General features: G+C 42.5%; 2 protein-coding genes and 1 pseudogene across 2 annotated transcripts; 1 reads left to right on the top strand and 2 right to left on the bottom strand.

Moving 5' to 3' along the window:
• Positions 1 to 34,358: 34,358 nt before the first annotated feature.
• Positions 34,359 to 35,149, bottom strand: LOC148009891 (uncharacterized; annotated as a pseudogene).
• An 8,731-nt stretch (positions 35,150 to 43,880) lies between these two features.
• On the bottom strand, positions 43,881 to 46,310 carry LOC148009890 (Tetratricopeptide repeat (TPR)-like superfamily protein). The gene is made up of 8 exons (XM_087672589.1): positions 45,987 to 46,310; positions 45,806 to 45,872; positions 45,655 to 45,694; positions 45,429 to 45,561; positions 44,758 to 44,829; positions 44,547 to 44,627; positions 44,388 to 44,449; positions 43,881 to 44,307 (listed from the first exon to the last, which is right to left on the bottom strand). Exons 1-8 carry the CDS (start codon positions 46,308 to 46,310, stop codon positions 44,250 to 44,252), a joined length of 837 nt encoding a protein of 278 aa, XP_087528715.1. The 3' UTR covers positions 43,881 to 44,249.
• A 111-nt stretch (positions 46,311 to 46,421) lies between these two features.
• LOC148009889 (uncharacterized) lies at positions 46,422 to 69,296 on the top strand. Its single transcript, XM_087672590.1, has 2 exons — positions 46,422 to 46,733; positions 68,921 to 69,296. Exons 1-2 carry the CDS (start codon positions 46,422 to 46,424, stop codon positions 69,278 to 69,280), a joined length of 672 nt encoding a protein of 223 aa, XP_087528716.1. The 3' UTR covers positions 69,281 to 69,296.
• The last annotated feature ends 2,793 nt before the right edge of the window (positions 69,297 to 72,089 follow it).

Here is a 72,089-nt window from a genome sequence, read left to right as displayed (position 1 = left end):
TTTCCAACTATTGAGCTTGGTTCGTGGCATTCTCAGCTTCCCATAGACTCCCCACTCGCATTGGGTCTCCTTCTCGGTAGCCATATCCAACTTCTTCGAGCTCTCGTCACTCCCCGGCTTCCCGGGCACCTTCCCAGCATTGTTGGGCACCTTCAGGGCATTACATCAGAGGTATTTGATCATTTTCTTCAGGGTTTACTTCAGTTCTCAGGTCTCACAAGCTGTAAACAAGATTGGGGCAGCCACCATTGAAGCTCCCTTACTTCATATCTCACTTGCCTTTGAACAAGACTTGCTAGAGCTTGTTTGAGGCCTTCCTTGGCTTTAATTGGACCCCTCCGAAGCTTGGCCACCATTTTTTATAGCCCCAGGACCAGCATTTACAGTTGACAGAATTACGCAGCCCTCCCATATGTGTCCTCAGCATTGACAGTCACAACAGTAGCTCTCCCCTTCCATTGGCACTTAGAAAGGCTCTATTTCGGGCATATGAACATGCTTTGATGCTTGGTTTTGATGGTTGATGTGTTGGCATAGCATTTGAACTGATTTAACACTGTTTTGGGACTGTCATAACAGTCGACAGGCAGTTTATGACAGTGTTACACTGACATTTGATGCTACAACTTGTTTGGCATTGTCATTTAATGCCCGGTTGGTCCCGTTTGATGCTCGGAAGTTAGGGGAATGTATGCCTATTGTTTGGCAACCATTTGGAGCTGATTTTGGTGCTGAAATTCTCAGTTTTGAATAGTAAATCACTGCTGTACACAGTTGGGCTGAAGTCATTTTACTCATGTACACTTATGCCTATGCTTTTTGGGCTATGTTTCGGGCATATATAGTGATGTATTGCTCGACATAGAGCTTGGTTTTGATTCGGGATCATTGGTTGAGCTTGAGCTCACTTTGCAAAGCATTTGGATGCTCCATCTTGGATGTACTTATGGCATGTATGTTGCTTATGTCTGACCGGTCATCTTGACATGCTTAGCCTATGCCATTACTACATGCTAGTTACATTGTTTGGAGCCTATTGCTACTGGAGCTTGATCTTGGCTTGACCTTGGATTCTCGAAGCTTACTTGAGCTATTTATTGGCTTGCCAGAGTTGTATCTTGGGATGTACTTGATGTCTTACATGCTTATGGATGCTACATACAAATGCTCTACCGCCTACATGTTCGGGATGTACTATTGATGTATTGTCTTGGACTTATGTCATTGGCACTGTGTCTTGCCTTGGCTTGAGCTCTTGAGCTCGTACATACGGCTTTTGTGCTAGTGGGAGCATTCTTGAATTCTTATCAGACATTGAGTAGGTGGTACTTTTATGCATTGAGCCATTACATGCTATTGAGCAGCTCCTACAGACACTTGAGACTTTGGGACTTCTTACCTTTTGGGATGATACATCATATGTCTTGGTTCACTGTATGCTTATAAGCTAAGTCTCAGTTTTGGATTCGTATCTTTGTGAACTAACACCTACTTGTGTCAAGTTTTGGTAGTGGCAAGAACACTTTGCCCTGTTGCTTGGGAGGTGTGCCTACTCACTGGCAGATGTTTGTATGACATACTTGGGTGTTGGATTCATGCTTATCGACCGTCATATACTTATGCTATGCCCGCATGATGCCGGCTATGGTCTTGGCAGTATCTGATTGCATTGGGATCCGATTTTGGCAGCTTTGATTCCACTTTCTTTGCCATTTTTCCTCAATTTTAATGATTTTTTGGTCATTTTCTGCAGTAAACAGCAAGCAGTTTTGAATTGTCTACAATCTTCCAGCCTGCACTATGGCGAGTTCATCCACTAATCATGCTATGTTCAACATCACTAAGCTTGATGGTACGAATTACTCTTATTGGAAGAGCCAGATTTGGCAGGTATTGATGCAGAAATCGCAAATCAAACCTTTGAGGTTAAGGCGGCAACTATGCCAGATGAGGAATGGCTTGAGCTTGATGAGTTATACAAGTCCACTATTGTATTGTCTATCACAGAACAGGTTCACTATAATGTCTTTGAGGAAGAACAGAGTGCATGGCAGTTGTGGGAAAAGATAAAAATCTCTATGACAAGAAAAGTCCAGCGAGTTAGATGTATTGGCTGAAGCAGCTTTTGGATCTACGCATGAAGGAGAATGTGACTATGTCTGCTCACTTGAGCTAGTTCCATGCTATACTCAAGAACTTGACTTCGCAGGACATCACTTTTGCAGAGGATGTGCCTCCTCTTTTCTTGCTTGGTACTCTTAATGAGTCATGGGATGTATTCCGCACTGCATTATGTGCCTCTACTGCTACCTTGAAATTATATGATGTTGACAGTGCTCTTCTGCAGGAAGAGGTTAACAGTAAGAATTTGGATGCCTCTCGTGTGTCTCATGCTATGACAATTAGAGGCAGGAATGATGGATATGGAAAGCATGGTAGTGGTAGTGGCCGTGGATGGGATTCTCAGAAATCTCAGTCCAAGTCTTGTGGAAAGTCACGTGGCAGGAATGCAGATGTTACTTGTCACCATTGTGGGAAAAATGGCCATATTAGGCCACAATGCTATGAATTGCGCAATGAAAGGCGCAAAGATAAGGGGAAAGAAAAAGTGCATGATAAGTCTTTTGATCGCAACATAGTACCTGCAAAGTCCAATGTTAAAATTGAAGAGATCAATGTTATGCAGCCTGAGAATGTTGATGATGATGATTATACCCTAGCAGCTTCTTCTAGTGCTTCGCAGATGATAGAGATACACTCTATGTATGCATAGTGTGTTGGCTCTTGAACTCAGGTGTGTCCTTTCATGTGACACCTTGCCGAGAGTGGTTTCATTCATACCGTACTATTTCGGGTTTAAGCGCTCTTGGGTGATGACAGCTCTCTTGATATTGTGGGCATTGGTGATGTTAGGATGCAGTTTCCTTCTGGTAGTAGTTTCGTTATGCAGGATGTACGTCATGTACGTGCTTTGACACACAATCTCATGTCAACTGGACAGCTTGATGACGCAGGATATCATGTATGTTTTGGAGACTCTGCATGGAAGATCACTCGTGGCAGACTTGTGATTGCGAGAGGTACCAAGGTTGTTAGTCTCTACCCCTTGATTGTATCAGCTTCTTCCCTTGATTATGTTTTGTCTGTGGGTTCTATCCCACATGTATCTCTTTGGCATGCCCATTTGGGCCATATGTCTTTGAAGGGAATGAAAATGCTTTTTGGTTTGCAGTACTTACCGCCCCTTGATTATGCATGTTTTGATTCGTGTGAGCATTGTCTTTATGGCAGGCAGACTAGGTCTACACATAAGAAGTTTGGTAGGCCACACATGAGTGAGCCCTTAGCATTGGTACATTCGGATGTCTGTGGGCCCATGCCTTGTCAGTGTATGGGTGGTGCAAAGTATTTTGTTACGTTCATAGATGATTTTTCATGGAAAGTTTGGGCTTATCCCATTAAGTTGAAATCCGATGTCTTGGTTGTGTTTCAGAGATGGCTTGCATTGGTTAAGAACCAGTCTAGGTATAGGCTAAAATGCCTAAGGACAGATAATGGGGGTGAGTATGTCTCACGTGATTTATAGCAGTTATCTGATGAGAGGGGTATTAAGCGTCAGTTGACCGCCCCCTACACCCCCCCTAGAATGGTTTGGCTAAGCGGATGAATAGAACCATCCAGGAGCGTGTACACAGTATGCTTAGCCATGCATGCCTACCATAGAGCAAAGGAGGTATAGACAGGAAAACCTCCCTCTTATGCACATCTCCGTGTCTTTGGATGTGAGGCATTTTGCCATGTGCCCAGGGACAAGAGAAGTAAGCTGGATCCCAAGAGTATCAAATGCATTTTCCTTGGTTATGGGGATGCAGGCGAGATGGGTTAAGATGACCACCCTGTGCTTAGTCTTGGCTTTGGTTGCTCAGCTTGACTTGGATTTATACCAGATGGATGTCAAGACGGCTTTCTTACATGGGGACTTACATGATGAGATTTATATGGAGCAGTCTAAGGGCTTTACAGAACCTGGTAGGCAGCACCTAGTGTGCAAATTGAAGAAAAGTCTTTATTGCTTTAAATATACACCTAGGGAGTGGTATCATGAGTTTGATACCTTTATGCAATCGCAGGGCTACTGACGAAGTGCTATGGATCCATGTCTTTACACGAAGAAAGCCCGTGATGGTTCTTTATTGATTTTGGTACTCTATGTGGATGATATGCTGATAGAGCAGGGAAAGCTCATGATGAGCTAGATGCTCTTAAGGCTCAGCTCAAGAAGAGCTTTGAGATGAAAGATCTGGGATAGGCCGCTCACATACTTGGTATGCGCATTAGACGCGATAGGCATCAGGGACTCCTCTACTTGTCACAGAGGGAGTACATTCATAAAGTCCTTGAGTGCTTTCGAAAGCAGGACGTAAAGCCTATTGGCTGTCCATTGCCTTCTTATGTGAAGGTATCACAGGCTGATTGCCCGCAGACAGATGAGTAGAGGGCCGAGATGGCCAAGATTTCCTATACATATGCAGTGGGCAGTCTTATGTATGCCATGATAGCCACTTGTCCAGATATTGCCTTTATAGTTGGTGTTGTGGCACGCTATATGCCGTGAAGGGTATCATGAGGTACCTGAAGGGCACTGTAGATATGTGCATATGCTATGGCAGCCACGATATAGGAGTTGTGGGGTACACTGACTCTGATTATGTAGGATATGCAGATAGTAGAAAGTCCACTTCCGGCTATGTATTCATCTATGCTGGAGGTGATGTTTCTTGGATGTCCAGGGTGTAGAAATGGACGACCCTTTCTACTACAGAGGTTGAGTATGTTGTAGCCACTGAGGCTTGCAAGGAGGCCATTTGGTTGGGTCGTTTAGTTGTTGACCTTGGTATTGATGCTATCCCTACACTGCATTCGCATTCTATGAGTGCTATTCAGTTAGCCAAGAATCCGGTCTTCTGCGAAGACAAAACACATTGAGGTGAGGTATCACTTTATACATGGGGTCGTTGAGGACAAGTCTGTTAATCTTATCAAGATCTCGACTGACCAAAATCCTGCAGATCTACTCACAAAAAGTCTCCCTACAAAGTGCTTTGCCTTCCTCAGGAGGTTGATGGGCGTGGGATGAGATGACGTATTTCCTCATCCAATTGTACATGTGTACATGTTGTACTGTCTTTTTTCTTTTTCTTTTCACTCCTCACTCGAGCAGATTCGCCTTTAAGTGGGAGGTTGGTGGGGGTAAAGGCGCCTCTGCCTAGCCGCCCGTGTATTACTACGCTGACAGTCACCGCCACTGCACACTACAGGTGGCGGGCGCCTGTCACCGTCACTTTATTCTTTATTCTTTTAGTGACAGTTTGAATAAAGGAAGGCCCGGTCACACATTGTCACTGTTGGAGTTCCCATTTTTAGGCTCTCCCTTTCTTGCTCTTGCTCTCCCACCATAGCTCTCGAATCCAACCTTTGATCCATCGCTCCCTTTTACTTCTTCTCTTCTTCTCCTTCTCTCTCTCTCTCCCTCTTCTTCTTCTTCTTCTTCTTCCCTCTCTCCCTCTTCTTCTTCTTCTTCTTCTTCTTCTTCTTGTCCCTCTTCTTCCTCTTCTTCTTCTTCCTTATTTCTTCTTTCTTTAGCAAGAGCTACCCCTAGGAAGACAAGGTATCGGCCCCGAGTCTGACTCGTCCCTAGGAACCTACCAGGAATTCACTAGGCGATGATCAACTGCTTATACATTTTCATTTCTTTTCTTTTCTACTTTTAGAGGGCTTAGAACCCCTTTTTACACACCTTTGTATTTATTTATTTTCTTGAAGATATTTAGGGTTTTATTTCCCTTTATCATCATTATTTTTCTTCTGGTAGGCTTCTCTAACTGCCTCACAACTAACAGGAACTCCTAGAACAGTTGCCTAGTAGGCTAGCAGAACATGGTCACTAGAACTCCCTTCTAAGACAGGTCTTTTAATGCCTCTTCTCTCTTCTTCTTCTTCTTCTTCCCTCTCTCCCTCTTCTTCTTCTTCTTCTCTTTTCCTTCCCTCTCTCCCTCTTCTTCCTCTTCTTCTTCTTCTCTCTCTCCCTCTCCCTCTTCTTCTTCTTCTTCTTCTTCTTCTTCTTCTTCTTCTTCTTCTTACCTCTCCTTACCTCTCCTTACCTCTCCCCCTCTTCTTCCTCTTCCTCTTTCTCTTCTTCTTCTTCTTCTTCTTCTTCTTCTTCTTCTTCTTCTTCTTCTCCTTCCCTCTCTCCCTCTTCTTCTTCTTCTTCTTCTTCTTCTTCTTCTCTCCTCTCTCTCTCTCTCTCTCTCTCTCTCTCTCTCTCTCTCTCTCTCTCTCTCTCTCTCTCTCTCATCACGGGGGGTGTCCTAGCGGCTTGGCAGAGCAGGGGAGGAGTTGGGCGGTGCTGCTGCTGCTGTAGATCACAGGGGGGAGCATCCTAGCTATCGACGAGGGGGGGGGGGGGGGGAGCTTGCTGAAGGCCACAAGGGAGAGGAGGGCGGCGTGCTCATCAGGGAGGAGGGGGGCGCTGTCGCGGACCACCACAGGGGGGGGGGCACTGCCTCTTTATATGGTGGGGGGAGGTGGTAAGGGGGGGGGAAGATGGCCGTTAATGGCTGCCACCCCCTTCCACCTGGGGGGCTGCATGCCCCTCCTTTTCTTTCTTACTCACTCACTCACTCACTCACTCTCCCCGCCATGCACATGGCAGGGGGAGAGAGAGGGAGAGTAAAAAAATTGTTTTAAAATTAAAAACTTTTAGGGGGGATTCTCATGGGGGGGCCACGGGGGATATTACATCCTCTCCTCCTTAGAGGAATAGAGATGTCCTCATCTTGAGAAGACCTAGGGGTATTGTTGGTTGTGAGTATTTTCGTCCATCCAGATGCCATTCTCTTCTGGATAATCTTTCCACTGGATGAGGTATTCTCTCGAGAAGACCTGGGGGTATTGTTGGTTGAGAGTAATTTCGTCCACCCAGGTGGTATCCTCTTCTGGATAATCTTTCCACTGGATGAGGTATTCTCTCAAGGTCCTTGATCTCAAATGTCTCTCCCTAACATCTAGGATTCTATTAGGTCATAGCTCAAGGACTCCTTGGCTAGGTATTACAATTCGCTGATCATCAAGTATATGATTTGGATTAGGTAGATACTTTTTCAATAGGCTAACGTGGAATACATTATGAATCTTTAGAGTTGCGGGCAGCTGTAGCCTGTAAGAATTAGGCCCTAGGCACTTGGTGATCTTATAAGGTCCACAATACCTTGGACTTAGCTTCTTGTACTCTCCCAAGGACAGTGAACTCTTTTTGGGGCGTACATAGATGAAGACCATATCACCTTTGACGAAGGATCTGTCTTGTCGTTTCAAGTCAACGTAAGCCTTCTGTCTATCCTTGGCAGCTTGAGTGTCTTGTCTTATTGATGTGATTTGATCATCCATGTCTTCCAGCATCTGTCTTGAAGCTTCTATCCTCAAAGTTGGATTTGAGAAGTTCAAAGGGGTACGACAATCATGCCCACACAATGCTTGAAAGCGGTCATCTGAATACTCTGTTGGTAAGAAGCATTGTAGGCAAACTCAACTGGTGGTAAGTATTAAATCCAATTTTTGGGTTCATGATAGCAGTATGCCCTAAGCATATCTTCAATGAATTGATTGATTCGTTCTGTTTGACCATCAATTTGGGGATGGTAAGCTGTATTGAAACAGAGTTGAGTTCCAATAGCCTCAAAGATAGCCCTCCAGAAGTGTGATGTGAAGAGAGAGTCACCATCACTAATGATTCTTCCGGGTAACCCATGCAGTTTGAATATTTCCTTGATGAATAATCTTGCGATGTTTGAAGCTTTATAGTTCATCTTGACAGGGATGAGATGTGAGACCTTGGTGAGCATATCTACTATAACCTTTATAGAGTTATATCCTCCCTGAACTTGGGGTAGGCCAACAATGAAGTCCATACTAATGAACTTCCATTTCATTTGTGGAATGTAAAGTGATTGCAATTTCCCAGGCATTTTGACATATTCTGCCTTAATACGTTGATAAGACAAACATTCCATGACATATTTGAGTACGTCTCCCTTGAGCCTTTCCCAATAATAGCTCTTTCTGACCGCATTAAGGGTCTTGGCATAACCAGGATGTCCTGAGAAAGGGGAGTCATGCGCTTCCCACAGTATCTTCTGCTTGAGAGTTTGGCTTGCAGGGATACATAATCTTGTCCTAAAGAAGACAAGCCCACTCCTGATGAAGAATTCTTGATACTTCGTCTTTAGCTTAGGGTCTTGATCCTTGATGGGGATCTCCCTTAGCATTTTCTGATAGATTGGGTCATGATATGTCTCTTCTTTTACTAGCTCAAGAATCGGGTTATTTGCCATTGATACCTTTGTGGCTAGTGACCTTGCTGTTGATGGATCTTGTAAAATGAGAGAATTTAAAAATGCCTTGCGACTAAGTGCATCGGCAACTACATTCTCTTTTCTAGGCCTATATTTGATTTCAAAATCTTATCCTTCTAGCACTTTGATCCATCGACGTTGCCTCATGTTGAGCTCATTCTAAGTGAAAATCCATTTAAGACTCTTGTGATCCGTTACTAAGGAAAATTTGTTACCTAGAAAGTAATGTCTCCAAAATTTGAGAGCATGGATGACAGCCAACAGCTCCAGGTCGTGGGTAGCATAATTCCTTTCATGGCTCTTCAATTTTCTTGAAGAATATGCTATGGGGTGACCTTCTTGCATAAGTACACATCCTAAAGCAAGTGAGCTAGCATCAGTTACCACCTCAAACTCCTTACTAAGATCAGAAAGTTTTAGTATGGGTGTTGATACTAAGCTTTGCTTTAGTTCGTCAAAGCTGGTCTGTTCAGCAGCAGGTGACCATTCAATTGCTACTTGCTTCTTTAGTAGATCAGTCAGAGGTGCTACAATCAAAGCATAATCTTTGATGAAAATTCTGTACCACCTTGTCAACCCAAGAAAACTTCGTATTTCTTTGACAGAAGTTGGTGTTGGGTATTCCAAAATATCTCTGATCTTAGCTGGATCTACTAAAATTCCTTCTACTGATACAATGAATCCTAGATATTCAATCTGTCGCTTGAAAAATATGCACTTCTTCTTCTTGGCATAAAGCTTGTGCGCTCTCATTGTTTCAAGAACAACGCGAAGCTGGGGTTCATGATCCTTTTCCTATTTCGAGTAGACTAGGGTATCGTCAAAGAAGACAAGTACGAAGTCATCAAGATAGGGCCTAAAGATATCCTGCATTAACCTATTGAAGGTAGCAGGAGCATTCGTCAGTTCGAATAACATCACTAGGAATTCGAAGTGTCCATACCTTGTACTGAATGCAATCTTCGGGATATCTTCTTCCTTGATCCTTATCTGATAATATCCAAATCTGAGATCTATCTTTGAGAAGATCTTTGCTCCTTGAAGATGGTCAAGTAAATCATCTATTCTTGGAATGGGGTATTTATTTTTTATGGTTGCTTGATTCAACCCTCGGTAGTCAATGCATAGGCGAAGTGTTCAATCTTTCTTCTTTTGGAACAACACTGGAGCTCCCTGTGGTGAACTGCTAGGACGGATGTAGCCTTGATCTGAGTTGCTCTTTCAGTTCGATAGCTTCCGAAATGGACATCTTATATGGCCTCTTTGCGATCGGTACAGTTCTTGGCATAAGTTTGATTTTGTGGTCGACTTCCCTTTGGGGAGGAAGTTCCGTCAGATCTTTAGGGAATACGTCTGCATATTCTTTTAACCATGAAGGTTCTTCTCCGGATTCCTGATTCTGATCTAGCTTATTCAGTTTAATCAGATAGACATGTAGACCCTTTTAAACACCTTTTATTATCCGTGTTGCCTTTGCCAACTGTATTTTTGGCTTATCGGCCTCACCTTGAGTCGTGACTAGCTCCCCTTTAGAATTTCGGAAGGAGACTTGGCCCTTCCCACAGTGGATGTGGGCATCATTGGGTATTAGCCAATCCATTCCGAGTAAACATTCGTGGACACCTAGGTTCATTACCTTGAATCTCACAGAACTTGACTTCCCACCAAGTAGGAATTTCACCTTAGTAGTTTGCCTAGTACAAGTGACCTCACAACCATTTGCTAATTCCACAAGTAAAGTAGGTGCATACGTTGTGGCTATCCCTAATCTCTTTGCATAGATTGATGAGATGAAGGAATGTTTACTGCCACAGTCAATCAGGGTTTTGAAGCTTTTACCTTGATATTCTGATGGAGTTTGAATTACCAAGAATTGGCGATTTGGACCCTTCCCGTGAAGAGTGGCATAAACCGTTGCTCTCTCAATGTCCGCATCCATGGATGGATCTTCTTCATTGTTCAGCTCCTTGTTGGAAACACTGGAGGTTCTCCCTTTAGCCATAACGATGGTTCCTTGGCCATGAGTGGCTCTATTTTGACCTTGGAATTGCCCTTGGCGATGTCCTCTGCTAAGCTTGGGACACTTCCTCTTGAAGTGTGTGGGCTCATTGCAATGGAAGCAACGTGGGTTGCGATCATTACTTTGTGTTGGAACAAAGTTGTTGACAGCATTGGCCCTAGCTTTCTTTCTTTGGCCTTGATTCTGACCATGCGCTCTCTTAGTCTGAGCCATAGACATATCCTTATTTTGATCTTTGTAAGGCCAAATCCTGTTGTACCTTGGTTTGGTCTGCACCTCCTGTATTATTGGAGTAGCTCGAATGAGTGCGTCTTCTAGGTCCATTGGGTGCATTGATTCCAATCGAGCGTTTATGGGTGGATTCAACCCAACACAGAATTTTGACACCTGTTGTGTCATATCCATTGGGGGTGTATACTTTAGGAGTGAAACGAACTTCGAATAATATGATTCAAGGGATAGTCCTAGTTGCTTCAAGTCATAAAATTCATTCATCTTTTGTGTGTGGTAGGCAGGTGGCAGATACCTTCCTCGCACAGCTTCCTTAAGCTTATCCCAAGTGACTGTCCCCTCCGAGATCACTTGGTCTCTGCACCGTTGTTTCCACCAAAGTCTCGTTTTGCCTGTAAGCTTAAGTTTGGAGAGCATGGCTTGGTTAGCAGGTGCAGTTCCTGCTGCCACAAAATAGTCCTCCATGGACTCAATCCAGATCTCGGCGTCGGCTTGTATAGTCCTTTCCTTGCCATCAAAATCGGGTGGCTTAATTTGTTTGAGAAGGAACTTCTTCTCTTGAACCACTACTGGACTTAGTGCAGGAGTCAGATTTGGAACCTGCACTTGGGGTTGTGTCTGAACAATAAGATTCTTTATGTTAACATCTTATCAAACGTTCCCCATATTACGTTGATACGACTAGCACAGCTTTTAGCCAAGTGATTTAATCACTTAACACCTTAGCTAACATTTACGATCAAGATAGACAATTGTAAAAAGTTTCATTTATTCATGAAGGCATAACCCTTTGGGTACATTTATTTTGGATAAGTAGGACAGGTTGATTGATACATCAGTTTGGGAAAAATAGGATTGTGTTACAATCGGCTACAGGGACGGAATAATAATATGGAGTGGGGTCATGGATTTTCAAGAAACGGTAAGTCACAGGAAGCTTGGGGTATCCCTTCCTTTGATACCCGTTCTTCTCATAGCACCCTAACACTTTGATTCTGTCAGTAGAGATCACCAAGGTTACTTCTTCATAGACATACTTGTTCTGCTTGACTTTCCGACCGCTAACATGCAAGGTTGCGTTTACGCGAGCTTCGACAAAGATGAACAGCTTCACGATCTTTAAATCCTCCATCCACTTGATTCTTTTCAAGTTGGTTTGAAGGTACGTGAGTCGGTGGGCTGCTATGTAGTATATTCTTGAGTCTCCCGTCCATCTCCGCTCCACATACAGAGGCGAAGGATTATAGATGCGGTCCAGAATATTCATCATGCCAAGCCTCTGGCGATAATTCGAAGCGTGCATTGCAGTCATGAACATGACCTGGAATACTAAGAACTTGCTCCATGCTTTGTGACTCTGCAACCTAGCATCCATAAGTGAGTAAAGAAATGTTTTCAACAGAAAACACTGCTCTATTCTACTCACCTTCCCCTGTTTATCCCCTGATTCCCTTTATTTTCCTCCATTAAGTTCCCTTGTAATCATTAGATCTCGTTGGTTTGCTCTGATACCAACTGTAATGTGTCCGCTCGTCCACTTGTGGGACATGTCTTAGCAGCCCATCAGGAAGAGAGTCTAGAAAGTGCCGCTTGGCACTCATAAGGAATGTCACGGGGTTTCTGATCTAGGTCTTCCCGAGTTTGCCCCGAGCGGAAGTATCCAGCCATTCTCACTTAGGACCGACTTGAAGTCAGGGTTTCTTTCCTATTAGAAAAGTCTCTAGGAAGTAGCTAGCATCGAGCTCTAGATGAACCACTTTGCGTAGGAACAATAGAGTCGAAGCGGATGTATGCTGCACTTGTTTCATGGAGAATGAGAAACAAGAGGGATGCAAAGCTCAACCTCCCTCCCTACCCATAAGGCATAGTCCCATTCTGTTTCCCTAAAACAACATAAATTAGGATTCTACTCTACTGACGCTAGGTCTTCACAGTTTTGTTATCACGTCTTTTGAGAAAAGTTTCCAACTAACGGGGACCTACCTTCCGTAGGACGGACCCAAGTCACCTCCACCGCACTTTCCTCGGTTTGCTTAGTTATCTAATTACCAACCACATTATGTTTGACATGTAAAAGCAGCTTCCTTAATTAATCAATTTAAACACAGGTTCCTTCGTGTAACTTAGGCACTAACACAAAAACAATGTCAAGCAAGTTACATTTTCAAATATCTGATCTTTATTTATCATAGTTCCGGAATACATCAAGTAACATGCCCAAAGGCTATCCTAGCAAATCAATAGGATTGCTCCTCCAAGTTTCGCATGTAGACTAGTACACAGGCCTCGAGATCCCATCTCGAGTCACGTCGGCCTCTTATGCGGAATCGGGAGGCAAGGAATTTACAGCCAGAGCCTCCCCTGGCATCCAAACGTCCTCCCGCTCCAAACAGCACCCACGGAGAGACCTCTCGCGGTGGGTTAGGTCCATATACCCAGCGCGGCTAACAACCCCCTTGGATAGGGCCAGGTAGGTAGTCAGAGGTAACTGAACCTGCCTCTCCCTCCAGGCTTTTAATCTGAAGCATTAAGTGTTTTGCCTTGAATTAGTTCCTTGAGCAAGGAAATTTAAACAATGTGCCTAAGTGTACAATCACGATCATTTCGGAGGCCGTTTGTATGACCAACTGCTAAGGCGTGATTTCTTCTTCCCGAATGCTCCCAACATTCGATCCTGGATCGTTCGCGACTTGGCGAGATTCCAAGGGCTTGGCAAGCTAGGTTGCTTGTTTCCCCTTTTCCTTCGGGTTAGGGTTTGTACCCTCCGACCCTAATTATCCTTACCTTAGGTCTCCTTGTAAAATAGGTCATGGGCAACCCCGTTGTCCTCGATTGGCCAACTTGTTGGTTATCTCCTAGGTCCCTTGAAGTACCTATGTACCTTTATCTTTGATCTTAATTGATCAAGATTGCCTATCCCTTTAACCATGACTAGTCGAGATGGTTATGTTTAGAACAGTTCCTACTCTGACTTAAGTATAATCTTCTTAAGCCTTCTTAATAATGCTCACGAGCACTAAGCTTTTACCTATGCCCCTTGAAGTCACCAAGGACTTTGTCATGGGATTCATGGATCTCAGTCCCATTTGGTAAATTACAAGCAATGTTGAATTTTCCCAATAACTTTAATGCACACAACGTAATGCCATGCCTTCATTTCAATGCTTATAATTTTGCTATAATCCATACGTTATTTTAAGCCACACATGCGAAGGTACTTTCTATGCATGCAATCTTAACATTATCCTCTATGTAACATTTTACACGATCTATAACCTTCTTGAATGGTCTAACTTTATGTGATCATTATATGAGTCTAGTTGCACTTTAATCTTTTCTGCAGATTGTTACATGTACCTTAGAATCCATCTTGCGACATGGACATGCACTTTGTTTCTTTCAATGTTCTTTGAAATGCATTTTAAGCAAGAACTTGTGCAAGAAGTAATGCACTTTATGCAAGATTTTTTGGTAATTCACAATGCAGTTTCTAATCAATTTCACCTATTACGATGTCATCCTACAACGGAGATTATCTTGTTCATTACATACATCACAACTATGCTCATACCTAGGGAATTATCAAACACGCAATTAATGTGATGCATGTGAATATGATTCTTCACCGTGATGATTATAACCTATGATTTAATAATAGAGCAACCGGGGTTTGGAGTGATGTCGTGATTTCCATGGTATTGATGCCTGATGAACCGTTCGCGGTTGCGGTGCCACCTTGATTTGAATCTCCATCCACACTTGTAGGGTTTCCGGCCATCTTTGTGGAACTACGCTTTTAGGGCCATACTCAAAGACGCGTGAAGGAGTGATAGACTTCTCGCACTCTCCTATGCAAGATTCTCGCCGACTTTCCTTGAGTGGGGGAAGAGAACGAAGGGGAGGGGTGTATTTTCGGCAATATAGAGGGGTGTGTGACCTCTCTTTAAGGAGGGGGAGAAGAAGCGTTCCTCTCTCTTTCTCTCTCCTCCCTCTCTTCTCTCTCTCTCTCTTTCTCTCTCTTCTTCTTCTTCTTCTCTTCTTCTCCTTCCCTCTCTCCCTCTTATTATTATTATTATTATTATTATTATTCTTCTCTTCTCCTTCCCTCTCTCCCTCTTCTTCCTATTCTTCTTCTTCCCTCTCTCCCTCTTCTTCTTCTTCTTCTTCTTATTCTCTTCTCCTTCCCTCTCTCCCTCTTCTTCCTCTTCTTCTTCTTCTTCTTCTCTCTTCTTCTTCTTCTTCTTCTTCTTCCTCCTCCTCCTCCTCCTCCTCCTCCTCCTCCTCCTCCTCCTCCTCCTCCTCCTCTCTCTCTCTCTCTCTCTCTCTCTCTCTCTCTCTCTCTCTCTCTCTTTGATCACGAGGGGCATCCAGGTGGCCTGGCAGTGCAGGGGAGGAGCTAGGCGACGCTACTGTTGTAGATTACAGGGGGGGGGCGTCCTGGCTGTCGACGAGGGGGTGGGGAGCTTGCTGAAGGCCACGAGGGAGGGGAGGGTTGCGTGCTCACTAGGGAGGAGGGGGGCGCTGCCTCCTTATATGGTGGGGGGGAGGTGATAAGGGGAGGGGGGGGGGGGGGAGGAGACAGCTGTTAACGGCCGCCACCCTGTTTTGCAGCCCCCCCTTTTCTTTTACTCACTCACTCTCTCTCTCTCCCTGCCATGCACACGACAGGGGGAGAGAGGGAGAGTAAAAAAATCTATTTTAAAATTATACTTTTTTAGGGGGGGTTCTCATGGGGGGGCACGGGGGATATTACAAGAAGAATGTATGGGGGTTCAAGAGCTTAGACTTTGAAGATGGTAGAGATAAGAGAAGGGTTGAAGGTTTCAAGCAAAGTTCTTGAAGATAAGAGATAGCAAGGTGTAGGTAGATTCAAGGAGAGGAGTAGACGGAAGAGAAGGGGTTTGAAGAGATTGAAGATGTAGAATAATACTCACAAAAAGAATCAGAAAATATAGAAGAATACTAACAGAGATAAAGCCTGTCAGTTTCTTTCAGCATTATGAGAAAATATAACTCTAATAGATAAAAACGTGTACAAAATAATACCTTCCTCTATGCTGCTCAGATCGCCAATTTGATGCTTCTAATGGCTCCGAAAGGGGAGCTAAATGCCAGGACACCTGGCCAGAATCATGCCAAATCACTCCTTCTTCATCTCCCACTTTTGGAGTGTTGTTCACTGCCCGAAAACAACGATCGTGCGTCACGCGATTTCGCTTATCTCTCTTTTTACATAAAATCCTCTCAAATTAGCTGAAAGCTACATGCTTTCTTTTACACATCATTCTAATCTAGAAGTTGTCTATAGTTTTATGGATTTTTCTACAAGAGATAATGTCTAGAATATCAAAAATTGACTAAAATCTAATATTTTTGAACCATGGACACTAACACTAATGTCTAAAATGGCATTGGCTCTCTAAATCTAAAAGGAAGCCATACTCTAGATTTTTTTACACGGTGTGCGCGTAGCGGCACGACACCCGGGCATTGGAGATAGTTGGTATGGTGATGTTTGGTTAAGGTTGCATGTTTACTCTTCATTATGTACGTCATGTATCAGCTCTCATGAAGAGCCTTATCCTTTGCTGGCATCTCTTTTGGTGATTCCTCATGGAAGATTACCCGTGATAATCATTGCACGTAGTGCTAAGTCTAACACTCTCTATCCCTTGCTTGTATTTGGAAAATTGACTATGTTTTGGCAGTGAATGCAGTTTCACTTGTATCTTTGTGGCATCGCCACCTTGGACATATGTCCTTAAAAGGAATGAAAATGCTTACCCATTTGCAATATCTTTTGCCCCTAAGTGCTTTGAGCCTTGTGATCATTGTTTATATGGTAGGCATATATGTAATACGCATAAAAAGTCTAGTATGACACGCATGCATGTGCCATTGGCTCTTGTTCATTCGGGTGTATATGGTCCCATGCCTTTCCACTTAGTTAGGTGGCGTGAAGTATTTTGTTATCTTCATTGATGAATATATGCATAAGGTCTGGGTATATCCTATCAAGCAAAAATTGAAAGTCTTGGCTACATTTCAGCATGGGCTTTGCTCTGATTGAGAACCGATTTGGGTATAGGCTAAAATGCCTAAGGTCAGATAATGGGGTTAAGTATGTCTCTAAATCCTTTAAGAAGTTTTGTGATGAGAAGGATATTAGGCATCAGTTGAGTGCCCTATACACCCCACCCCAAAATGATATGGTTAAGCATATGAATAGGACAATTTAGGAGTGAGTTTGTAGTATGATTAGCCAGGCAGATTTACCATAGCATTTTTGGGCTGAGAGAGTTACTACTGTTGTATACTTGATAATTTGGTCCCCATATACTGCTCTTGACTATTAGGTTATAGAGGAGGTATGTTTGGAAAGCCTCCCTTATATGCTCATTTGCATGTCTTTGATTGTGAGGCTTTTTGCAATATACCTAAGGATAAGCACAATAAGTTGGATCTTAAGTATAAAGAATGCATCTTTCTTGGTTACGAAGATATAGATGAGATGGGCTATCATCTATAGAATCTGTAGGAAGGTGATCTGCAGCCACCATGATGTTATTTTCCATGAGGAGAAAATGTATAAGTAGCTTGAGCATGTCATTGAGGTACACATGGTGATATTTTAGGAGAAAGATTCTACTAATGTATAGCTAGGTAGACAGCCTGTTGCAATAGTAGCTTGCTAATACCCCAGTGGCCTTGGTCCCTAATGCTCCATAGGATGTATAAGCCCCATAGTCTAGGGTCTACTAGAGATAGAGATGACAACTTGCACAATTTGAGCCCTCTATGGATTATGTTATGGTGATAGATGTTGGTGAGCCTCTTACTTATAATGAGGCTATACGCAGAGGTGATAGTCAGTTTTGAGAGAGGGCCATGTAGTCAGAGTATGACTCACTATAGAAAAATCATATGTGGGATTTGGTTCCTTTCCCTAGTGGCAAGTGTGCTTTGCTATGCAAGTGGATGTACAAGTTAAAAAGTACCCATGGATGACCCAAGTTGGGATACAAGGTCAGATTGGTTTGTTGAGGGCTTCAAGCAGGAATATGGTGTTGACTTTGATGACGTGTTTTCTCATATTGTAAAGATGACTACCCTATGCTTGGTACTTGCTTTGGTTGCTTAGCTTGACCTGGATTTTTATTAGATGGATATCAAGATGACTTTTCCTCATAGGAACTTGCATGATGAGATTTACATGGGGCAGCCTAAGGGCTTTATAGACCCTAGAAATACCTAGTGTGGAGATTGTGAAAGGGTTTCTATAGCCTTAAGCATGCACTTAGAAAATAGTGTCATAAGTTTAATGCCTTTATGCATTCACATGGATATTTCTGTAGTGATATGGATCCATGTTTATATATGAAGAAGGCTCGTGATGGTGGCCTTATGATGTTGACCCTCTATGTGGATGATATGTTGATCGCTAGGAGTGCTCATGTTGAGTTGGATGCCTTGAAGGATCAACTCAAGAAGAGCTTTGAGATGGACATAGGATAGGCCTCACAATTCTTGGATGTGCATTACATGTGATTGCTCTAAGGGGCTCCTCTACTTGTCACAGAAGGAGTATATCTAGAAGATCCTTGAGCGGTTTCATGTGCAGGATGTTAAGCCTATTGGCTCTCATTTACCTTCTCACATGAAGGTTAGTTAGGCCGATTGTCCATAGTTTGATGAGTAGAAGGTTGAGATGGCCAAGATCCCTTATGCATCCATAGTAGACAGTTTGATGTATGCCATGATAGCCACTCGTCTTGATATAGGATGGCATTGGGATGCCATCAAGGGTATCATGAGGTACCTGAAAGAGGACACATCAGCTATGTGCATCTATTATGGTGGCCATGATATAGGAGTTGTGGGATACACCAACTCTGATTATGCAAGACATGTAGATAGTAGAAAGTCCACCTCTAGCTATGTCTTCACCTTTGCTAGAGGTGTTGTTTCTTGGATGTCTAGGGTGTAAAAATGAAAAACCCTATGTATTACAGAGGCAGAGTATATTGCAGCCACATTGAGGCTTGCAACAAGGAGACTCTCTGGTTAGGCCATCTGGTGACACAGACCTTGGCATTACTAATGTAGTCCCTTCCTTGCATTCAGATTCTATGATTGTTATTCAGTTGGCCAAGAATCTACGGTCTTCCATGCAAAGACGAAGCACTTAAGGTGCATTACCACTTTATACAAGAGGTCATTATGGACAAGTTCATTGAGCTTGTTAAGATTTCAATTGACTAAAATCCAGTAGATCTAGTTAGTAAAAGCCTTTGAATGGAGCATTTTGTCTTCCTTAGGAAACTGATGGTCGTGGGATGAGATGACGTATTTCCTCATCTTGTTGTACTTATTTACATTTGCACTTTGTTACTTTTTTCTTATTCTCTTCTCACTATAAGGGCACATTTGCCTTTAAGTGGGAGGTTGTTGGGGATAAAAGTGCTTGTGCCCAGCCACCCGTGTATTAGTTATAGTGACAGTATCCGCATACCTACACACCTCTTCGCTCTTGCCAGTTGGTGGTGACCCATGTGGCACACAAAGATCATCTCCTCAGCATTATTTCTTAAGATAATATAATCAACATTGATATGTCTAAAAGCTTAGAGATCACCATGCATCACCACCCACAACATCGTATCACACTTGAGACTTGTGGTTCTCATCCTTGCCACCCACCACATGAGAGTCACCACCAAGAAATAAGAGAAAACTTCACTATTGTGATGGGGCTCTCTCGCTTGGTGGTGACCCATACGAGGTTTATAGCACACGAAGCTCACCACTAACAAGGGATAACAACCCATATCAACACAATTGTCATCTCTTCAACATAATTCCCTAAGATACCATACTCAAAATTGAAAATTTTAAAAGCCTAGAGATCACCATGTATTGCCATCCACAACATTGTATCACCTCATAATCACAACGTAATCACCATTGAGATATTTAAAAGCCCTAAGATTACCATATATTACCACCTATAATATCATTATATCACTATATAATCATCCAAAAGGGCCTTGATATTGACAATTTGATACAAAAATAAGTACACAATGTGGTATCATACAATGTGGCAACCCATGAGGGTCACCATTAATAAGCTAAAGGAAGGAACTCCACTATTGTGATGGGGCTCTCTTGCTTGGTGGTGACCCGTGCAGGGTTCATGTCACACACTAGTTGGAATAACTCATACATTTGGCCTTTCAAGTTGATAGGAATAGCCTTCCATCTAAATGAAGAAATTTGTCACCAGTCGAGTCAAGTCATCTTTGACATCATACATTGGACATCATCTATAGTAGGCCAGTGGCCATGGATCTTAGATCCACCCTTTAAGCCAAGGCTCAATAGTATCCCTCTTGGACTGCCATGGGGCTCATCAACCTTTGGCACGTAGAAATGGATAGCTCAGTAGTTTTCATATTCGATCTTTAGATACTTGTAGCAACAGTCCTCCAAAAGTATGGTGTTATTGGCATCGAATTGAGGGTGTTTTTTTCACACTTTTTGCAAGTTCTTTAGTAATACAATCTTTTTCCATTGTTACTCTCATCAACACAAGGAATATGGCAAAAACTCTTCCACCACAGTTCACAAACTTCTTGAGAGAATACATCTATTCACATAGAAATAGGAATGTAAGACTTAATCAATAATAAAACTACACAATGACACAAAAGTACAGACGACCTCTATTAACCTTAATTCGAGATGGCGGAAATATGAAGCAAAGAGAGAAAAAATGACAGAAAAAGAGCAAAGGTGCAAAGGCAGCCCCTGAAGCTAAGCTAAGGCAAAAAGCACAATTTTAAATGGAAGGCGCCTCAAAAAAATCTAAAAACTCTTGTAAAAGAGTGGCGGAATCCTTCTTGTGCCATTTGAAAAAGAAAAGATGGGTGTAGGCTTAAGGCATGAGGCAAGAAGAGGGAAACAGGAAAAGGACCTTGTCACAACGGTCGGTCATGTAAAAAGGGATGGGTGCCCATGAGATTTTAGGGCTTGTATATAAAGTTCAAAAAGTGAATGGAAGCTCATTCTTTGGTGTGTGGCTAACAAGAGTCCTCTCTTCTTCTCTTCTTCTCTTCACCTTGCTTGTGTGTGTGCTCTTGAGAGAGGGAGTGTGAGAGTGTGAGGGAGTGAGTGTGTGGGAGTGAGGGATCAAGAGGGTGAAGCTCTTCACCGTCTTCTCTTCTCTTCTCTTCTCTTTTCTCGCGCGTGCGTGCTTATGGTGGATGGAGCTTGATGGAGGAAGCTTGAGGATGCTCAAGCTAGCATCTAGGATTGTGGAGCTACTAGTGTGTGCGAGGGAGGAGGCAACTCATATTGGCATCGAGGTAAGCTCACTACACTTGTAGGTTCAAAGGCGCGTTAGCTAGGTGAGAGATAGCCATTAGAGCTTGCTCGAAATGCTTGAAATAATAAGCAGTCCGTGGATCTTGGCAGTTGAGTGTGAGCTCCCTCAACATTTTGGTTCCGTTTTGCCGGGAGCAACGGATTCAAGCTTGAGCACTTATGCGTCTCATATCGAGCATCGAAGTAAGGGATTCATCCCTGAAACGGAGCTTGAGATAGATAGGAAGTTTGGGTTTTTTAATCTTCGATACAAGTTAAGTATTTTGGTTATTTTGGTTGTTTGATGATTGGAAAAGAAGGGGAGATCATTTCAATTATTTACTTTCGATTCTTATTGCATTTAGCGTAGGTTAGGATTTAGAAATCAGATTGGAAAAGTGAAGGGTTTATTGCTATAAAATCGGGCAAAATAGGATACAAATCGTGGTAAACAGGGAAAAAAGAGTGTTTGAAATGATTAATGTCGGTAAGTTAGTGATTGGGGATATCAAGTTGGGAAGGGGTTTAAGGACCAGGAGACCATAGAAGAGCTCATTTTTCACCCTAGCATTGAGAGAGAGAGAGAGAGAGAGAGAGAGAGAGAGAGAGAGAGAGAGAGAGAGAGAGAGAGAGAGAGAGAGAGAGAGAGAGAGAGAGAGCTTCCATTGGTGATTCGATTCGATCTTGCCACTGGGGAGTTCTTTGCACGCGTCAAGTATATCAAACCCTTCCCCCTATTTCCTTGTTGTGATCTGAAATTTTGTGTACCTTATGATTGCTTGGGTCGCTGGATTCAACGAAATCATCATTTTGACGCTGTCGTCATCGTGCATAACTCATCCAGCTCGAGTGGCTTGGTTCTGGGCCGAGTCCCAGAATCGGCCCTCGGTCCTCGATCGTCTTGCATTTGGCCAATTTGGCCCATCTGAACAGACAACTTGGCCAACACCTTGAAATTCGGCCCTTGGCCCTCGCGCGTTGGTTCGAATGTACCATTCGACCTTGTTAGTTGGCTCTCGACCGACTTGATTTAGCCCAAGCCAACTCGACCATTTCCACTGAGCCCTTTTTGACTTGGCCACGTCCATTCGGCCGTCCGAGCCACAAATTAGGCCACTGTTCCTATTCGGGGGCCCTTGGTCCGTCCGAATCCACCACTCGGCCCTTGCAATTCAGACGAGTTAGGCCGAGTCAGATTTTTGTAATTTTTTTGAAAAACTGTACCATACCCAACTAACTGTGCAAAGCTTTGTGAGCCATCCCGACTGTCAGAACTCGATTCTGGCACAAGGAATAGGTGAATTTGCAAGATGCAGTCGCTTATCAGCTTAAGTAGGTTGTTGAGAGAGTCAGCGCCACCTAACAGCAGCCAGTGGAGTCATAGACCTTGAAACGAACCTAAAATGAGTAAGATGACGTAGCAAGAAACGAGAGTGCATAAGCTACTTAGACACTTGTTCTTTGCACTCACCTTGATTTCCTGTACTTGAAGTACACCTAAGAACAGTCGAAAGCCTGATTGAGCACGTGCACGAAAAAGAACACACACACACACACACACACACACACACACACAAAGTGGAGGTAATTATAGGATTGTATGTAATAATTAAGGAACTCACTCAGATAAAAGAACTTGAAGGAACACACCAATAGGAGAAGATCCCAAGACATAGACGGGCAATTGGAGCCTAGCATAGGACCAAGCGAACAACGACACGACAGAGATGTGGATCTACCAGACCTGCTTAACCTTATCGACAGCTTGGTGGAGCACGAGAATGCAACCATGTCAGAAGAAAGCTCAAACTGAGGCAGAATGAGGAACTCGACTTGGGAGTTTCCCCAGAAGCGATCTAGCAGTTGGTGAACAACTATGATTCTCACGCTCGGTATGAGCATCGTGGTAGAATGACAGAAGCCATCATAGCTGGCCTAGAGTAGGAAAGGAAGCTGGCCCACAAAGCACTGCAAGGCATAGTGGAATATAACCAAGACCAGCAGACTAGGAGCTTGAGGTAGAACACAGAGATGCGAGAGATATAGCGAGTGCTGAACCTAGCAGGCAAGAATCGAACTGCCATGAGAGAGCGCTAGAAGGAGACTTGATGCTGAGTGAGCTTCTCATGAAGCGATTTCTAGACAACATAGCAGAAGAGCTGAGCGTTGCAATGTTAGCAATGTCACTACTAGCAAGGTTAGGGGTAAATCAAGGCTCCAAGAGCCAGTCTAAGATACTAGTTGTTGCTAAGTAGCTCGATAAGTACTAGCCCCAAGACGATCCTTATAGCTTCATAGAGTAGTTTGAGCAGGTCTGTGTGAGGCCAATGGTCTCACCGACTTAACTTAGTGCTCTCAAGCATTTGGGCTTTGCTTAGGCCAAGGGTCGGACTTGGTACACGAGTCTAGATGCCGCAGAGCCAACGAACTTTAGTGGCCTAAAAAACCTCTTCATTAAGAGATTTCCAAGCCCGGATACTCTGACAGTCTGCTAGTATGACTTATGAATGCCAAGCAGAAAGAAAAAGAGGACATCCACGACTATGTGACCCATGTGAGGAACCTCTCCAAGAGAATCTCAATGGGTGAATGACCGCCGACAGAAAGAGCAGTGTCCGATATTCATTAGTGGAATATGAAATGAGGAGCTTTATAAAGCCTTGGCAGGGAACTTGAGCTTGTAGCGAGATGCACTAGCTAGGGTGTTCGAAGAAGCCATTCGACTAGATGACCAGTTGAAGGAGAGGAGATCCAGGAACTCAAACCAAGAAGAGACCAACTCTAGAAGTTTAGAGAGAGCTTCAGTATCCAATGAGCAATCAAGCACAAGTACCCAAGATAAGGGAAAGGACACGGACACCAACAACCAAGAATTGGCTGACATGAAAATGGAAATAGCCAAGATGTAGGAGATGCTAAGACGACCAACGCGCCCACACATCCAATGCATGTACTCTGGCGGAAACAACTTGCCAGCCAAGTGTCAAGACCCTAAGTCACGACCTTGTGCTAATGGCGGTAGGTTTGGTCACGACATTGCTCATTGTAGATTTCCTAGAAGACTTTCGTACTCACAACTATACGGTCAACCTTACCTAGCAAATAGGCCGCAACAAATCTTTGGAAGGGGAGCCCATTGGCCCTTCCCGTGCCAAACGATGTTAAGTCGGCTGTTCCGAGAATGGACATAAATCCTACTAGAATACCTAGACCGCATGGTCCCTATGTGACCCATTCATCGAGCGACTCTCCAATCCACTATGTGGAAGAGCCAAATGAGGAAGAGACTTATGTATACCCTTATGTCTCGCATGACAATGAGGGCAACACAGTCCTTATGGACTATCGCAGTGATGGAGTTAGGTAGGGGACAAGGTAGAGGCCTAGGAGGGCAAACCCAAGAATCAATCATATGTTGGACTTGCGGTCACCTAGGACATGCCTCATCATGCTGTCCTAAAAGGGAGCAACAAAATAGAGACAAGGCTAACCTAAGGTGCCCTGAGTGTGGAATCACTCATCTCTTTGTTGATCGTCCAAAGCGAAAACCATCCTTGAGTTTGGCTAGCATGCCAACTGTCCCATTGGGGCTGTTCAGTGTCGAGAATCTTGATGGGGAGGCTACACCTATTCCATTGCATGTCATGACCCGTGCACAAAGAAAGTAAGCCGGTATATCACTACCAGGTCCTAACAATCTTGACGTAGCCTCGATAGGAAAGAAGAGTCGTAGGCGAAGGAAGAAGAAACCTGAAGCTAAAGTCACACTCAAAACTGAGAGTGCCACAATGCTACCCGCTGAAAAGAGAGTCATTGATGTTGAGACAAAGACATCATACCCAAAGACGATTGAAAAGAGAAGTGCTAAGATTGGGGAGTACCCCAACCGGAAGCGCCAACTAGAGGTCATCGAGAAGGTGAAGGAGTGGGTAAAGGAGGCCTAAGAACACCTGAAAGATGCTGAGTCCATCTTAGAGGATGAGAACAAGGATCTCTCCAACATAAGTACGCCAATCTCACCCCCTCGACCAAAATCAAGAGATGCGATTGCGCCATAAGCAATACCACTTAGGCAAAGCCTTAACACTACGGGCCAACAAATCAGTCACGGCCATTGGCCAAGACAATCCGAAATAGGAGAAAGACGAGCAACCAACGATCTCCTCACCACTCTAGTGACCAGCCCTATGGTGCTAAGCCTGGGAGATCTGCTTAGGTAGCATCCAACCCTATGGTAAGACTTGAAGCAGTGGGTTGAAGGATCACGAGAGCAAGCTACTGTTGCAGACCTACAAGAATATGATGCAGAGATGTAGATACTAAGTTTGATGTTGCACTCCGTGCCTAAGTCCTTGCACGTTAATGCTTTTTGGGAAGGCACCAAGATGCATGCGGTCTTACGAGTCTTAGCCCTAGGCGACACAAGAAAAGGGATTGTAGACACAGGGGCAGGAGTTAGTGTACTGAGCCATGCAGTGCTTCAAACTTGGGGCAAACCACCTGTCGAGACTGCTGGGTTCAATGTCACATTAGCTAACGGAATGAAAGTGAAGCCATTCCGGGTGCTAAAAAACTGGCCAAGGAACACTTGTAAAGAGCCTATGAGGGCCGGGGAGAGGCGGAAGATGAAATCTTACCTCGGGGGGAAGAATCCATGGCTGGCATTGAAGCTCCAAGCTCTAGGTCTTCAAACTGGGTTGAAGTAATATCGCGGGCCAAGCTCCATGATCAGGCTGAAGTAATGTCGGGCTGAAGATGAAATCTTACCTCGGGGGGAAGAATCCATGGCTGGCATTGAAGCTCCAAGCTCTAGGTCTTCAAACTGGGCTGAAGTAATGTCGGGCCAAGCTCCATGATCAGGCTCTAATCCAAAGCTCTGATACTAGTTGAAAGGTGAGAAGGATAGAAGCTTGCTTGGAAGTGAGCTATGGCAGAGAGCAAGAGCAAGAAGAGAGAGAGACAAATGGGAACTCCAACAGTCATAATATGTGACTGGGCCTTCCTTTATTCAAACTGTCACTAAAAGAATAAAGAATAAAGTGACGATGACGGGCGCCTGCCACCTGCAATGTGCAGTGGTGGTGGGTACTGTCCATGTAGTAATACATGAGCGGTTAGGTAGAGGCACCTTTACCCCCAACAAAAAGCAGAGTAGAGGCAACCCAAGAGGGCTTCAATACTCAACAATCAGCTTTCCTGAATAATCTGATGGATGCCACTCACATGGACGAAAGGGAGTCCCTCGAGGTGGTAAAGAAGAAGCTGAGCATAGCAGGGGGAGCTCTGCAATCAGGGCTACACATGCCACCACAATCCATTGCAGTTGGGTTGAGCCTTGATGAACAACGCAAGTACTTATTGTTGGCCCACCTGACCCCCCAAGAGACTGATGCACTGGGGTTTGTAGAGGAGGTACAACAAGAAGATTGCCAAAGGGGTGAAGCTAAACTGCAATTTGACAGGTGCAAATTCGAAGAAGAAGTGATCCCACAATCCCCTTCACCCCACTCTGAAGAACAACATCAATCAATAGACACGTCCACGGAAAGAAAAAGCACCTTGAGGGAAAAGAGAAAGAAAATGGTGGAAGAAGCCAAACAGAGATTGAGGGCCAAACCTATGGCACAACCGTCTGCACCTCTTCCACCATGCCCAAGTGACCTGCCGGCCAGCTTCCATGCAGAACTCGTAGTCTGGGAGAGACAAGAAAAAGAGAAACAACCTTTTAACTTTAGCTTCCTCCTCCCCAATGGCTTGCGCAGAGTCCTTCCTATTAAAGTAGTGGAAGAGGTGATCGGCGTTAAAAGTCAGCTAGGCCAACAATGACTGGAAGAAAGAGAGAAGAATCCCACCCTCTGGGGCACCGAGGATGTGGAGTATCGGCAAAATAAGGTTTTTGAAGTGCCTCGGTCTATGCTCGGATATGAATGCCAGCCACTGTGGCATACACGTATTTGTGATGATAATGTGTTCTCCTGGATGGCTTTTTGTAATACCCTCCCCTCTGAGAGAAACAACCCCACCTTCATGGCGTATCCTCATAGCGTAAGAGTAGATTTTGATACAAATACCCATGATCGCTACAACTTTTCCATTATATATAACCCTTGTACTATTACCTTAGCACAAGCCCTCACTTTCACCTCGGACAGCATAGATGCTACCATGACATGCTTCATTGTTGACTTCTCCTCCTGTCCCGATCCTGCCTTCATTACCACATGCAACTACCTTAGGCTAATAGAAATCTTACTTAAGCAGGATCCCACCCCAACAGAATGTGGTCTCCCCCTACTCTTTTTTGATTTTAACGCCATAGATAGCTACCTAGCTATTCTCGAGCATATGAGTGACGGACAATTCACCCTCTGTAACGACCCATTCCTCTCCACCACCTCTCTCCATGCCCACTTGAACCTTAAGGGTTACATGCAGAGCTGTAAATTTTTGAGTCACTCCATTAAATCCCCATTCCCACCACATTCTGATGATGATAACTAGCAATTAGCTACTGCCAAATCTTGTAACTCAGCAATCCAAAAAAAAGAGAGAGGGAGAAAAGCAAAGAAAAGAAAAGAGAAGGCCAAACACAAAGACATCAAACAAATAACAATGAAAGGAGCACATGACACGTCCAAACACAATTCGCGGCACATAGCTCATAGTCACTACACCTAGGGGTCCTCAAGTTAGGCACGTCCAGTGGCCTCGGTAGGCCGGCTGCGTTCCTAAACCCCTAGTCCTTTTTGACTCCCCACTTTATGCTTATGGCACCTCAAGGGTAAGACATACCTAGGGAGGTAACACTCACCTATGGTTAGACCTGTCACCCTAAGCTACACACACCGTACCTCTCTTCGTATGAATGGGACCCTTAAGTGTGGGACATCACCCAAGCTTGCCTGTGGTTAGTAGATCGAGCTCCCCATTCCCCCAGTACGAGCACAGAGCACTACACGGTGAGGTAGACACTCCCCTTAGGTAGAGCACTTTCTCCTTCAAGTACAACAAGATGCTGCAAAACACCAACTTCAGAGGCCCCCATCATCCACTCAACATACCTTGGGTTCTCCATCCAAATCATTACCAAAGCTTCCCAATCAACGGAGACCACATGTGGCCCTATTATCACCCCACCAACCACTTGCCCAGACCACATGTATCTGAGAACGGTAGGTCGATGGTAGCAAGAATGTGCATCCAGTCTCGTTTGTCCTTAGGGCAAGGGATATACTTGGTAAGAGCTCCATAGGATCCCCTAGCCTGTGTCCATCACCCTTCAGCAGGATGGAGATGGCGTTTAGGTTGATTGGCGTAGTCTTCTAAGTGTCCATTCCACTCTCATAGCTTTTGTTCGATTGCCTAAGAAGATAAGACTGTTGCCCCAGTCTTCTATGACTCTCGCATTGCACATCTAGGGTCGGCCTAGCATGATGTCGTAGTCCACTTCCTTCATGACTATGAGGTCAACAAAGAACTGGATCCCTGCGATCTTTACTAGTCAAATTTTTAACACTCTGAGCAGCTTTACCTTCATTCCATTTGCCAGTGTGACGTTAAACCTAGCAGTCTCGACTAGTGGGTTACCCCAAGCTTGGAGTACCGCATGGCTTTGTGTCAACAATCCCCTTTCTAGTGACATCTCTCAGTGCTAGGACTACATGCTTTTTTGTACCTTTCCAAAAGGCGTTGATGTGCACGAACTTAGGCATGGAGTGCAGCGTCACGCTCAGTATTTGAGTTTCTGCATCATGCTCAAGCAAGTCTGCAATAGCTGGCTTATTTGGTTCTTCAACCCATTGTCTAGCCATAGCATTGGGTGTTGCCTAAGTAGGTCACCTAAGCTTAGAGTTACAGGGGTGGCCACCACTGTATTGAGGAGGTTATTAGTCACTTGCCTCTCTCCTAAGTCTGCGGTTCTTGGCCAATGGCCTTGAGTGGTTTGTTGACCCGAAGCATTTAGAATTTGTCTAGGCTGCCCAGTTTGGGGTGCCATCGCCTATTCCTTCACCTTTTTTATGGCTTCGAGTTGGCGCTTCGGGTTGGGGTACTCCCCAATCTTAGCACTTTTCTTTTTAGCCGTTTGAGGCGCCAACGTCTCTTCTTTTGCATGACTAACTTTCCCTCCAACCGGCAAAGTCGTGGAACTTTCGGTTTTGAGACTGACCTTAGCGTCTGGTCTCTTATTCCTTCATCTTCGACTCCTTTTTCAAACTGAGGTTGCATCAAGGTTGCTAGGCCCTGGCAATGGTATGTCGACCTACTTTGTTTGCAGATGGATCATGACATGCAACGGGATAGGTGTGGCCTCCCCGTCGAGTGTCTCGACACCAACCCCAATGGAGCGGATGGCTTGTTTGCTGAACTAGAGGATGGTCTCCGCCTAGGGAAATCGACAAAGAGATGAGTGATTCTACACTTAGCGCATCTTAAATCAACCTTATCTCTATTCACTTGCTCTCTCTTGGGGCAGTGCGAATAAATATGTCCTAGGTGACTGCAAGTCCACACAATTGGCTCCTGGGCTTGCCCTCCTAGGCCTCTATCTCTCCCTCTTCCCAATGCCATCATCGATACTGGTTGATAGTCCATGAGGATAGCATTTCCTTCCTCATTGTATGACACGTATGGGTTTACATACGGCTCATCGTTGCTAGGCTCGTCCACATAGCGGACTGGGGCATCACTCGGTGGATGGGTCACATAGGGACCAGGTGGTCTAGGGATACTTGTAGGATTGATTTCCATCCTAGGGATGGTAGGTTTAGCGTCATTTGGTGCCGCAAGAGCCAACGGGGCTCCTCTTCCAAAGAATTTTGATGGCCTCCTCGCAAGGTGGGGTTGATCGTAAAGCTGCGGATATGGGGGCCTCCAAGGTGATTGACAATGCATGGTGTCATGGCCGAACCTACCACAATTAGCACAAGGTTGTGACCTAGGGTCTTGACGCTCAGCTGGCAAGTGGTTTCTGCCACAATGCACACATTGGTTGTGTAGGCGCATTGGTCATCTCATCATCTCCTATAGTTTGGCTATCTCCATTCTAATCTTTGCTAGCTCTTGTCCCGACTCAGTGCCCTTCCCTTTGTCCTAAGTGCTTGAGTCTATTCTCTCACTCGGCATTGAGGCTCTCTTAGAACTACTGGCACTGGACTCTTCCTTATTCGAGCCTCTGGAGCCTCTTTCCTTGAGCTCGTTGTCCACTCTAATAGCTTCTTTGAAGACCCTTGCCGGTGCGTCTTGCTGCAAGCTTGAGTTGCCGACCAATGCTTTGTAGAGCTCCTCACCCCGTAATTCGTTGATGAATACCCTGGATACCACCCTTTTGGTTGGTCTCTCACCCAAGGGAATTCTCTTGAAGAGGCTCCTTAAGTGGGTCACATAATCTTGAATGTCCTCTCTCTCTTTCTGCTTGATGTTCATAAGCCACACTAATAGGTTATCATAGTATCCCACTTCCGAAAATCTCTTAATGAGGAGATTTTTCAGGCCATTGAAATTGGCATGCTCTGTAGCATTTAGACTTGTGTACTAGGTTTGACCCTTGTCGCCTAAGCACAGTCCAAAGGCTTGGGATTGCTGAGTAGGATCAGTGAGGCTGTTGGCTTCGCGGACCTGCTCAAACTGCTCCACAAAGCTGTATGGGTCATCTGTTGCTGGGTATTTATCCAACTGCTTTGCTACCACAGGGATTTTTGATTGGCTCCTAGAGCCTTGGTTGACTCCCAACCTTGTCAGTAGCCACTTTGTCCAGAGCTCGCTCAACGTGAGATCTCCTTCTAGCGCTCGCTCTCTCTCTGATCGATTCCTGCCTACTAAGGCTAGCACTCTCTAGATCTCTCACATTTCTAAGCTCTGGCATAAGTTCCTAGTTTGCTTATCCTGGTTGTACGCTGCTTGGCCTTGCAAAGCTCTGCGGGCAACTTTTCTTTCCTCCTCTAGGTTTGCCATGATGTCCTCGACTGGTCTACCGCAGTGTTCTAGCTGGGTTTGAGCATCATATTTGTACACTAACTGTTGGATAACCTCAGGAAAGTCTCCTAGGTTAAGCTCGTCGTCACTTCTACGGCTTGAGCTGCCTTCTTCAATGCCTAGGATTCTTGTTCTGCCAAGTTGTTGGTCAAGTTGATAAGACCATGTAGATCCACTTCCGCAATATTGTATGTCCTTGTCGTTCAGATTTTTGGCTGTGTTTTCTTCTTGGTCCTACCTTTGAGGATTCGATATCCCTTCTATGTCTTTGGGTCTTCTCTTATTGGTGGGTTCCTTTCTATTTGTAAGTATAGGCGTGTTCCTTGTTACTTCCAATCAGTCTTCAACTTACCCGCACTCTGTGCGTGGGTGTGCATGTGTGCTCTTTTCTATGCACTGTATGAAATCAAGATTTTAGCTTTTCTTAATTGAGCTTCGAGTGATAGAAATCGAAGTGAGTGAAAAAACAAAGTGCACGTAGCTCCGATGCTCTTGCCTATGGGTTGGCTTGATAGGGTTGTGCATTTAGTTCCTATGCTATCTCGTTCGGCTTGGTCCGGGTCGAGTTGGGGTTTTACACTCAGCCCACAACACCAAACACCCTTTCAAACCATCTGACCACAATCTCTAGGTTTGTAACTACATGTGAGGCGTTCGGTGGGTTCTTCCAGTGCGGGTCACCCTTCTCGTTAGCAGGGTTCATCAAATTTCTAGGTTATCTTTCTCAGGCTGTGTCCGATTTACTAGTGTTCGATTCTAAGAATTGGACAAGTTTGGGTCCGATCGTCAAAACCGGATAGGTGTGTGTTTGATTAGACAGTTGAAGTTTGGTCCAATTCCTACGATCCGATTTCTATGCATCCGATTTTGGGTATCTGATTCTAGGTGTCCAATTCTAGGTGTCTGATATTCTAGGAATCCGATTATCAGAATCGGACGTCCAATTTTGGGTTGGTCCGATCGGGGTATGTCCGATCGGACAGGCTATTGGTCTGATGCTGTGGTTCGATCGTTGCGATTGGACGGGTCAAGGGTCTGATCGGACGGGTAGTGTGTCCGATTGGAGTTATTCTGATCAACCGATTGGATGGTCCGAGTCCAAGTGGTCCGATTATGGGTTGTTCGATTTTCAAAATCGGGGACAATGTGTTAGATCAGACAAGGTGGGCTTGTTCAAGTGGTCCGATTCTGGGAATCGAATAGGTTAGTCGATTCGATTCTGGGAATCAAACACTGTGGTGGGCATTCGATTTCGTCGACCAAAACGCGTGCCCAAAACATCAAAAGATAGATGTTGCTAGTAGCTATCAAAGCTTCTAGAAATCAAGGAGGGTGTAGGCCAAGGGCATTCCATACCTGAATCTCACTGAAAGTCCCGATATGCTCTGATTGATCTAATGTAGACCTGGACCTGCAAGCTCTCTCTCTCACACACACACACACACACACACACACACACACACACACACACACACACACACACACACACACACACACACACACAAAGCCAGACTGTAAATGAGGTTTTCCCTGGTTACCCAAGACCTTAAGCCCTCACTGGCATGCACCTTAGCCTTCCCAATCACTCCACCTTCGATTCCGAGACATCTGAGCACTCTTTTGTTTTCATTTTCCCTTGTTATTGCCCTGTTCAGGACTGTTTTACACAGCAGTGAACTTCAAGCTTCCCTCTCTAATTTCCTTTGATTTCTACTACCTATCCTACTCTAAATGCGACAAAAATCCAAAGCAGGGTACTAAATGGATTTCTTCTACTTAATCAATCATTAAAAAAACAAAAAATACTTGTAGCGTTGCTTAAAACCCAAAACCTTCTATCTATCTCAAGCTCTAGTTCGGGGATGAAATCCTCACTTTGATGCTCGATTTGAAGCGCATAAGCACTCAAGCTTGAATTTGTTGGTCCCGACAACAGAACCAAAATGTTGAGGTGAGCTCAAGCTCAACCACCAAGACCCATGGACCGCTTATTGTTCAAGCATTTCAAGTGAGCACTAATGGCTACCTCTCACATAGCTTACGTACTATCCCTCTCTACGAGTGTAGTGAGCTTACGTTGATGCCCAATTGAGTTGCTTCCTCTCTCAAGCACTCCGATATAGCTTCACGATTCTTGATGCAAACTCAAGCATCCTCAAACCTCCTCCTCCAAGATCCATCCTCCATAGCCGCGTGTGAGACAAGAGAAGAGAAGCAAAGAGGAGAGAAGAAGAAGAGAGGAGATGGTGGAGAGCTTCACCTCCTTGATCCCTCACCCTCACACACTCACTCCCTCACACTCTCACACTCCCTCCCTCAAGCACACACACGCAAGCAAAGAGAAGAGAAGGAGAGAAGAAGAAGAGTCCACTTTGCTACACACCAAAAGAATGAGCTCTCATTCATCTTTTGAACTTTATATACAAAGCCCTAAATCCCATTTGGGCAGCCATCCCCTTTTTACGTGGCTAGGCCATTTTTTCCATTGTTCTTCTATCTTCCTAGCTTCCTTCCTACCGCCCATCTACATTTACAATTTGCACAAGTCTGAACCGACGCTCTCAAAATAAATCATGGTGTACCTTGCACTCTTTTACAAAAGTATTGACTTGCACTTTTTCTTGACCGCCTCTCCTTGATTTAGGACTTTTTCACACTTCTTGTGTTTCCCAATTTTTCTTGGCGTGTCTTTGTTCTCCATTCCGCTTTTTCCTTGGCTTTGCCTTCTGCTTTAGATTTTCTGGATTTTTGACCTTGTTTGTTTGAGGGTTAATAGGGAGCCCTCCACCGCAATGAGAGGCCTCTCTTGCTTAGTGGTGACCCATATAATGATTAGTGCACATGAGGGTCACCACCAAGTAGTACGGGGATACTCCAACCCAATGAGGGGCCTCCACTAAGCAATGTGGGTGCCCTTTGTCACAGTGAGGGGCCTCCCTTACTTACTGGTGACCCATACATCATTCAATGCACATGAGGGTCATCATCAAGCCTAATATACCAATATCTTTCAAAATATGCAAAACTACTTTGGTGAAAATATACCAAAAGTACCGAAATGTTCTAAAATGATCCAAAATTTTCAAAAGGTACCAAAATAAATACAACACTAGTCCAACGGAGTACAATAGCCACGAAAAGAAAAGGATGATGCCAAAAGGTAAGGCAAAATAGCTCCTCCAAGTATTTATCAAACATGGTAATATCATCCTTAATTCTCTTAGCTATGGCATTGGAGTCCTCAACCCTCAATAAGCTCTCCTTCTTTTGTTCCTCAGCTCATGTAACCTACTCAAATTCTATGTGCAACTTGTCAGAACCCTCTTAGTAATGCCTTGCAAAATTGAAATGTAATCTAGCTAAGAAGGTCTTGACTTGAAAATGTTATCCTCCTTAGTGTACATGTTGCTTGCACCCTGTGTACTATCGGTCTTTCTATTCGATCCATGTAGGCCACCTTAAAATATGCAATTTGCCCTCCTCTAATTGTCCAACTTCTTTTCTAGCCCTCCAAACTTGATTTTGCACATATCTAGCATGGTCATCTATAATTTTGCCCATGCAATCTTATGTGTGGAAGGGTTTTCTTTTGCAACATTGCACCTCTCAAATGCATAGCACTCGGCAAACATTGCCATGATCTCCCTACACAATGGGGGGGCCTGATAAACCTTGTGAAAGAGCAATCTGCAGTTCTTAAAAATTTCAAGATGTAGATGGTTCAGGTATATCATGGCATTCTTTTGGTGCTACAGTTTGAACACAATGAGCCATTGTTCATTGGGGAGATCAGCATCAATCAAGTCCCAAGTGACCTTCCCCTCAAGGCTCGCTCCATACTCCTTGTGTAGCTCCTATGTAGTAGAGCGAAATTTGTTGAGTAGTGGGTACTCATCCCTTTTGTTTTCCTTCACAATGCATAACTATCTAATTCATTATTGCATGGCACCCAAAATTTATCCTATAACTATATGTGATCATGCAAGTGACGATGCGACTGCCTATCCCTCATACTTGTTGCTAACTTGTTTCGTTGTTGAGATGAAATGTTTTTTGTGGTCTCACCAAAGAGATCGTATGTTCTCTTTGACATTGTGGCAATGGCTATGGGGCTCACCCTTGGTGCACATTTATGTGCTAGTAGCCTCATAGTAGTTGAGGAAAATGGAACCCTAAAAGCCTAAAGCTTTGCACCTTTAACTGACATAAAGGATGCTAGGAAGCAAAACTCTTAGCACAATAATAGTCCTCACTGAGCATGAAGAATAGACCATTGAGTAGGAAGAACATACCTGAAAAAATAAGAACTACATGAAGCCCAATCATTACATGGATATTCAAAAGTCTAATTATGTGGGTAGCCATGTCTTTGTGCGAGCTTCAAAGCCCCATCATTGCACATACATTCGACAATCTAATCGTGTGGGTAGTCGTGTCTCTGTGCGAGCTCTGCTTCTTTCAAATTTTATGTACCATTTAAATTTTAACTTTGTGTTATGTAGGTTTCTTCAAAGGTATAAAAAGAGATACGAAACTCCCTCCAAGTTTGCAAAAAAGAACCAAACTTTAAGGGCAAAAATAAAATGTGTACAATCCTTGCAAAGTAAAATGAAATATTAGATGTGACAGAGCTTTGTGATGTCGTAAAAAGATTGAAGCATTTCTATCCAACCAAATATGCCAGAGGTATACTTCCCCTAATACATGTCCATTATAGAGTTGGGAGGTTGTTTGCACAGTAGGAGCTAGAGTAGATCATTTTGCTTGCTTTCGCTGGGAGAACTTGAGTTCACTTACGCTAACAGCACTGTGTGACACTTGAGCCAATGTCCTTCCCTAACTTTGTTTTTGGTGATCTCGCAATGGTGCCATGATCTGTTTCTGTACTTCTTTGCTTGTGGCTCTTTGTAGCATTGCGTTGGTGCTTGGACCAACATCCATGGGGTGCACTAGCTCAAATTCATCGCAATTCGAGAAGCATCATAACCAAGATTCTCCATCACTAGAGAGAGAGAGAGAGAGAGAGAGAGAGAGAGAGAGAGAGAGAGAGAGAGAGAGAGAGAGAGAGAGAGAGAGAGAGAGAGAGAGAGAGAGAGAGAGAGAGAGAAGACTATGATGATTTTTGCTTTGACAACAGAGAAGGAGAGAGAGAGTGAGTGAGTGAGTGAGTGAGTGAGAAAGAGGGATGCTGAATCTTGGCCTTGATCCCTCCCTCCCAGCCTCGCCACATCCACAATCAGTTGTAATGACCATTAATAGGGAGCTGTGGTACTTTAGTTTTTAACTCTAAATATTCTAATCATTTCATTTCTTCAAAACAAAAAATTCTTCTAGATAATGGGGTCATAGCATAGTGGTTGTTGTGTGGATTGAGTTTTTACCAATGACATAATCATCTGTTGCCTAAAAATTGGTTAACTCTACACACAATGCACCAAATGCATGTTGTTTTGTGCCACAAACCATTCTTTCGGCCTAGTACTTTTGTTATCTATCATTCATTGACAATGAACTCTTTGAAGACATCGCATGCACCACCTTCAATGCCTTGCCATTGCATAGAAACTACCCTTGGATGACTCTCTCAAAATCTTCCCTCTCCATTTTCAAATCTTTGTTTTCAGGAACTCTATACCACATCAACATTGCAAGCATGGATCATTGGTTGTAACTTGATTATGAACATGGCTGGCCATAAATGTCTATACCATCTCCATATCAATGTCGAAGGTGAGTATGAGCCCATTCGCAAGAGAAACTAGGTGTTTGTTAACACACCAATTGTGTTGGAGGCAATGACATCGGAGGGTAGAAAATGGGCTGATGGTTGTATCCTGTGGATCCCACAAATGAGAAGCACCCCCCTCCATTCGTATCGTGTTCCTCATTGATGTGAGGTTTATTGGAGACAAAAGCCAAGGTCTTCTAGCTTATACACGAAATCTAGCAAAACAATTCAAATACTTTGAAGTTATAGAACTAGTGGTTACTCCAGAAAGAGCTACAATGATGAAACAGTTGGAGGGGAGCCAATAAAAAACAAGGAGGCTCAAAACCCAACTATACATGGCCAAAGCAAAAGGAAACGATGCTCAAGTGGCATAAGAGGTAGAGAAGTCTAAACAATATCGAGACTCTCAAGCCTGGAAGTGGAGGTTCCAAGATAAGAATAATAGTAATATGGTAATAGTTGGTCATTCACCCTGAAATACTTGTATTATTCTATTCTATGTCAAAAGCATCAAGTTTGAAGTAAGTGGTCATTCTATGAATGTGTTATGAATCTACTCTCATACATGTGGCGTGGTTGTTGTAATTGATCGGGCCATTCTCCATATGGACAAAGCAACGAGGAACGTGGAGAAAGCATCGAAAGCCTATAGCAATATCATTCCTCCCAAAGCTATAAGGAGCATGTTGACCGAGAAGAGGTTTCAGAAAGCCAAGGAGTAGTGTGTTGAAAAGTTCCTACAAAGGTCTTACCTAGACAAAGAGGACATCCAAAGCACCTTGGACGACAGGGTGGGGATTAGTAGATAAAGCTACACCCAACTCTTCAAAGTTATGCAAGAGACATTGAAGAAGAAAAGAATCAACGAGTCTTTGCTCCCAAAGCCATCTTCAATTCAACAAACAAGATCCAATATCAAACTAGCGAGTCTTAGCAGTCCTTGGTAAGCCCTTTCACATCATAAAAAACTATCTTGGAAAGATGAGAGTGCTAAACTATGATAGCTGTAACAACATATTCTTTGACCTGAGGACGTTGTAAAGAGCAATGATCTAGTTTTTAACCCTAAAGCATGCAAATGCGGTTGCCATTTTGTTCTCAAGCTGGATGAAACTAAGATTGTGAAGGGCAAGAAAATGGAGAGAGTTTCTATCACCTTGATGAATAGGGATCTTTAGCAATGTATCGAGGGGTGAAGGCTTAGAGAACTTAATGCACTTCAGTGTGCAATCATAGCAAGACATCTGGTGGTTGGGAGCATTTTAGGTTGCATGGAAGATTTTGATGTGTTGAACTGGGTGTTTCAATGAACTTCTATACTCGAGTTGGTAGGAAGTTCCTTCAATTTAAAAAAAGCTTCGAGTGAAAGGAAAAGAAAATATGAGGCTTCAATGATACCTATAAAAGGGGTCACTACCAAGCGATATGGGGCCCTTTCTCTCTGAGGGAGGTGCTTTTTTACTTAGTAGTGACCCTCCCTAAAAAAGAGGCACCCAATCCTGGAACTCATTGAATTCAAGGTAGATGATGAAAAGGGGTCACTACAATGTGAAATGGGGGCTTTTCTCACTGACATACGGGCCCATTTTGCTTGGTTATGACCCTCTTTGGGAATGAGGTGTCCAACAATCCAACTCGCTGCATTTATAGTAGATGATAAGTAAATAACATAGATAAATGATTGGAATGAGCTCACAATCAAGTAGATCGCACTTGAGTTTTTTCAAACTTCATATGGAGCTTCAGTAGGCCTTGAACTAACTACTTGACACTTAACTAATTCTATCTCTTTTCTTACAATAGTATATTATTTATAGTCACGGTTCCTAGTTTGCGATGCAATATGAGAGTTTATTGATTTGGTCCACCTAGGGAATGGAGAAGTCCCATTACCAAGGCAAGGACTAAATACTTTAGGCATACAAGACACGGTGGTAGTGTACACTTGAGGCAAATAGCCGTCCATTGGAACTTTTCCAACAGTTTTAGAGATTAATTTGGCATAGAACGAGGTTAGAAGAAGCAAAAAGAAAGTGCCAAAACTTGGACATTTCTCTTGCATTAAAAATATTGAAATAAAAGAGACAAAAAACATACAGTAACTCATGTGCAAATGAAAAACTTTTACAATGGCTGCCCTCTAGGGAGAGACAAGGTTAGAGATGGGGCCCAAGGAGCAGATAAGGAAGCATTCATTCCTTGCTATGTGGGCTTAAAGGGGACGATTTCATATTCTTTGCTGACATTTCCTTGTCCTCATCACCCTCATTCCCTGGAAACTATATAAGTGGTGTTGGCTTTGTTGGAGGTAGTGACTCTATAGCCAACACTCATGGAGAGGGGTAGGCTCTATAGGAACCTTGCAGTTCATCCACCGCAAAGATTATGGGCCATAACATCTTTCTTTGCCTTCAATTTGTAGGGCATTGTGATAGACCTAGGGCTCAATGCACCAATCTTGCTGAGAATGGGATCTTTACCTAGGGCTCAATGCACCAATCTTGCTGAGACTGGGATCTTTACCTTTCGTAGTCCTTCGAGTGTCTTCATTGTGATAGTCCTTGTTCTTTTGTTTCCATCATAATTTGTTAGGAATTTGGTGCATTTTGGGCGGTTAACTCTCCCCTTAAATTGTCCACATACTTAGCCAAGGAACACAGTTCCATCAATCCTTTTACTTTATGTTCACCACTTGTCTGAGGTTCTATATCTGTTTGTACCTCAGATCTCCATTGCTTAAGATATAAGCACACATGTTATAGTTCACTTACTCTACATCTGTAAAGGGGATTTGTGGCTTCTTGTGTCTCTCCACACAACCTTTTCGTCAACTCCTACCTTTTTTTAATGTCTTTTGTGAAAAATAAAAAATTGCAATGAGAGGAAGGTTTGAGATATTATATGAGCTTACACCCTTCGCTTGTTCAAAACTTAAGTGCTACTTCCCTCATTACAAAATTTGCTAATAGTGATATGAAATGAATGACTTTGAACACCCCTACTTATAGGGGGTGAGTGGGGGAAGAATTGGCACATCTTATTATAGAATGATAGAAAAGATAAAAATAAAAAAATGAAATATGTGCATTGTGACTGATAGAGATGCACATGAGAATGGAGTTCAAGGATATGGTGGTGGACCTTTCTACAAAAACCAATAATATTCAGACTCTAGTAGGGGCAATAGACAATCGAGGGTGGTGTGAAAAAGGATGGCTCTAGTACTTCTCACTCTGTTGGGGGGGATACTAAGGGTGGATATGGTACTCCTCACTCTAGTGGGGGGAGTTGCAAAGGGTGGCTCTGGTTTTCCTCACTATAGTGTAGGGTCCTCTGGGGGGGGGTTTGGAGAGATACGAATGTTGTGACCCCTTGGTGCTCTAGTACTTGTCACTAGAGCAACAAGAGCACAAGTGCAAGTGGCTCTAGTGTAGGTGGCTCAAGTAAGTGTTGTGGAGACATGAATGTTATGACCCCTCGACATATTAGTACTCCTAGCTCTAATAAGGGCATTGGGCAACGTAGCTTTGATGTAGGTGCCTCTAATGCATGTGAAATAGGTGGGTGTTGTGGAGAGACAAATGTTGTAACCCCTTCTTGTCAAAATAGTATGTCACAATCGCCCTCATGTAGCATACTCTTGTGGAAACTCTTGATCATACTCCTAGATTGGACAAGCTACATGCCAAGCACAAAGCCAGCACACTAATTCTATTTGATGGATGAGGATACTATAGTGGCCATGAGGGAAGATGGCCATCACATGCATGCATGAGTTGTGCCAATAGGTGTTCTAGCACAATATCTTAGGCAATTGACACCCTGCATTGTGAGTTCCCTATTTATCAATTCTCCACTAGGTGGATGATTTGAGTGGATTTGAGAGTGCATGAGCCATAAGTGGTCCAACACATGGAGAGAGAGTGCTGAAAGAGAACAAAGGGAATCCTATGTGGTTGGACAAAGAGGGTTGGAGTAAGATCAAAGATGAGGGTTGCTAGCCCAATGTGGCTAGATGGGTGGCAAAGGTTGCAAAGCCCTCACACCCCTTTTTTCCCCATGCAATCTTCACTACTTTTTCTTACATTCCTCTCTATTTTTATCAATATGATAAAAGCATCGATATTATTGTTGCTAACATTATTTCCATCACTAAAAGCATCAATATGTAGCAACGGTTGTATCCCGATGCTAATAGTGACACTAATAGTGATTATGGAAATGTTTTTTTAAAAAGATAAATTGTGTCATTATATATGTTGGTATGCCCCCTACATGTTGTAGTACAGTATTAATAAGAGATCAGTTGTTGATCTTAATTGCATCTTGCCTGCTTTTGTAAGGAGTCTTCGTTTGAAGAGACTAAAAGAAGGCTTGGTGGTGTTGCAATTAGATAATGGGGATTGGGTAGCTGATTAATCGAGCATTGAACATGAATGTGGATCATTCTTCTATCACCTATATAGAGATCATAGGGGTCATAGCAACATGGAAGTAGCAAATCACCTTTTAAATGTAATCCAAAGGGTCATCACACCCAAAGAAAATAACATGCTCACAAGGGCCTCTTCTAGAGAGGAAATTGAGAAAGCCCGTAAAGGCTTAGGAGTGAGGAAATCTCCAAGCTTTCATGGAATCAATGTAGAACTTTGGAAACAATTTTGGCTTGCTTTACGTGAGCAAGTAATTAGAATAATTAACCCACAGTGGAGCAAAGGTCAACTACCAACACTTTGGACAAGAAGCATAATAACTTGCATCTCTGAGCAATCACAATGCTCTATGATGAACAATTGGAACCCATCTCTCTAATGAACAATATGTGCAAAGTGTTGGTCGAAGCTCTAGCTAGAAGAATTAGCCCAATTGTGCAAAGGCATGTCAATGACCATCAATACAATAGCCAAATCTTCTGGACTATTAGTTGTACTTCATTTGAATGTGGAAAAGACCTTTGATAAAATAAAATTGTCGTAAATCACAGAAACAATGTTAAAATTGGGGTTTGACAATAGATTTGCAAATTTCCCCTATTTTTGTTTAAACATGCACAAGCCCAAATCTCACTTAATGGTTTGCTACGTGATCCAATTGACATTAGCAAGGGTGTTAGGGTTGTCCTCTTAGCCCCTTGCTCTTTTCCATCGCTACTCATTGCCTGTTTTACATGTGGAGACGTTAGAAGAAAAGGCAAGCTTGGAAGGGATTCATTTTAGAGATCACCAATTGATTGGCCAAGGGTATGTAGATGACTTGCTAATGCCATTAAAAACTAAATAGCACGATATGAAGAAACAAATTGAACTTCTTGACCTCTATAGTGAGGCTACGAGCTATACTATAGAGTACAATAAGTTGTCACTCATTAGTGTCATAGAAGAGGATCTAGAAACCCTACAATATAATGGCAACATAATTAGCACATGTAGAATTTTTAGATACTTGGGTTTCCCAATTGGGGTTGATGTTAGGGAAAATGATTAGACCCATTGAGTCATGGATACGGTCACAATTTTTTTTAAAAAGAGCTAGTGTCTTTTGAGTTGGGCTTTATATGCAAAGCTAAAGGTGATCAAGTTGTTCATAAATCCCACCATCTCTTTATACCTCCCTCTCATAAGTTGGAATTCAAAGTAGACTAAGAGTGGGATTTCCGAATAGGGAACTTCCTATGGGTGAAGAGAGGCAAAAGTAGATATCTCTTCAATGGCAACACAAATACTAAAATGTCCAAAGGAAAAAGGGGGTCTATGACTACAAGTACCAAAGATATTGAGAGATGCCACAAGAACAAAGCTTTTGGCAAGATGCTAAACTTGTGATGTCCCATGGGCATATATGCTAATGAAGTTATTCAAGAACAAAAGTCAAAAGTTATATAATGTCTAGAAAAGGCCTCATCTCCTCGTAGGCAATAAAAAATGTCAAGGTTGTGTGGTTCTTAGCCAACCTCCTAAGATCTTGAAGGAAAATGATAAGAAAGCCAAATGGGATTACTCCAAAACAAAATGCACTTGGATGGCAATATATTTTAGTCATGGGCTCACACTCAACCACTAGTTAAACTATTGGAACAAGGGGTTCTTCTCTTACCAAATTAGGATTTGGCAAGTTTATCAATTGGTTTAATTTAGATGTTATTATCAAATCCCTTCATCAAGTGTAGAATGAACATGGGCTACTATTCCCACTAACATTGCTAGGAGGTTATTGTGGCCAATCTAGTGTGCATGACACCCAACCAATCAACATGTCACCATTAATGCACCTAATCTCAAACTTAGGGGTAAAAAAATTTGTTATGACTTGTCCACATTGAAACTCATGCTTGAGGACTTAACTAGCTCCATCAATTGTAAAGCATGGGGTGTTAACTTATTGCAAAATGTTATCAAGGACTGCCTAGAGGGTAATTTGACTTTGGAGCTTCCTTTGAGAGAGTTTTTCTTTGGAGAATTATCATGAACCGAGTATTAAAAGGCAAAATTTTGAGAAAGAGAGGAGTGATAGATGGTGATTGTCAACGAGGAAGTGTGGTGACTCTCCAACACCTTTTTTGGGACAATTGCATAGTCAATAACATATGGCCTTAAGTCTTCAACCATTTAAAGGTGGAAGGCAACAAACAACAATCACTATTGCTCAAGATCTTTGGCAAAATGGAATCAACGAAAGGTAGATGCCTTGCCTATAACTTCATTAGGTTGTATTCTTTGCATGCAATATGGAAAGTGGGTGTCAATGTAGTCTTTGATGACAATAGAGTGACAATATTTGAGGCTGAAACTTATCATAAGGCCTTATGGTTTTAGGAAGTATCTTGTAAGATAGGGAAGATCTATGTCGAGATCTAGCTAAACTTGTCAAGGTCCTTGCCTAGATCTCCTTTTATAAAGCTCCGAAATTCTTTGATGAATTCATCTATTCGTGTCTAAAGATAAATGCAAATCTCCTCCTAGCTTTCTAAATGCAAATCTCCTCCTAGCCTTCTAGTTATATAAAGGAATGCATTTGATGGATGTAGATTTCCTCTCAAGCAAATAAAAACAAGACCCTTCTTTTACAAACATTGCAATATTATCTTGCTTAGATATAACTACTTTAAAGTTTCATTATAATCTTATGTTTTGAGACTAATGCCATGCAATACTTAGCACAAAGTTGCATTGAAAAACTAAGATTGCCAACGAGTGGCAACTCAAAGTGTAGGATGACTTAAGTGAGAAATACACGGCCAAGTCCAAGGCTTGTGATTGCTTACCTCAGCGGTGCCTAACCCTTCGGGATGTAGAGATTGGGATGAAGCACAATCATGTAAAAGTCTCCACAAGGTGGTTGTGATTAGTAAGAGTACGTATTCCTGAGATTACTTTGCATAAAATGAATCATACTATAGGTGCATTAAGTGCATATCCAGAGACTAGCGCTAGTTATATGCACAGTGCAAACAAATATACAATTGGAATCACTCGAATGCTTCAACCACTCTAAGGTGACTGTGGTCCTTGGTTTGCTTGTGTTACCAATTTCGGCGGTTGCAGTGCACCTTCGCAAGCATAGCCATGTAGTCATTAGACCTGCCATTGACTCTGGTTGGTAATGTGGAGAGAAACCTTAACTTCACCTCTGTTCAAAGAGCAGGTCATGGATCAATTACCTTAATCCATAGCGAGAATTGCATGCAGCTACAATGGCGGATTTTGCAGCATCCTCATTTTTCTGTCAGAGCCGGAACCCAATGCATCCATAAGTCATTAGTGATCCCATCAGAAAGCATAAAATCAGGGTAATAAAATAGGAAGAATGATTTGTTTACCTCAGATTCATGGTACAAGCCTGCGTAAAGATTGGCATAGAATATCTCATGTGCTTCACCATCTTTGAATTGGTTTACAAGCTACACTTCAGCGAAGCAAGACAAACAGATCATGAGAAGGAGACATTGTGGGGATAGCATTGACCGTAATTCCACTACCTCTAGTAAAACTGCATCGAGTGAAATTTGCACAATTAGGCGCTTCCCTTACTTCTTGAGGATCACCCCCATCTTTGAAAAGCTGATATGCTGTTCGCATCACAGGCCTTCGATCTTGACCAACCTTCATATTTACAATCAACAGGAAGAGTGTAAGATAATGTCTCACAGCTACGATGATTGTAGTGATACCAAGCTGTGAGGAAGAGTTTGAAGTGCTTGATCTCATATTGGCAGTGACAAAAGACAGTGTCAAGCAGAAAACAAGCTATCAGCTCTCAAGTAGCTAAATGCTTAATTCAACACACCTTTCTGATTCAAGTGGAAGCAGTTACATAACAAGAAGATGATGTCAGATTGCATTATTGTTCTGAGACCTGTAATTTCATGTTTAGCCAGAAGTATGCACATTGCAGGTGATAGAGGGGGGTGCTACTTGGATTTGGGATCATCATGTGCAGATTATGCAGACTGCAATTTCCCTTTCAATTCCTAATTTCGTATCGTTTCATGCAGTACTACTGGATGTACAAGAAGTCTTACACATTTTTCCATGTGGTAGAAGGGGCTATTGCCCTTAATTGTTTGTTTATCAGCATCATCAGCTTCTGCTGGGAAGACAGGTCGGCAGCTCCCTTCCAGAAGCTCATGACATTGTCGTAATCAACAATGTGGGAATTATAGTGGGAATTTGTCTCAAATTTCGTGTGTAAGATATCTAACCTGCAAGAACTGCTTGCGTGCTTCCTCTGCTCCAAGAATTTGGGCCTCGCAAAGAAAGCACCAGATTGCTTCCTCAGTATCATTAGGGTTCACTGCTACATCTTCCCTGAACTGAGCTGCACCTTCAGCAAACCTGCGACAGACAAGGAGGTTTTGTTTCCCTCAACTGAGCTCGATAGTCTCCAAGACCATTATAAATGTTACTCCACCACGTTGTGTCGCTCACCTGTCCAGGTAATACAACGACAGACCTCGCTGCCACAGGTCTGCAAGGAAGCCCAAAATCAAGTGAATAGAAGCTTACTGCGGCAAGCATTTCAAACCTGATAGCAGAAAGCTAAGCAACCTTCTGAAATGGAAAGCTTAACAAACCACACATGGTTTCTGAGAAGGGTCGAGCGTCAGTGCTCTGTCAAACTCCTCAAGCGACCCCGCTACATTCCCCTGGACGATATGATTATGCAAGTAGTTGTGAATTATGGCACATATTCGTTGAGAGAGAGAGAGAGAGAGAGAGAGAGAGAGAGAGAGAGAGAGAGAGAGAGAGAGAGAGAGAACCTGCACAAAGAGCTCCATGCCCCGCTTGACGGCAAGAGACGCCTGCTGAGCTTTGTTTCTCCCTGCTACCATGGAGATAGCCATGAGCACGCCTGCGGCAGCAACGAGAGCCCCGGCTGCAACAGTCGAAAGTCCGGCTGCGCCTGTTGCTGCGATAGTGCGCCGATTCAACCCTAGCATAAGAACGGAAGATGACAACTCCCGGCATGCACATGCAGGAAGGAAAGCGCGGGCTGGTGCCGAGGACGGAAGGGAGGAAGCTGCCGCAGAAGAGAGAGAACGCAATACGGGCTGGGAGGCGCAACAAGAAGCCATTTCCATCATAAGTCTATCGCTCCTTTTGATGATAGAAGAAGTTCTTTCGATAAAAAGTGAAACGATAAATACCCCGCCGCATCTTCTCTAACAGCTTACTACACCTCGGGAAATCTCGCCATGGCTGCCTTGCCTCCCAGCTCTTGCAGCACTGCGGCATCCCGCTGCACTGCTCCTTCGTCGCTTCCTCTTCTTCCTCCTCGCTCCTCGCACCTGCTTCAGCGCTCCAGCGTTTGTCTGCCATTCGCCAGCCTTAGCTTCGGCCTTGGAAGAGCAGGCCAACGCAATAGAGATTGGCTTGTGGAGGAGAAACACGGCCTCCAAATGCTTGTCGCTGCTGCTGCCGCCGAGACAGTCACTACCGAAACCGAGCAATCCAGTTCAATCTCAGCCGTCAAGAACTTCTTGGAAGAGCTGAAGGCTGTTGGCCGGGTAAGGGTTCGGTTTCTGCACAATGCTCTTGTCTGGATTAGCGGGAAGTCCCGACTGCTTTATCATTGTTTGGCTTTTGGCAATAACATCTGTTCAACAGATTTAAGCTTTAGGGTTTAGGCAGATAACCAAGAGTGTTCGACCCTTCACTTTCGGTCCAGTGGATTCTACGGGGTGTCTGACTAATGTCTTATTTTTCCTGATGAGAGGATGCTTACTGGTCTGACTGAGCTGGGCAGTCTTGGTTCTTTAGCCGCTCACTGGAGTCACAGATCAGCAGAGTGATCACATTCACACCCTTGAGAGATGCATATTAGTAAAACATTACAGCTCTTACTGGCCCTTCAGACCTAAGATGTTGTGAGTCAATGCGAAGTTTCACATATTTCCTAGATATGATTAGGGCCCTGACTAGTGATTAACATACAATTCCTCCAATAGATGATCTTCTTCAACTACCAACCGGAAAACCATCTCTCAGTCATCCAGTCTTTTCTGCAATGAAAAAGTTTCATCTTATTATGTTTAACTGAAAATAACTGTTTACAGCCATGCCAACTGAGCTTTCATCTCTGCCAACTTTCTCGGGGGTAGATATAAAAAGCAAATGTGTCAGGGTATAATTCCAGCTTTCTGTGCTGAAAGAAAGCCTCTTGATGGCATCACTACAGAAGGCACCTGTAATGCAGCTGCTGCTTATTAATGGTTCTGATGGAAGCATGCTCCCCTTTGATGCTTGCACCAGATCAGCTGCTGTTCAAGATGGCCTATGACTCTAGCTCATTGTTGTACAAACAACACAAATGACTGCTGAGAATGATAGAAATAAAATGATAAGGTAATGAATGAATGGTAAGGTCTGTGACAACTGTGTTGATCACATGAGTGGGTCAATGGTTCACGTAAAGGCTCATCTTCAATATTAAAGTACAAAAAGGGGCACTCACCTTGAGGACCAATTTGGTGTCATCTGCTATGCAAAAGTGCTATAAACATAGCAACATGGAATGGCCAGTTTTGGTTCCCCATCCCCGTTCCCTGTTCCATACCTATTCCATGTGACTATATAGCCACATGGGATGGCAAATCATGGCGTTCCCCGTTTCCATTTCCCATTCCACGTTGCTAGGGCTCTAGATCTCAAGTTCTTTGTTTTATTTATCTCCTTTGCTAAATCAAATAGTGTGTATGTTGTAAGTTTATGTTCACTACCCTATAGATCAGGTCTACATGCCAGTTTCATGGTTCCATTGCCAATACATCACCATCTTTTCTAATGGGGTGAGCTTTGGTTGCCACAAGGTGCACACACAAGTTTTGGCTTGCGGTGATTCATTGCACAATAGTGAATTTTTGGAATTTCACTGCACAGGGAATTGGATGCAAGTGAGGACACACAAGTTTTGGCTTGCAGTGATTCATTGCACAATAGTGAATTTTTTGAATTTCACTGCACAGGGAATTGGATGCAAGTGAGGACAAGTCATTGTCCACTGCTGAGGAGCAATCATTGCATACTGCAAGTTTATGTCAATGTTGGACAGCAGCTTTGGATGCAATTGATTAATGTAGTGAGTGCATTGGCATAGGTTGCTTAACACCCAAAATTTTGCTGGCATGCTAGAAGAGAACATGGGCAGCAGCCAGTTGTGCACGGGGCTTTAGTTCAACAGTCTATCCATGGGCATGATGTTGGTATGCATGTACAAGGAAATAATTTTCAGCACTCATTGGGCAACTAACTTTACAACAATCATGTGCACATCTAGGTTATTTCAGGGGCGGTTCAATGTTCCAAGCCATGGATGGTAATGCACCATGTGGTCTTGGTACACAAGGAACTTATGGTGTTAGTTTACAGCCCAATTTGCAGCAGTTATGGGGTAATGTTTTTGGTGGCGCACAAGAAGGAATGTATGGAAATATTGACATGTGGTCATGGCTGCAATCAGACTGTCATGAACATGTGACCAGCATAGCTCAACTGTGAGAATGCAACAATTGCATCGCCAAAAGGTCACATTTAAGTTTGAAGGGCAACAAGCCTGTATTTACAAAGAGAAATGTTTCCAATACGACAAAAGCATGTGGCACATGTGGACATCACTACAAGATACAGGCCTTATACTGACATTCAAAGCGATGAAAATGTTCATAAAGAAATTTGTCCTTGTCATCACAAAAAACGTCGGTATTAGTGATGCCATAGAATAATCGCTATTTGTGATGCTGATAGCGACGATGATAGAGACGCTTTGCGACACTAATAGCGACACGTGCAGTAAATTTGTGATGCTAATAGTGACGATAATAAGAAAAAAAGATTTTGTGGTGGTAGGGCAGCAAGCTACCATGCCACAAATAGCACTATGTGCTTTATTTGGGCCATACAAAAGAGTTTCAGTAATGTGAACAATGCTTGTGTAAATGAAGTAAAAGTGTATTTGAATCATAACACTGATACATAAGCTCCAAGTTGAACATAAAGCTTTGTATAATGCAAAAATGTGCTTTATTAGTGAACGGGAAGGGTGCATGGCACATGATTATCTTTACCATAAAGTGGATGAAACCACTAATGCAAAAAAAAAACCAAAAAGGCAAGAAACCTAGACAATTTGCAGGATTGGTACTTGATATGGTTGGTTAGCAGCTAAGTGAGGATGCAACAGAGTTATGTTGTGTTTGGGGCAAAGTCAGAGTTGAGCAAGCATTGATCTTCTTTAATCTTCATGCTCATGCAAATTTTATATCTCCAATGTTCGCAGCTGCCAGCAAAGCTTGGCATCCATGAGGATGAGATGTGCCTTGTGGTGGGTGAGGTGAGGTGGGTTTGGCATGTCTTGGCCACTTGGAGCTAGTTACTTAGAGATAGGCTTGGTGGGTGAGATAGGTTTGGTCGCTTAGAGCATAGTTGTCAGGTACGAAAGGTACGGTACAATAAAATACGGACTAAATGGTACCTTAAGATTTTATAAGGTATGGTACAATATTAGTACGAAAAAAAAACTTGATTATTTTGGACTAAAGATAATAGAATAAATGTTTAGAGTCTTTAGAGTCTAAGTAGCAATGCTATTAGAGTATATAAGATGAATATTTAAGGGTAACTTGCCAAAACCTCATGCCGCATGCACTACAGTTACCTTCAAGTTACAAGTACAAAGATGGGAGTGGATACATCATACACAAAGGATTATACAAATAAGAATAGGCTTGAGAGAGAGAGAGAGAGAGACAGAGAGAGGCTTTAGGGAGAGAGAGAAGAAAGAAAGAAGAAAAGAAAAGAAAAGAGAAAGAAAGAAAGAAATACGCAGGCTTGGGGGAAAGTGACGAAAAAGGGCCAGTTCTTTCATACTATATCATACGCATACGTACAATACGGTACATAGACAAGAGTGGATATATCATACATGAAGTATCATACAAATAAGAGTAGGGTTGAGAAAGAGAGAGAGGGAGGCTTGAGAGAAAGAGAGGGTGTGAGAGGCTTGAGAGAGAGAGGAAGAGAGAGGCTTGGGGGAGAGAGAAAGAAAGAAGAGAAGAGAAAAAATGAAAGGAGAAAGAAAGAAAGAAAGAAAGTTGTAGCCTTGGGGAAGAGTGGCCAAAAAATGTCAAATTTTTCGAACTAAATCGTGCGAATATAAACGGTACCGTACCGTACAGATTGTACATATGAATCAATCTATACTACGTATAGAGACAACCGTGGCTTAGAGCCAGTTACTCCTATCATTGGAAAGATTTGTTTGCATGTGTAAAGTTATGTGGATAGGGAGGAATTTCACATTATACTTGTAAAAGAGTAGGGATAGACAGGTAGGACACAGGTTAGCACGGGAATATCTAGTTATACTGACGAGGTATTTAAGGTGTTGGGAGATCCAATTAGGGCATCAATAATCAAGTCTCTTTTTTACCCTTCCTTCCAGCTTTCATGGCTTCCCTTCTCTTTCTCTCTCTTTTCCTGTCTTTCTCTCCCTTCTTCTCTCATCTTGTTCCTCTTTCTCTCTCCTCTCTGCAATCTCTCCCTTCTCTCCTCTCTCCTAGGTCTCCTTCATTTTTTAACTCCAGCTACTTTTTCAAAAGGGGGTTGTTCTTTTTCATTCTTGAGAGCTTCCATGGATTCTCAGCAACAAACTTCCATCTCTCTTCTTGTTCTTCACTCCTCCTAGATCAAAGACCCTTCAAGAGCCTTCCTTTGCTGGTCTGGAGCATTTTAAGCACCATCACATAGTGCTATAGGTTAGCAAGAGGAGGCAAATCTTGCTGTTATTTGAATTGAGGTCAGCTGACTTTGCAGACAAAAGTAGACACATCCTGCTTAGCATAACTTGGCACTGTTTGTGTTGTTGCAGCAGGTGGAAAATTAGCACCTGAGGCTGCCTTTGCACGGCCCATACCTTGCTTTGGTGTCTGACCCTGAAAGGGGTCTTGTTCTACAACTAAAGGGAAGTCCCGCGTTGAACCAAATGATCGAACAGGGTGCCTAACTTTGGAGTACACTGGAGTCTGACCACTCAGCTGCTCAAGAACCTTCGTAGCATGAGTGAGCCGATCTCCACTCTCGCCTACAGAAATATTCAGGACGAGCTTTTGCACCTTGATCTCTCTCGTGGGGTGAGCGGCTTAATTTCTTCTCTGACATGGCCATGATTGCAGCTTCCCCTACAGTGGCCCTTCCGCCTACGGATATGGATCAGCTTCAAGTCATCATGAGTTCCTTACTCATAATGGGGCTCTGATAAACTGCAGCACCTATCCTCTGAACCGATGCCTTTGGTGCCTCTACAGAGGATTGGGACAAGGAGAGATTCGAAACCAGTCATCTTGCAACGTTCCCATTCGCATTAAGCACAACTTATTGGGTATATTAATCACATTCTTGGGAAACTTAGAGTGATAAAGACAGGCGAGCATCTTTCAGACTTTCCCTGATCACACATCTTTTCTCTGAGCTGTTAATACAAACTCAAACTGATCATCAATCTCTGAAACACACCAAAACAAGTGGGGGACTCATGAAGCACAGCCTTGCTAGAAGCTGATCAGAATATCTGAATCCTGAGACCTGACAGATCAGAATGTCAAGGGGACTCTTCTGGTGTTTGCGAACCCAAGGATGTATCAAAGTCTATGTGAGAGTCATCTTTCTGTGAAACACATAGGAGATTACTCATCTACCATGTGAACAAGTCAATGAACACCATGAGAATGTTCTGGAGAATTCCATAGATCCACCATTTTTTTTCACAGCAGCAACTTTGCATTTGACAAACCCATCAGCTGCACCTGCTGGGGGTTTGCTGGGAGGCTGCCTTTTCTGTCTCAGAAAGTTCAAGTTCTCAGATAGATCAAGTCCCCAAATCCATACAGTTGGCCCCAGCATCACTAGCAAATTGGTCTATCAAGACTGCAACTCTGCTTCAAGTTCATCTATTGCTTTGTTTATAAGCATTATTATGCTTGGTATATGGGACTTTCTTACAGACTTGAGGTGCTTTGAAAGTATCTGGCCCAAATATTCAGATCTTATGGGTGATCTTCTCCACCACTTTTGTCAACAAGTCTAGTTGCAGCATGTCTAGCCAGGTCCATTCCTCTCAATCAAGAGGATTAACTCTTTTCTGGCTATAAACAATTTCTTTTTGTGTAAGGCATCAGCACACAGGGCAATTGTCACCATGGACGACTGAGATTGTCAGAGGTGAGTAGAGATCTCCTTCGCCGCTGAGCACAGGCAGGATCTGGAGACATGTAAATCTTCTATTGACTGCCCCAATCCAGCACATGCTGCTACTGCTTCTGTGTAATGTTGAGTCATCAATTAGGAAGGAGATCATCAAGCCTATCCTCTTCCTGAGGGTCAATATATCTGCATGTAGCAGGAGGCATCGAAAAGAAGCTGCTCAAAATTTATGAGGAGTGCAAGGAGTTGTGCTATCTAGTTCGGAGGGTTATGCTGTGGTCTGGATAACTGCAATCTGAGGAAAGCAATGCCACTCTTCTTCATGGGCTTGGGTTGTGGACCAGTAATGTGTACCCCCAACCATGTTTTAGGTATGCCAAACCTTCATCATCAATGCTGTGACATGTAACTAAGCTTAGAGATTTCAAGTGTTAAAAGCTGCAATTAGCCTATGTGATGGGATTGCAATTCCAGACACTATTGCCTGCATTTCAGATCTCTAACTGATGAGATTATCTGTCTGGATAAAGTACTTGCTGCTGGCTTTCATGGGACTAGTTTTGAATGAGACAATGATATTTCCTGGTTGTACACACTGCGAGATTGCCCCTCAAAACCTGCAAAACAGATTACAGAATTGAAGCTTTCGATTGACAATCTTGAAAAGGAGTTGGATTTTTTATTTATGAAGCTGAGAGACATTGAAATTCTTTGTTGAAATCTCGATTTGGAAGGCTACTGATTTTGACAGCCATATTGAGGATGTTGTATGTGATGGATATCAACCCATGTATGAGGGGATTCTTAGCATGACATGCAAGACATATACATCCTACAGTGTGGATTATTCTTGTGACAACATGAAGATTGATCAAAGAGATGAGATGCCTAGGGTGAAATCAGCAATCATTGGAAACATGGCTACATTGGTTTGCAACTTGCAGTAGCTTTGGTCATGGAAAGGAAGGGATTGACCCTCTTTTGAATATCTGTGTCAAGCTGTGTCATTGAGATGTGATATCAATACTAGGAGAGCCCAAGGAGCTTAGCTGCTGTTATTCGAAAGCATTCCAAAAAGCCCCTGCAGTGTTGACTCCAGAGGGTACGGCCAAATCTGAGCTAACAATAAGTGAACTTGACAATGGTACTCATAGTGGTATGCCTATGTCTATGTTGGCAAGTATATGCCCCTATTTCGCAGTGATACGTATGTTGGTCATGAGATGATCATGTTTGGCAAGGTTATGCTCTTGTTGGCAATGCATTTGGCCATGGTGGCAATGGTTTGGATCATATTGGCAGCAACTTCCATCCCACAATGATTCACAGGACAACTTTCAGCTCATAATAGGCTTATACATGCTGCTATAGACTTCCACAGGTGTTTACAAAGGTATTTGTGGGTTGGGAAAGTATTTCCAAGTCCCCCAAGGTGCTCACTTGGTTAGACCCTATAGGGTATCAATTGTTCAAAACAGGCCTCTCACAGTTGCAAATAGAGTGCTGGACTGCACAGTTCAGCCACGCATTTATTATTACATAATTTTCTGTATAAGACCTGTTATTACATACATATACTCTTGCGTAGAGGGGATCGATACCTTTGACTTGGGCTAGAAAGCTCCTCGATCGGAGCTCCCATTGGAGAGTTACAGCTACTTTTGTGTACAGTGGTCCTATGGGACAGGTTGCAATCCCCTTCTGTACAGCCACAGAAAGTTGTTCACAGTCAATTCTGAATATTTTCTGTCATAAAACTTTTTGCATAGGCTCATAGAGGGCACTCTCCCCTTTGTTTTGAATTAGATATTCCTTGATTGGAGCTCCCTAACCAAAGTTATCTCAGATTTTGTGACTAGGGGTCTCTGTGGACTGCACCTTCAATGGCAGGGGACAAGGATAAAAGAAAGATTAGTGACCAAGAATGTAGAGTTTTGCTCCACATTTCATGGTGGCTTGATGCAAGGGATGTAGAAAGGCATAAGGACTTGATGGATAAAATGCACCAACAAAGAGACAATAGTATCTACAAAAACAAATTAGTCCTGGCTCCTAGTTTCAATTCCTTTTCTCACTCTTGGCATCCCCATATGTATGAATCGCATGCTATTCTATGGCGACAAGGAACTTTTCGGGATGAAAGCCACAATCAGCTACTTGATCAACACAGTCAATTCATGTCTAAGATGGACCGAGTGATCTCAACCATCTCAATCACCTACATGCAAGCCAAGGCAATCAATGACAAACTTGTAGCCCTTATGACTCTAGTTGCTCAAATAACTGCAATTCAAAGGACGGCTCAGCATGATTATGAGCAGTAGCATGGGAATTCTCATGGAAACTATGAGTACCATGAACACTGGCATGGGTTCGATGCACAAAGGTAGCATCATGTGCCTACTTATGGTCAATATGTATATGATGATTGTGCATATTTTGAGCAGCAACATGCATCTGATGACAATGTATGTTCTTATGAGCTACATTCTGGTCACATACATGGACAACCATCTAGACAGCCTTATGTACATGGGCAACATTATGCAAATGTATACGAGTATGTACATGGGGAGCAACATCATTATTGGCAACATAGTGCTCAATATCATTAGCCACTTGATTATTACTATGAGCAGCATGTACATCCTTATGATGAGAGCATCTCATTGCAGCTTCATGAGCAGGTGCCCCATCAGCCCAAGGCCCTTAACTTTGAATGCCCAGTAGTAGCCACGCATATGGGACTCATGGACATGAAATGCCAAGGAATTGATGCCATGTGAATGTTGTAGTGATTGCAACCTCGTCTGGTCCAGTTCTACATGGCACAGTGGTTCCCAATGAGTTTGTGGACAAGTCAATGCATACTACCATATGGGTCAGTAAGGATCTTGTACCACCGTCAATGCTTGAAGATGACACCATGAATTACTTCTATGATACAGCAGATGCATTGGATCACAGTTATTCTTTTGACCTCGGTGGTAATACGGTGACCCATACTTGTATGGATGACCCTTATGCTCTTGATGCTTATTATGTAGGTTATCCATTTGATCTTGGAGAACGGAATGCTCTTGGAAAAGCCCTACCCCGATTAGCATTTCACCAGTGCAGTTTTCCCTCTACTTCAAGGGTGCAATTTTGACTAAGAATTAGCTAAATTTGCCCTAGTCTGCACTACAGACAGCACACTATTTTAGAACAGTTTCTACCTTGCATTAATGACAGCCGAGTGTCACCTATATGGGCTGAAAGTATGCTTCATGAGCTTTGTTTTGACATGTCAATGCCTTAATCAGAGCTGCACATAGGAAGTTATGACCAGTTTTCTCTAGCAGGCCTAATCTGGATAGTATGCTGTCCACTATTTATCAGCCCCTAATTGTCAAGAATTGGTGGCCAAACTTATACACTATCAACTTGCACATGTCATATACATCATATACACATTTGTAATGCTGAACAGAGTAGTACTTTGCAACCCCCCCTTCCGCTCTAAGCCACACCAATAAGTCCTCTTTTTATTTTTTAGGGAAAAAACCTTCGGGGTCAAGATGGAATGTAAAAGAGTGGGGATAGAGGGGTAGAACACGAGTTAGTACGGGAATACCTAGTTATACTAACAGGGTATTTAAGGTGTTGGGAGATCCAATTAGGACATTAGTTATCAATAATCAAGTCTCTCTTCCTTCCAGCTTTCATGGCTTCCCTTCTCTTTCTCTCTCTTCTGCTAGTCTTTCTGTCTCTTCTTCTCTTATCTTCTTCCTCTTTCTCTCTCCTCTTTGCAGTCTCTCCCTTCTCTTGCTTTGGTAGATTCATATAGTAGGAAGATTGTTGTTGAGCATAGAGATAGAAACATATGCTTGATGTAAAGCTTAAGGGAGAGCTAGTCCCTATCGTACCAGCTTTGGCTATTGTCTCATTGATGAAACATCATCTTTTTGTATACTTTATTTTTGCAAAATACATTGATAATAATGACCTTAAGCTCTAAGTTGGATAAAGCAAGGAATGAATTCTTAAATATATTTTAACATTTTCTTTCAAGAGAGTATACCATGGGAATGTCGATTTGAGAGGCCTAAGGATCATGGTATGGATCTAGTGCCAAGTAGTACACCATCGAACAAACCACCGTATAACGTTAGTGCAACCTAACAATAGAAAATGGTTCGAGTGAATAATTTGTTAGAGAAGGGGGAATTCAACCTAGTTCATCACCCTTTTGTTCACCTATGCTTTTGATTTAGAAAAAGAATGGTTTAAGGAAAATGTGCATAGGTTATCCTATCTTGAATAAGAACACCATTAAGAATCATTTCTATATACCGAGGATTGAGGATATCCTTGATCAATTAGAACAATTCGCAATTTCAACCACATAAGACTTGAAAAGTGGGTATCATTAGATATGCATTAGACCCAAGTATGTACATAAGACAACTTTCAAGACTATCTTTGGCTTATATGAGTTTTTGGTTATACCCTTTGGGCTTACAAATGCACCTACGATGTTTAAGAGCATGATAGATTGTATTTTTAGATCTGTTAGTAGATATGTCAATTCATGTGTAAGTTTGTGCATGCAGAGGTTGGGCACATTATTTAGGATATTTAGGCATTTTTAATTTGTAGCATTTTATGGTCATTTGTAGCATATATGACTTGCCAACCAGCATTTTATGCTCCTCCTTTTTCAGCCTATATATTCAAGCTTCTCCTCACTCAGTCGCTCATCTGCCATCACACATGTGGAGATTTCGTGGAGAGAGGAGCCAGTGCCGGTGCCTACGTAGCCAATGACTCACTATTGTATGCGACTGTCTCATGTTGGATATATGGATTCCATTTCTTGAGCATATAACTAAGTTCTCGTCTGTATTGTGTTCTTCAGTATTCTTTCTTTCCCTTTCTCTTTTGTCTTGTGTTTCAGTAGTTTATTACAGCAGTAGATGTTTGCGCTTCCATTGCTGCTCCACTTTTGACATGGTATCAGATTTTAGGTTATGTCGTGCTGTGTTTTCTTTGCTGATTTCAAGACTATTTTAACCAACATTGATCATGCAAATGCTGCTCCAACTAGGCGACTTGTTTTTCCTGCGTTTTTGCTAATGTCAGCATCTGTACTGCCTGTGTCAGCCCCTCTCTTGCTTGCGTGTCAATTCCAACCTGTGTTTTGGTGTCTCTGTATCTCCTCCTAGTTGGGCGACTACATTATCAAGCCGTTTTTGCTATTTTAGGTAGTTTTTGGCTGATTTTTTTACTCTTCACAGCAGATTTCTTCTTGTTTTGGTTAGATTTTGGTGAATATTGCATGTGAACTCTCATTTTCTACAGTCTTTGGTTGTGGTTTGGCTGTGTTCTCTGTCCAAATACCTTCTTTTCTCTACTTCTCTTCTAAATCCTCTATAGATGGCTCCTCCATGCAGGTCAACTAATGATAAGTTACGTGGACCTGATTATCTTACATGGAGTGCTGTGATGAAGAATTGGTTTATATAGAAGCGGTTATGGTACGTGGTTTGTGGAGCTATTGAACGTCCTCAGCGGCCTTCTCCTATTTCAGTTGATTTTGATGACGACAACTATGAGGAAGTAGTGCTTACATGGGATTCGAACAATGCACGTACTTACTTATCCTTGCTTCAGTGTATTTCCAAAGAAGTCCTACCAGTGGATACCTCCTGCAAGACATCTTCTGAAGTATGGACGAAGTTGTAGCTAATGTATGCAGCCCCTTCTGCCATGAGGGCAGTTACTCTTTATGGACAGCTCAAGTAAATTCCGTTCAAGGCCAAAGATACTATCCAGCCTTTTCTACTTCGTGTGATTCAAATCCAAGACCAGCTTCGGCAAATGCAGTCTCCCCTTCCAAAGGCTCATTTTATTGGCCTTGTACTCTCCAAACTTTCTCTGGTGTTCAATGGAGTGGTGAATGCTTTGAGGGTGCAGACATCATCGACTCCTGCCAGTTCTACATATATGACCTCGATGTTGCTTGAGTATGAGGCATCATTGCGTTTACAAGGGAGGCGTTTGTCAGGTTCTAGTGAGGCTCTTGCAGCTTTAGAGAGGGGTTCGAAGTAGAACGTGAAGAACCAGTGTTACCACTGTGGAAAGAAAGGTCATTCAAGAAGGACTGCAAAGAGTTAGTGGCTTCAGGAAGAAGAAGGAGAAGAAGACGAAGTGGGATGTAGACTCCTCTAATGTGTCATCATCTGCCTCAAACTCAGACTCCGATCCTTCAACTAAGGAGCGATCCAAGTCACAGAAAGGATCAACTTCTTCGGATCACATGAAGGGCTTGATGGCCCCTTCCTCAGCTACTTTCTAGTGGTGGTGATGACGATATCTCTCACAACTCTAGTGCCAGAGAGGGAGTGTTAGAGGGTGGTGAGATGGAGCAGCCATGCCTCATCTATACATCTATACAGATGCAATCAGGATCCAGAGAGGGACTTCCCCGAAACATCGATTGAAGTGTGGTAGGTTCAAATCTTGGAGCTAGGATTGACATCCAAGTTCATGATGGACTGTTTATTTGGCAAAGAGCAGGCTTGGCTCCTAGTCTTGAGCTCACATGGGCAAGGAATCCATGGTCATATATGTTCCATAGTCATTTTTTGTCAGGATGGTCATGTACACTATTGAGAGACATTGGGACAAACACATCGATATGCTATGATCTTCTCTATTTTCAGGAGTTGGTACGATCGACCTTGACATCAGGTTCTCTCCGAGACACCTTAGTAGTGGCTTGATCACCCACTGCTCAGGTATCCATGGTTCTACTTGGCGGTTCTATGTTGTATGGTTTTTTATTCATTCTCATTGTACCATTGTATTGTATCAGATCATCCATGATCTGAGAGAGGGTGTTAGCATATATGTCAGCTCATGTGTGAGTTTGTACATGCAGAGGCTAGGCACAATATTTAGGATATTTAGGCATTTTTTATTTGTTATTTTATGGTCATTTGTAGCATTTATGACTGGCCAACCAGCATTTTATGCTCCTCCTTTCTTAGCCTATATGTTCAAGCTCCTCCTCCTCACTAAGTCACTCATCTACCATCACACGTGTGGAGACTCTGTGGAGAGAGGAGCTAGTGCCGGTGCCCATGCAGCCAATGTGTTGGGATAAAGGTCCGGTCTAACCTCCATGTAAAGTACGCGCACATTATTTAGCTGTACATGTGAATGCACCCTTATGTGCCCTAAGTATAAATACATTTTATTATTTGTGTACCAACACATTGTTGGTACACTCTAATTGAGTCGTACTTGACTCTGCTCTTACTCTTGCTCTCCAGCCGTCACACTCTCTGGCTCCCTCCTGCTCGACTTCCATCTCTCTTAGTTGGGCTCATTTCCCAACAACTAGTATCAGAGCACAGAGTATGCATGCTTCTGACAGGCAACTGGGCGGTGTGTGACTATTGGGCAATAGGCGCACAGGACGTTTAGCAGCACGCGCACAGGTCGCGACCAGGCGCACAGGTCGCGACTAGGCGGTAGGCACACGTGGGGACCAATGCGGAGGCCAGGCGGCACATGGAGACTAGGTGCACGGCTGGGCAGCAGGGTGGAGCGGACACGAATTAGGCAACAAAGGCGTTGCGTTAGTCATGCAACCGGTCGACAAGTAGCGGGCAGCTGACCAAGCACATGTGACAGACAAGCCGTCAGACGTGACGGGGCAGGGTCAACGGACCCCCCCAATCTGTCATTTCGTCAAAAAAATTTTAAACTAAAAGCTTTATTTTCTTTCTAATCTCTTTTGAATTCCTTCCCTTTAACGGGGTTTCACGTGTTGAAGCACGGGTCACAAATCTGTGCGAATCTGGCCCAAAAATTTGGGGCTTTTCCTAGTTTTGATCTCGTCCATGCTTGTTAGCACCATTCAGATTAGAAATTGCAAACATTGTGTGTGGTGACCTCAATTAAATTGGGGATTTTGCCAAATTTGTCGGAATTTTGCTCTTTTGAGTAAAATTTCTTGACATTGGAAATTTGGGGCTTTTCATGTATTGATAAAATTCTACTCAGCTAGGTCAAATTGGCTGACATTTATGCAATTTTGGACCTGAAATTTTGGGGATTTGCACAGAATTTGATAAATTTCTGCATTTTTGCCCGTGTAGTGGCTGTTTCTTGTACAAATAGCAGAGATTTATTTCTGGTTGAGAAAGAACAGCTGTGTATTTTGTTGGTTCAGCTTGTGCTTTTGCAGATTAGTGCATTTACTCTTGTGTTCATAATAAAATGGTTGCAACTTCTTCCAGTTCAAACATCAAGAGTTTGATAGAGATCAAACGGTTTGATGGTCATGGCTTTGACCTTTGGAAAGACCGTATGCAGGGCATTTTGTTCCTAAAGGATTGTGAGGATGCTTTGCAGGAAGATAAACCTGCACTAATGTCTAATGCAAATTGGGCCAGAGTAAATTAAAAGGATGTGGCTTACATAAAGATGGGTGTCACTGATGACATTCTGATAGACATTAAGGGTTTAGATACAGGTTACGTAATATGGGAGAAGCTGAAAACTACTTATGAGATCACCACACCTGTCAATCAGGTGCATTTAATGCACAAGTTGGTGAACATGCGACTGGATGAGTCTAAGCTTGCAGCTAAGTACTTGAGTGCATTTAGAGGGATTCTAAATCAGCTCAAAGATGCAAATTTAGACTTTGATGATAAGTTGAGGGCAATCTTTTTTTATCATGGCACTGCCCGACTCTTAGGAAACCTTGGTGGTTTCACTCAACAATAACCCCAACCTCTCATATGATGGGGTGAGGGGTTCTATCTTGAATGAAGAAATTAGACATATGTCTAGTGGAGAAGATAGTAACTTAGCTTTTAATGTAAGAGGCAGGGCTTAAAAGAAAAATGCAAATGCAAGGCACAACAACAGGAGCAAGAGCAAAGGAAAGGAAAAGAGTGGCATTACTTGCTATCACTGTGGTCGGAAGGGCCACAAGAAACCTAATTGCAGAAATAAGAATGTAAGAGATAAAAAGAAGGAAGATAAGACAAATGCATTTGAGGCAATCAAAGGCAAAGAAAAGGCCAATGTGGCCTCTAGTGTGGTCATAGAGGAGCTTTTAGATACAAAGACTGATGTATTATGTGCAGTTGATTATGATATCCTTGTATGTCACATACAGGATATGCAGATTAACAAGGCTGATATGATTGATGCACTCTTATAAGTTGATGATGGTGTCACTTAAACTTGGATTGTAGACTCTGGTGCCTCTTTCCATGTAACTCCTTGCTTGGAGTGTTTCGCTATGTTCAATGTAGGCAGTTATGGAAAGGTATATCTTGGAAATAAACATACTTGCAGCATTGATGGGATTGGCATTGTACACTTGTCTTTAGACAATGGTCAAGAGCTTGTGTTGAAAGATATTAGATATGTGTTTGGCATTAAAAAGAGTTTACTATCTGTTGGTTAGCTTAACTTGCATGGCGACACTGCATTGTTTGGTGGTGGTTTGTGGAAAGTAAAAAAAGGGTTCCATGTTTATTGCAAAAGGAACCAAGAAGGGCACTTTGTATTGTTTGCACTGTAAAGCCTTGAATGGCAAGTTTCTTGCAATTGCTGAAATTTGCAGCCACTTGGAGTTATGGCGTAAGAGATTAGGCCATATGAGCCAAAAAGGACTTGATGTCCTTACCTCTTTGAAGAGGGTTGACCTCTCATAAGTCCAATGTCTTGAACTTAGTGCATTCTGATATATGTAGTATGCCTGTGAAATCGTTGGGTGGTGCTGTATATTTTGTCTCCTTTATTGATGGTTGTTCCAAGAAGATTTTGGTGTACTTATTGAAAAAGAAAAGTGAAGTATTTGCTGCTTTTAAAACTTTTCGTGCATTTGTGACCACTTAGACAAGTAGAAAGTTGAAATGCTCGAGAACTGATAATGAGGGGAGTTTACATCTACTGAATTCAAGTCCTTTTGTGACTTGCATGGTATTAAGAGGGAGCTTACAGCCCCTTACAGCCCCTTATAGCCCTTCTTCAAATGGGGTGGCTGAAAGATATAACAGGACTTTATGTGAAAGAGTGCATTGCATGCTATCCACTCGTAATCTCCCTCATGAATTTTGGGGAGAGGCACTCAAAACCGCGGTTCACATTTGCAATCGCTCTCCAAACAGGTTCTTAAATAATGGCATCCCTAAGGAGGTTTGGTCTGGCAAATCGGCCTCATATGATCATTTACGCATATTTGGTTGTGATGCTTTCGTGCATGTTAGGGATGAGCTGAGGAACAAACTTGACCCAAAATCCACCAAAGGCATTTTCATGGGCTATGGTGATGAGGGTGAATTTGGCTACAGAGTGTGGTTACCTTAGTCCAAGAAAATTATTCGTAGCCGTAATGTCGTGTTTAATGAAGCGAAATTGCTGAAAGGTACTCTAGCCTCTAATGAAGATATAAAAAATGTGAAGTTTCAGAGTTCGCAGCCACCTATGACTTCAAAAAATGAGCCTCATGGTGCTATACCACAAGTTGAAACTGATGATTAGCCGGTTATTTTTGAGCCAAATGATGATGGACAGCAAATAGGAGCACAAGGAGGTCATGGACAGTAAGATAGGCTTGTTGATTATGAAAATGCATGTGCTGGAAATGAAAATAAAGGTGTTGTAGAGCATGAATAGCATGTTGAAAATGGCTTACAGCAGCCAATAAATGCTGAAAATAATATACCTCCAGATGTAAACGCAATTCTTGAAAATGTTGATCATTGGATATGCAGGTCTATACGCGTAAGAAGGCAACCACATAGGTTTGACTCCTCCTTGCATTATGTGATGCTTACAAATGAGAGTGAGCCTCTTACATATAAAGAGGAGTCATGTGAGTTCAGCAGTAAGTGGGAGCTTGCTATGTAGGAAGAGATTAAATCTCTATATGCAAATGATACTTGGGATCTTGTGTCATTGCCCAAGGGAAGGAAGCCACTTCCAAACAAATGGGTATACAAAGTAAAGACAGTTGATGGGAAACCCAAGTACAAGGCAAGATTAGTTACCAAAGGGTATGCACAAAAGGAAGGGATTGACTTCCAAGAGGTCTTTTCACCTGTTGTGAAGATGACCACTCTACGTATGCTTTTTGCTTTCACTGTTGTTTTAGATTTGGAGATGTATCAAATGGATGTAAAAACAGCTTTCTTGCATGGTGACATTGATGAGGAAATCTACATGAAACAATCGGAGAGCTTTGTAGTTCCTGGAAAAGAGCAGATGGTGTGTAAGCTAAAATGCAGCTTGTATGGACTGAAGCAAGCACCATAGCAATGGTACAAAAAGTTTGATACTTTTATGCTATCCCATGAGTTTACACGCAGCCATGCAAATCATTGCTTGTACATGAAAAAAGATACAAATGGCAGCCCCATCATACTTGTTTTGTATGTGGATGATATGTTGCTAGCTGGGAAAAGAAAGACTAGCTTGGATGCTCTCAAAAATCATCTAAAATTAGCTTTCTCAATGAAAGATTTGGGGAATGCAAAGCATATTTTGGGCATGAGGATTTGCAGAGATAGAATGCAGAAATTGTTGTTTTTATCTCAAGAAAAGTACATTGAAAAGGTATTGGACAGATTTAACATGGGTGAAGCTAAGCCTTTTGGGGTACCCTTACCTCCTTATCTTAAGCTTAACAAAGCCAACAGCCCAAAGGATGACATGGAAGCAAATGCTATGAAGGGAGTCCGTTATGCATCAGCTTGTGGCTCTCTTACGTATGCTATGGTTGCTACTCGTCCAGACATTGCTCATGCAGTGGGAGTTGTTAGTAGATTTATGTTAAATCCTAGCAAAACACATTGGGACGCTGTCAAGTGTATTCTTAGATATCTCAAGGGTATACAAAGAAAGTATATTTGCTATGGGCAGGGTGCATGTACTTTGCAGGGTTATTGTGATGTAGACATGGCAGGTGACTTGGACACTCATAGGTCCATCAACGGGTATTTTTTTACAGTTGCTGGTGGGGCTGTTTCTTGGTGTTCCAAGGTTGCAGAACATTGTTGCACTGAGTACCATTGAAGCTGAATACATATCAGCTACTACTGAAGCTTCTAAGGAAGATATATGATAGAGCAGACTTGTAGAGGATCTCGACATGTCTATGGGTACTGCAGTTTTGGGATGTGATAGCCAAAGTGTTGTGTATCTGGCTAAGAATGCCATGTATCATTCACGCACAAAGCATATAGATGTGCGATATCACTTCACCAGATAGATTCTGAAAGATGGTCAAATCACATTGACCAAGATCAAAACACAAGACAACCCTACAGATGTTCTCACTAAAAGCCTAAGCAAAGCTCAGTATGAGCATTGCATACAACTAGTGGGAGTTGGTTAGAGGTTCACATCGGACCTTTAAGTGGTAGATTGTTAGGATAAAGGCCCGGTTTAACCTCCGTGTAAAGTACACGCACATTATTTAGTTGTTTATGCGAATGCATCCTTACGTGCTCTAAGTATATTGCATCATTATATTCAAAGAATGAGATAAAGCCTTGGAAGCATTTGGAGATTATAATTGTAGCACTCAAAAAGCATAGGTTGGTCATCAATGTAAAGAAGAGTGAAATTTTCTTAGAGGAGATTCACTTCTTGGGGCATATAGTATCCAGGGATGGTGTGTGTATGGACCTAATGAAAGTAGAAGCAATATTTCCTCAGTTGAAAAATCTGCATGATATACATCGCATTTTTGGGTTGTATTTATTGTAGGTTTATTTGATACTTTGCAAAGATCGCTTTGCCTATTCATACTTTACAAAAAAATTATGTATCTTATAAATGGGTTGAAAAAGAAATTGCAACTTTTGAAAAGTTGTAACGTGTACTTCAGGTCTAATGTTGATCTTGCTAGATTTCTAGAAAGCTTTTATTGTCCAATGTGATGCATATTGGAGTAGCATTGGTGCAATCCTAATGTAGGAACAACGTGCAATAGCTTATGAAAGCACTGTCTCATAGGATGCAAAAAGAATTTGCAAGTCTATGAGAAAGAGTTGTTGGATCTAATTCACGCTCTTTGTACTTGGAAATACTATTTGGTTGAGACTAATTTCATTGTGTATACAGATTATCAGGGGTTGAGATATTTTCTCACCCAAACAAAATTCTCTAAGAAGCATATGCATCGGGTCTCTTCTTATCCATGTTTCACTTTTAGATAGAGTACATGGAAGGTAAAAATAATGTTGTAGCTGATGCATTGTCTAAGAAACCATAGGTTTTAGCAGCATCCATCGCCCTATTGTCATGAGTTAGATAAGATGAGGACACAATATTCAAAGGTTGAGGACTTTGTCTAAGTGTATGATCAATTATTTGGTTGTTAGCATCATGAGCATTGCACTATCAAAGACAGTTTTCTAATGATGCATGATTGGTTATGTAACACAAAGCAGCTTAGGGCTAAGGGCTGGTTGAGATCCATGCTCCACCATATGCAAGGCATAGAGACATTGATGCTATTCTTAAGGCAATTGAGCATTTCTTTTATTGGTAAGCTTTGAGAGCAATGTTGGTCACTATGCTAGGTCATGTATTATTTGTCAAAAGGTAAAATTTGGCTGTCAAAAGGCACTAGGCTTGTTGTAGCCTTCACTTATTATTACAAATAGATTGTGGTAAAGCATAGCCATGGATTTTATATTTAACCTTCCAAAGACATCTACAAGAAATGATGGGATATGAACTATAATATGTGGGTTTAGCAAGCACGCTCATTTCATTTCTATGAGGAAGAATATGACAATGGATTATATGACAAGAGTATTCGTGTAGAACATCTTCAAGTATCATCATATACCTTTGTCTATTGCTAATGACAAGGATCCACATATGACTAGTCTATTTTTTAGAGGCATATGTGAGAATATGGATGCTATGTTGAAATTTCCGTCTTCTTTTCATCCCCAAAATGATGGTTAGTTGAAAAGGCCAACTCTATTATCTTGGATCTTTTGAAATGTCATATGCCAAAGCATAAGCAAAAATGAAACAATATTTGCCATTTGTTGAGTGTGCCTACTATAATACAATGCATACCTCCACTAGCAAGGTGCCATTTGAGATAATGGAAGTGGAAAAGAAAGTTTTGTCCATTTTACATAAGGACAATGTCTTTGAAGCAAACAATATGTAGTGAATTTGGATGATGCCTACAAGTGCCTTAAGCAAGCTCTCCAAAAGACTCAAGCAAAGCAAAAGAAGGTAGTAGATTGTCATAACACGGCCCTAGAGTTTGCAAAGGGTGATTGGGTTCTTACCAGCCACCTTTAGTCCCATGTGAGAAAATTGAAGGCTTAATACTTGAAATCAACACTTGGAGTTTGAGGAATTGTCAGATATATCAAGAAGCCAACCATCCCAACTAGACTTGGGGTCCATTTTGACCAGCCAAGGGTCAATTGGAGGCCAATCCCCTGTTAGAGTAAGGGACAATTAGATTGAAGGCTTATTGGTCATTTTTGATACCAAGAGACATTGAATGGTGAAACAGATTGGAGCCAAATCTCAATGTACTTCATCCAATTTTAGTAGAAGTTAAAGAAAAACCATAGGGTGCCAATCTTTGAGACCAATCGGGGGTCTACTATCCAACATTGATTGGTAACATTTTTATTTTATGCTCACTGTAATTAGTGCTTAATCAGGTCATTTACCACCCTATCTAAGAAGGCTAGTTTCATCGATTACACTTGTGGACATGTATGTAGTAACAACAAATGCATATGTTGCTCAGATCATTTTTGGTGTTACATGTTTGATTGGTACATGCATGCAAAGTGCTAGGTTTGTTTGGGCATGTGGGACCATGCATAGGTAGTGTTAGATAAAGGCCAAGCCAACAAACAGGCCACAAAAATGATTATTTTCCTTTAAGGTATGCAAATGTGAAATGTGAGCCTTGAAAACATTTAATTTTTCAATAGGCTTAAACATGATAAGGTCACATTAAATGTGCCTTCAAAAATTTTGCTTTTTCAAAGGGCTTAAACTTTTGAGGTCACATTAAATGTGGATTTAAACATTTAATGTTTCAAAGGGCCTAGACATTTTAATGTTATATTAACTATTGGACAACATTTAATGTTTTTATGATGTGGGCAGGACCAAAGGACCGTTCAGATTGAATTTGCTTGTGGAGGACCTAATAAGAATGGAATTTTGTTAGTGTAAATTCAGGATTAGTTTTGTGCTACATCGAACTGTATCTTCCATGTTGGGCTCTTTCTCTCCCATTTGAGTGTGGTTCCAGAACTGTAGCAGCCAGAAGGAAATGCACATTTACTGGTTTATGCTATGAACAACAAGTGGAGAGTGTTTTGCAGCCCTCACCAGGTACTGAACAGCAAGCCAACTACCTATTTAGGCTCAGATTTCCTGCCCTAGGTCTCTAGCCAGCAAGTTGTGGATGGTAGGCAAGAGTCGAGAATTGGCTGTTGTGTGCGTGCTCTGATGGCATTTTAATCATTAATGATTCGACACACCTGAAGTTTGAAGTTATGAGTTTCCTGGCTGTGTAAATCCACTTTCCCAACTGTTTTAACTTACAATAGGTGGGACTATGTTGGCTGTTTACAGTCTGAAACCTGCCTTGCACATTACAGCCCCAGGGCTTTTGGGTGTACTATGTGCAAAACAAGGTATAAAATTAAGTCCATACCTTGAGTTTTTTGTTATAATGCATACAGAAGCTTTGTACATGTGACTCCAGAGTCATCAGAATCTGTAATCTAAACTTGTAATGACCTAATGCAAACGTCATAAAATGGTTACCACGATTTTATAATTCATGTGTCTCCATTTTGATGATTTTGGATGCGTTAGTTGTTAAGGCTTTAAAGATATTTTGTCTGGTCTAGCATGTGTGCAACTCCCTATTCTTGCCTCCACGTGTGCATGAGAAAGTGGTTCAAGGTAGATGAATATTCCGAAGTGGGTTGAAGTCCACTCCATACAATAAAAAACTGGTTCAGCCTAATGGATTGCATAGAGATGCAGCCTCTCTGCTCCAAACAAGTGCTGATTGCTGCCATTTTAGTTCCCCTAGCTGCTTTGATCTGTCTCTGGAGGGCCTATCACCATGCTCTTGAACATTGAGCTGAATGATGATCCTGCAGTCTGTAAAGTGTCCTGCTTCTGTGTTTCCTTTGCTGCTATTTGCTAAACACTATCAATCTAGAAGTTGGTGCTTTTTCGAAAAATCCTTCTCATATTATATGATGTTCCTCCTCTCTTTGTTGGTTCTGTACCCAAAAGTTCCAGAATAGTGTACAAGTATCTTTGATCTGTCTTACCGCCTCAGGAGTTTGACTGAGGCTTTTTTCTATTTAACTCACTACATGCTCAAAGCTTCTACGTCCAACTTACATTTACATGTCATTAAGTAAGATTGTAACAATAACCGTTGATTGTTGGGTTGTTTCAGGTCCGCATTATAGTCAATACAGGCGTTGGAGTACTGGAATCTGTTACCACTTTGGACAAACTGTTTTACCATAAGATGGCTGGGCGAGGCGAATATGCTAACCTGATGAACAAGGAAGAGAATGTGGATTTTCATTTACTGTTAGACAAAGTCAAAGGTGCCAAATTCACCAAAGGGAAGTCGATGAGGGGTGATATTCCCACATACTCTGTACGATTCCTTGACGATGAGGACAAGGCAGCTGCCCTCTTCCTTGTCATGTGGAAACCTGGCACAGATGGTGAGTATGACCCCGGGCAGGTAGAGGCTTTTGAAGCCTTGCTTGCTAAGTACAGTGACACCCTGTCTTTTAAGAGCTAAGAGAAACTAATTTGTGCGATTGTTGTGCCTCGGCTTCAGATTTCCCTGCTGTGGTATCATTTTTTCAGTTTTCCTGCTTTGGCGTAATTATGCATTATGTTCAGCTGAAGTGAGTGCCCACTTGATATGGCATGCGGTTGCTGGTGTGAACTTCTTTCGTATATAAAAGCCTATGTGTTCGTAGATTCGGTTGAGGATTCCATCTGATGCTATGCTCTGAAAGAAAGCTCAGAACAACACTCTCCTTCTCGCATACCGAACAAGCGAAAGAGCAATCACTTCTGATGCGGGATAAAAGTGTGTAAGAGAAACTTGGACGCCACTCGAGGTGCATCAGGGCAGTCACGTACGGCCGCGTCCCCCGTTCCTTGAAAAACAGAAGGTGAAGAGGGCACTGCCTCCCACTACAGAATCGCTGAGCCACTGCAATCCAGCCCATCTGCCCTGCTCATCATCATAAACCTTTGCTCTATTCCAACTTCCATCTACATTGGAGAACCTGCATGTCATTGATTGATGATGGACAGCCAATCACCACTTTCAGCAATCTCTGACAACACTTCTAACTACACAACCATGCAATCTGTTGACGTGGATCCGCGTCTATTGACCATCGTACGAACGACAAGCTTGACGTTGCAAACCATGCTTACAATACTGACAGTCCTTGGGCGAGCTCTAGATATATGCGTTCAAAATGCATATATCTCATCCCAAGACGAAGAAAGCGAAAATGACGAAGCCCCTCTTTTACAACTCGGCGTTGCATAACGTCGTCCCCTTGATCAACCACTTGTGTCGTGGTATGTGAAGCCCATATCATCATCAATCGATTGGTGGAACATGCAAATGACGTGCAATTTAGGGAGGTTTTTCATCTTCCAATTGAATTGTTTGATCTTGTTTGCAATGACTTGTGCAAAGGATTCCAGTGCATTTACAAAATGTGCCTAGCAGAAAGAATATTCTCAGTAGAGCAAAAAGTGGCCATCGCTATTTGTCATATGAAAGTGATGCATAGATGTCTTTGATGATTTTGGTTGTGGACACTACAATTTTCAAAATTGTTAGCAACTTCGTATGTTCTTTGGGAAAACATAGAAGGTAATTATTGCAGTGGCCTCAAACAAAGTCCAAGCTCATTGACATGAAGGAGGGGTTTTAAGCTCTCCATTCATTTTCCAACTGGTATGGGGCCATTGATGCAACTTGCTTGATGGACTTACCTCCCCTTGAGAATGGTGCTTATTGGTGCAATCACTTTGGATATTATAGCATGATTATCCAGGGAATTATGAATGTAGGTATGCATTTTCTCAATGTGAACATTGGGTGGCTAGGCTCTACTCACGAAACTAGGGTGCTAAGGAACTCCACCTTTAAGCTTTACCATGGCGAAAGATTGATAGGCACTCCATTTGAATTTAGGAATGTACAAATCGAGGAATGCATTGCTAGCAACGGTGGATATCTTCTTCTCCCATGAACACTTGTTTGACAGGACAAGCTCACTAATGATTTTAGGCACAACTACAACTACATATAGTCCCTCACAAGGATCATGGTGGAACATGCTTTTGGTAGGCTCAAGCAATTTTGATTTTACCTAGGCAAAACCATTCAAAACCTTAACTTGCATTCCTTGCCTAAGATTGTAAATGCATGTTGCATCCTTCACAATATATTGATAAACTATGATGAGGAGGAAGTGGAAGGTAATGAGCACGTGGATTTGCATGATCCACTACAATCCCCATCTCTACTTTGATTGGGATGATGACATATTCATGGCTAGTCATTCCAGGGAGGATGACCTGATTAGAAACAACCTCTTGGATCATGTTAACATAACGAGGAATGACTATGATTTGTAGGAGTTTTGTTGGCATGTGTGCATGCATTCGCTTGCACATAGATAATTTGTCGACAACATGTTTTCACACTGTTTGTAGTCCCCTTTTGCCTCACAATTATAAATGTTTTTCATTTCCAATGTGACCAATGTGAGCACTACATTTTTTTTAAATGCCCAATAACAATTAATTTGAATTCTTATGTCTTGCTCTCTTTCTACACAACATTGACTATCACTTGTTTTCTCTAAACAAGTATACCATTGCTTACCATTCCATTGTGAAAAGTCCACCCAATGAAGAAGCATAACTTGCAGCTCTTGGAATGATGCACCTCATTCTTAAACAAAGGCAATATGGACACAGGAGCCTTGTAATCCTCCATCTTGAACAATAGCCCCTTAGTGATACACTATCAATAGCTATAAGTTCATATAGCAAGGTTCCAAGAACACTATCCTTGTTTTAAGAATTAAAGAAACGTTTGATTCCACATCCCATAAGAGAAAAGTGTCATTTCTAACCATTGTAGGAACCAGCAATTGAGAAGCGAAATATGACAATGAAATATTGATTCCGCACTTGCTTTATGTAGGAATCACAAGTGGAGTAACATGGTTCATTGGGCTATGGCATACCTAGGTCTAAGGGAGTGATGTGCATGTGATTTGTCTATGTCGAACCACCTTAGGCCTATATTTGTACCCAATAGAAATATATACTTACGAAAGGAGCCATGTAAGACAAATTCCCAAGACAGATCACAAGTTCCTTCTTTATTACATGACCTCAAACTACTAAATAATTTCATGTTTGTACAAAATAAGGAAGTTGTTAAGCCAATTTTAAAGGCCTATGCATTACATTTGAAGAAGTGTCAAACAACACATTTTTAGTTAACCTTTAGCTTGTTCAATGCTTTGTTCTTATTCAAAAACCATGTACAACCAACCAAG

This window comes from Lygodium microphyllum, chromosome 30, assembly GCF_053477565.2.
Source record: "Lygodium microphyllum isolate KBCC chromosome 30, Lygodium_microphyllum_v1.1.10, whole genome shotgun sequence".
Taxonomy (NCBI): Eukaryota; Viridiplantae; Streptophyta; class Polypodiopsida; order Schizaeales; family Lygodiaceae; genus Lygodium; species Lygodium microphyllum.
The sequence above is the reverse complement of the archived record's forward strand: the minus strand, read 5'-3'. Positions and strand labels throughout refer to the sequence as shown.

What these genes read in the sequence shown, in the direction of transcription:
- LOC148009890 (XM_087672589.1), bottom strand. Translation starts at nt 46,310, where the DNA reads ATGATGGAAATGGCTTCTTGTTGCGCCTCCCAGCCCGTATTGCGTTCT. An exon ending in CGACCCTTCTCAGAAACCAT is followed by an intron (nt 45,695 to 45,805) that starts GTGTGGTTTGTT and finishes GCTTCCTTGCAG; the next exon opens with ACCTGTGGCAGCGAGGTCTG. An exon ending in GCTTGTACCATGAATCTGAG is followed by an intron (nt 44,450 to 44,546) that starts GTAAACAAATCA and finishes CGGCTCTGACAG; the next exon opens with AAAAATGAGGATGCTGCAAA.
- LOC148009889 (XM_087672590.1), top strand. Translation starts at nt 46,422, where the DNA reads ATGGCTGCCTTGCCTCCCAGCTCTTGCAGCACTGCGGCATCCCGCTGC. An exon ending in AGCTGAAGGCTGTTGGCCGG is followed by an intron (nt 46,734 to 68,920) that starts GTAAGGGTTCGG and finishes GGGTTGTTTCAG; the next exon opens with GTCCGCATTATAGTCAATAC.